The sequence below is a fragment of the Galeopterus variegatus genome, unplaced genomic scaffold (genome assembly GCF_000696425.1).
Source record: "Galeopterus variegatus unplaced genomic scaffold, G_variegatus-3.0.2 Scaffold622, whole genome shotgun sequence".
Taxonomy (NCBI): domain Eukaryota; kingdom Metazoa; phylum Chordata; class Mammalia; order Dermoptera; family Cynocephalidae; genus Galeopterus; species Galeopterus variegatus.
In genome coordinates this window covers 118,795-169,710 of record NW_007726733.1, presented here as the reverse complement: position 1 = coordinate 169,710, position 50,916 = coordinate 118,795, and the positions used below count along the sequence as shown (strand labels likewise).

Genomic DNA, 50,916 nt, shown 5'->3' with positions numbered 1-50,916 from the left:
TTTTTTTTTTTTTTTTTTGGCAGCTGGCCTGTGCAGGGCCTTTCATCTTTTTAGCCCATTTTCACTTGTTCTTTTTTCTCAAGGTAAGCTTCTTAAAATTCTTCCAAGACCTGTAGATGGGAAAGTCACGGTCAAGCTGGACCATTTCTCATCAACACTAAGGTGGAACCCAGTATTCAATCAGCCTGGCCTAGAACACCCTGAGGGTTCATTCTGGAATGATCCTGTGAATCAGAAATCATCCCAGCCGCTCTAGACAAGTGGGAGATCCTAGCTAGGTTTACATTTTTATTCCTGTGATTTTGTTTGCTCTAGAGAATCGACCTACCAAAGTAATAGCCTGAATGTGCTACATACTATGTTACATGTATTTTAAAATATTACATCATTTAATCCTTAACAACACATCTGTAAGATAAGTACTGTCCTCATGTTTCAGATGAGAAAACAGATATAGAGTAGCTAAATAAACTGCTCAAGGTCACGCCACTAGTAAGTGGTAAGAAAGACTCAAATCCAGATCTACCTGATTCCAATGTGTGTGTGTGTGTGTGTGTGTGTGTGTGTGTGTGTGTGTGTTTAACCAAAGTTATACAGGCACACAGTTTAAAGAGTCAAAGAGTTTTACCTCTCCCTGAAGATGAGCACATTCACCTCTTTCGTACTTAGTTCGATGTCTTTAAATAATTTGCTTATACTGGAACATTGATTTTTTTTCATTGTGGGGCATTAACTATTATCTTCTTACCAAGGAAGATGGGAATTTTTAGTTCTATTTCCTACCATCACAAACATGCACCTCCCCCATCCCCGATTCTTCCAGGAGTAAAACCATAATGTTGGCTATAGTATTGAAATCATTTGACTGGATATTCATTATTCAGTACTAAGCCAAATAGTGAACTCTGATTTTTTTCGTTCTTTCAGAACTTTGTTTTCTGTGGAGTTAATAATGGTCTTGTCCTTTTGTTTGCTTAATTTTCTGTGTATAGTAGTTATAACCAATTCAATCCCCAAACTCTTCACCACTTGTTTAAATTTCCTTTCAAGTTCAGAAGGATTAAATATTCTATCAATTTAAACTACCAGAAGTCTTTCTGGAGCCTTCTGCCTGTTTCAATCTGAGCTGGTTTGCCTGTGTGCACTGCTGTCATCCTGGGGTCTTCCTTCATTACCAGCCAGGGGGCCCTTTTCATATCTCTCATGTATTGATGCTCCTGTTTCCTGTATCCCATGCTTTCATCATTTTTGATTACTCCCTTGTTTTGGTGGAACACATCTTCCAGTAGCTTCCTGAGAAAGTGTGCATGGGAGGTAAAATTTTTGAGATCTTGCAGCCTGTAGATATCTTTATACTACCCTTATCCTTGATTGATAATTTGGCTGGATATGGAATTCTAGGTAGGTATTTATTTTCCTGCAGAATGTGGAAGGCATTGCTCCATTGCCTGCTAGCTGCTGGTGTTGTTGAGTCCAAGGCAACTCTGATTTTTTGTATGTGACTTGTTTTTTCCTCTCTGGAAACGCATAAGATCTTCTCTTTGTTTCCAGCATTCTGAAATCTCATGATCACTGTGTTTTGGGTGGGCCAATTTCATTCATTGTGGTGAATGTTCAATGGCTCCTTTCAATATGAAAACTAATGTCCTTCAGTTCCAGGAAATGTTCTTGAATTATTTCCTGGATTATTTCCTTCCCTCTATGTTGCCATCTTTCTCTTTCTGTAACTCATATTATTTAAATAGTGGACCTCCTAGATTGATCGTTTAAGGTTGGGGGTTTTGTTTGTCTTTGAGGGTTGCTGTTTCAAAAATTTCTTTTCTCCCCTATTTCCTACTTTGATTTTTAACTCAACTTTCTGGGTGATTTCCTTACCTTGATTTTCCAAACCTCCTACTGGGTTTTTAATTTTTGCTATTCTACTTTTAACTTTAATTTCCAAGAGCTCTTGTTTTCTGAAAATCCTTTTTAAAAGTTGAATCCTATGCTTGTTTTGTGGTAGAAATGTGTTCTTTTACCTAAGTATATATTAATGTTAATTAATAAAGTTCTCTTCTCTGTACATTGACATTTCCCCCCAGTTGCTTTCTTCTGTTTGTTTCTTTTTGGCATATGTGGAGTGGGGCGGGGGGGGCAGTTTGGATGACTTTTTTTCATAGAGGCTTTCTTGAGATGTTTGGTAATCCTTGGTTTAAAGGATTCAAATCATATCTTAACAGCAGAGGATTAAAAGCTGACTGGAAGCTCTAAGTGTGTACGTCTTTGGATGACTTTTTTTCATAGAGGCTTTCTTGAGATGTTTGGTAATCCTTGGTTTAAAGGAGGATTCAAATCATATCTTAACAGCAGAGGATTAAAAGCTGACTGGAAGCTCTAAGTGTGTACGTGAGCCTTGTCGACTATGAGCTATTTAGATAGGGAACATTCAATACTTTTTTTTTAGGACTTTTCCCTCAAGGGGATTCTAGAGAGAATTATTATTCAATTTTGTGCTTGGAGGGTGAAGTCTTTTCTGCTAGCATTCTGGAAACTGAATGGGGGAAGAGGGCTGGAGACTCATCATCCAGTCTAGTTCAATTCATGCTCCTGTTTTTAGTACAGTACCTCAGCCCTCAACTGTGGCTGAGTTCCTCTCCAGACCTCCAGTCTTTGCCAAAGTTGGGAGGGGGAGTTGCCCAACTGTACTCACAGAGGTAGGGAGTCTTGGGTTGTGACTGTTTCTTAGACCTTCAGTGCTTCTTGGCTTTCCTCACTGCTGGCTATAACTCAGTTTTCTCTGGTCTGCTAAGTCATTCACTGCTTTTCTGTTTGCTTTCCAGTTTCCAAATATTCATTGCTATTGTCTTTTCTACTGTTTTTCCTATCCTGATGGGTTTGTACCTTTTCTAAAAAATTACTTTATGGTGGTTTTAGGGCTTTTTGTGAAGAAATGAAGGTGGATGTATTTATTTAATCTTCCATCTTTAACTGGAAGCCTAGCATTGTTTTTCAAACTTGAGAACTCACAGACTTCCAAGAACACATCTTTAGATACCAATTGAAGATATACCACACCGATAGTTAAATACTACCATTTTAGGCCACAGGCCCACAAACATATTGGATTTGGCTTTCCCAGTGTTTTAAAAATAATTTAAAACTGTTGCCAAGTTTTAAAACTCTGGAGATTTACATAAAAATCGAAATTCTCAGTTTCTTTTCAAAATAAGATCTGGCAAAAACAGATCTTAATTGACCAGACTTGGATAGTTGCTGCCTCCTTTTAGATATGACACAAGATCTACACATTGTCACAGTCATATGTAATCCACCTCACTGCTTGGTCCATGTAGACAATTTGAGTTTCTGGCTCCTGCGTTGGTGCTAATGCAAATGTACTCAGAAACACAAAACAGGCACTGATATAATGTGACAGTACTCAGTTATGATGTCACAAGATAATTCAAAATATGACTATATTAACTTTTTTGGATACCAATATAATGAAAATAAAAAATGTTTTAATTCTTGGCAAGAACTCACAGGCCCCTAACATGTCCTAGAATCTTTGACACTATACTACTATTTTTTTTTTTTTGGTAGCTGGCCAGTACAGGGATCCAATATACTACCTCTTAAAGTCTATACTCAGCCCATATTTCAATCCTCTGGGAAAGTGTGTACCCCTATTGCCATAAACATGTCCTGGGAAGAGCTGGGAATATTCCTGGGCAAAATCCTTTACTAGAGATGCCTGTAAGCTTTGCCTCTTTCTATATGGCCTAGGGTTAGACTATTCCATACTAACCAAGTATATGGGCAGACATTGGAATTGTCTTCTCCTGTGCCCTGGATTTTAGAGGTTTTGTGTTTCTATTTCCAAATAAAGGTTTTCAAGGTCTTTCCGTAATTTGTGTACACTTAGTGGCTTTAGTGAGCTTGTGGGATGATAAAATCCTGTGGCACTGTTTCTGTACTACTCAGAAAATACCAAGGACTTCTAAAGCATGGTTAGCCAGCCCAGAGTTGCCTATGCAAGTTTTCCCTTTACCTCAGATACTTCCCTCAAGTGGCTTGATAAATGAAGATATTAAGCATCCCCTCTGCCCAAGATTTATTCCTGGGTGATCTTGCTAAACTATTATTTCTGATTTTTGTGGTTTGGTACACAATCTGGCCCCGCTTTGATTTTCCCAGAGGGAATCCTCGGAGAGATTCAAAAGCATTGCAGAAGACAAGTTAGTGTCAGGCTATGGTTTTCATGCCCAGTTTCCTTTCTGCAGTAAACTTACCTTGACAATGCTCATTTTCCAGAGCTGAGGAGCTATTTGAAGAAGTGACCTAGAGAGACAAGAGAAACATAAATCCAGCTTAACCTGGGTTCCATCCATTTCAGCCCAGCAACATTAGGGAAAGGTTGGTGAACTAATGTAATAACTTCCTTTAAAGCTCTATAAGGCCCTTCAGAAGTATTATTTAACCTTCATAATAATCCTGAGGTAAATATTATGAGCCTTATTTTCACAGATTAGGAAACTAAAGGTCAAGAGGCATTAAGCAACAAGCCCAAGATCATATGGCTGGTAAGGAGTGGAGAAGGGATTTGAACAGGTATCTGTCTGCTTCCAAAGCTTATGTTCCTATATACTCACTGCCTAATGAAACATTAGGTCTTAAAAGCTAAGACTAAAAAATCTGAGCTTAGGGCTGGCCCCACAAGATTCTCACAGATCTATTTTATCAAAACAAGGAAGCCAAAGAGATAACATTGTCTTCCCCACTCACTAAGCATAGCTGTGGACCCTAGAATTATAGATACACCCCTTACCATTGAGAGAGGGCCACATCTGGGGAGGTTCTCAGTAGCTGACTGTCAACTCAATATCCAAAGCTTGAATGGCTGAAGGGTGGATGAAGAGCAAGAATGTTCTGACATAGGGGACCCGAGTCTCCTCAGCACCCTAGTGAGTCAAAGGCTGCTATACCCCAGGGAATGCTGGTTTTCCAAGTTTCCTTTCCCAAGATAGCCTGAGATTAAAGAGTGCTTTGAATACAGACAAACCTTCAGAACCATCTCTGTGTTCCCTCAAGTGGGAACATTTGGAAATTTCATTGTTATTTAGGAGCCCAAGAGGGATAGTGACAACTTTCATCCACTGGCATCAACAGTTTTGCCTCCATTTGCTCTGGGTAACATACTCAAACAAACATAAAAAGCCTTACTTCATCTCCATAGCTTCTGTAGTAACGTGAAGTTAAAGGCCTTGGCTTGAACCTGGGATATCAGCTGGCAAAGAGGGTCAAGTTGGCAGGACAGCCCTAAACTTCCCTCCCCTAAAAGGCCAGGAGAGAGGGCAGGGGGAAAGAGGGATAATCTCCCTCTCCTCTTTGGGCTGCATAAGACTATCAACTTGGCCTGACATTTTGGCAAGGCTATCGGAACAACAGCCTCATCACTTATAAGTGGGAGAGAGGGCTGTTCAGCAGTAAAGATACACACATGGCATACCACAGTCTCACAAAGATTTATACAAAGGCACAGAAAAGCTACCTCTATATCTATTATATGATACTTACTGCTCTTTGCTACAGTTATTTTGTTCATTATCTATCCCAACCCATTATAAATTCCTGGAAGCCTAGAACTATCTTATACTTTGTATCCCCCATACTTCATAGCTTTGGGTTTTGCATATAATTCACAACTGTTTTGTTTTTTAATTCTGTAATAATGATGCACATTGATATGAACAGAGACCTAAGATTAAGTTACAGGGAGAGAAAAGCGGCACATAGCTAAATAGAGATACAGATACCAACATAAGAGATTCAGACACAATTGAATACATGACTTTGTCTTTTTGCCTGTTTCTCCACATGAGAGGGAGAATTATGTCCACTCCTTTCTACTTTTAATAATACAGGAGACCTTAGAAAGCACCACTATATGGGCCTGCCCGGTGGCGCACTGGAGAGTGCACTGCTTGGGAGCGCGGCGGCGTTCCCGCCGAGGGTTTGGATCCCATGTGGAGACCGGTTCCCGCTCACTGGCTGAGCGCGGTTCCCGCTCACTGGCTGAGCGCGGTGCGGGCACAACACGGAGGGTTGCGATCCCATTGCCGGTCCCCGGTACGGGCGCGACACCAAGGGTTGCAATCCCGTTACCGGTCAGTAAAAAAAAAGACAAAAAGGAAAAAAAAAAAGAAAGAAAGCACCACTATACTACATAAGTACAAAATATTATTATAGAGACAGAGGCCAGATCTGACACACAGACTCACAATTTCTTCCTAACTCCTGATCCACATTTCCAACTGTTTGTTTGACAACCATAGATATCACAGAATCTCCTCAAATGCTTCAATATAAAACAGAGCATTTGTTCCCCCAATCCTATTATTCTTACTGTGGGTCCCATCTTTGTTTTTTGGCATTCCTGTCTTCCCAGGCACCTAGAACTATAGTCTTGATTCCTCCACTCTCCTTAACATGTATCAGCTAAGGTGATATGTCAAAAATGCCTCAAATCCCATTTCTTTCCTTTCCATTTTCACAGCCTTAATTTTGGCTTTTACCTTTCACTTCTGCAACATTCTCCATACTGGTCTCCCTGTCCCAAATTTATCTCCTCTTCAATTTATCTTCCATACTTCACAAGTTCTCTCACCAAAGCATCTCAGGTTTGGAAGGGACTTTCGTCTGCAGCAACCAGGAACTCACTACTTTCTGAAGCAGCTCAGTCCATCTACAGAAAGCTGTTAAGAACACTGCTAAAGCAAACTCACTGCCTTGCTCATAAATCTTCCATGGGTCCCCTTATCACAAAACAAAATTCAAACTTAGCATGGTGTGCAATACCTTCAACCTGATCTTGGCCTACTTTTCCAGTCTTTTCTCCCATTGTGACCAAAATCCAAAGCTCCAGTAATATCAAGCCATTGGCTCACCCCAACTTCTCTGCCCTTGCTCACACCATTCTCTCAATCTGCAGTGCCTTCTCCTGGATACACAGTAATTTCTCCCTTCTCTATGCTCTCACAGTCCTTTGTCTGCATCTAGATGACAGCATTTATTACAGTTTACCTTAAAGAACAGCTGCTACTGGCTTGCCCTCACCCCCACTCCACTTAGACTGAGCATTCTCAAAGCAGTTTTCTTTTTCTTACTTATTTATTTGTTTATTTTTTGGTGGCTGGCAGGTACAGGCATTGAACCCTGAACCTAAGCATTACCAGCATTTTTCTTCTTTTTAACAATTTCTATCCCCAGAGCCTAAGCCAGTACATAAAGTGAGAGGGCTAAATTGGAAATTTTATATAAAAATGCTTTGTAAGGGCCGAGCCCGTGGCGCACTAGGGAGAGTGCGGCACTGGGAGCGCAGCAGCGCTCCCGCCGCGGGTTCGGATCCTATACAGGGATGGCCGGTGCGCTCACTGGCTGAGCGCGGTGCCACCGGTCTCAAAAAGGACCAAAAAAAAAAAAATGCTTTGTAAACCAAAATATGTTTACAAGTAAGTAAAAAATAATATGTTATTTTGAATTTAACGGAATCAGACCTTTTATTCCTGCTCAAAATTCTCTGTAGGAGCTTACATCCTTGTCTGGGTGACCAATTGCAAATCACTTTATCACTATGGTCTGTTTTCTTCTTTATAACACCACTGAGACACCACTCTCTGCAGGTAGAGAAAGGGTATAGCAAAGAATTGCTCTGTGCATGTAAATGACCCAAAGAAAAGTGAACCTGCAGCCCTTACACAACTACAGTAACAAATGATAAAAACCAAGATGGGAAAAGTTACTCTGTCTGACAGAGGATACGTGGTTAAAAACTGTGGAGAGGGGGGCCGGCCCGTGGCTCACTGGGGAGAGTGCGGTGCTGATAGCACCAAGACCACGGGTTCGGATCCTATATAGGGATGGCTGGTTAGCTCATGGAGCTGACAACACCAAGTCAAGGGTTAAGATCCCCTTACCGGTCATCTTTTTAAAAACAAACAAACAAACAAACAAACAAAAAACTGTGGAGAGGGAAGTGGATGGGAAGGGTTCCAGAGTTCTAGAAAAAGGATCCTGAGAGCGACAGTGGGTCCAAACATGTAGCAGGCAACCTGCAGCATCTGTGGTAGGGTGACAGGGATCTGCCACAATTGGTCAATGCCTGCTTGCCATAAGCTGTGCCAACACGCCTGCTTAGAGTCGCAGAGCAGGGCATGACCTAAACTTGTCCAAGGGACACGGCGGCCTCTAACACTGAAAGATTCCCTCCTTCCTGGAATCCCTCGTTCCCGGTCTTATTAAGGGAATGTGAATTCGCTGTAGGCGGTATGAAAGTCTCTCAGATGTCCCTCCTGCAAGGGACTGCAGGGATCAGTCACACAGCCAGCGTCCAGGAGCTACCTGCAAGCAGGATCCCACCGAACCCTCCTTCCTCAGCTAGCAAAGCCACATCACAGCCTCGCTCTCTCAAGCAAACCTCTGAAAGGGCTTGAGGTGCTAGGAGGAAAGCAGGCCCGAGATTGCCAGGACGTACAGGGGCTCCAAGGAGGGAGCTAGGAGTCAGTGCCCGCTCGGACTGAGGGCACGGGCGCGGCCCAGACCTAGGAGATGCGCCCAGCGAAGGAGCGAAGGTGCAGGGTCATGGGACGCGACACCCACCCGGCTGCTACTTGTTAGACAGCAGCTTCAGCCCCTGCCCAGCCCTCCCGGTCTCTTAACGGGGGTCTCAATCTCCACAGCGCCCCCCGCCGCCCTCCCGCGATCCTCACCGTTTCCATTGCAAAAGGCGCCAGCTCCGCTCGCAGGCTTTAGGAAGCTAGCGGGGAGCAGGCCCCGCCCCATGTCCGGTGCCGCGACGCCACTTCCGCCTACGCCTCGGAAGACGCAAGCCGAGGGCGGAAGGCGGGGAACACACCCTTCCGGCGGTGGCCTGGCCTGGGTAACCGCCCTCCCCCGGGTCCTCGCGGAACTCACGGAGCCGGCTGACGGCGAGGGTCACGGGACGGAGCCGCTTGTATTTAAAATGTTCTTTTTTTATTTGTCGCTTAAAAACAAACTTGGAAGAAGCAAAATCCAAAACTTGCCCTTTGCCTCTCGCAACATAAATTATGTACAGTTCAGAATGATCGCTGATACAAAACATGCCAAGGACAGGGGCGCTGGGGGTGGAGAGAGGGCGTTTTAAAAAAGGGAACCATTTCATCCGTTGTTACGAAGGACCAACCTTGCTGTACAGGATACACACAACACAAAATAAAGTCTCCACGGGATTCACACTTGTCAGCGATTTATTTTTTAAAAAGAGGGAGGGTCCTGGAGGTGAGGGGAGAAGAATGTAAAGGGGAAAAACTGAAAATTGAATATGTGCAAGTGTAAACCAACCCAAAATACAAACACGGGGTGGGGGGTGAGGAGGAGGGAATTCTGATGCAATTATACAGGCAAGGTACTTAAAAAAAAAAAAAACCAACAACCAAAATTCCAACCTTGTAGCTTGGATCTGAGTTATAGTTTATATAAAAATTAAAAACTGTATAAGGTTTCTTCACTAAATTCTACAGGACTATCGGATACCTAGCATATGCTTACAAAGTCTGCCCCATCCCCTTTTCCCAATTCCAGGGCCCAAGCTCCAACCAGAAGAGCCTGACTCACAAGAGCCAATCTCCCCCTCCCTGTAGCCTAGACCTTTTTGCTCTTGGAAAAGCACCGTCCAAGGGCTGTGGCTTTGGGGGCAGCAGCCCAGTTTCCCCACTGTCTGATTTAATTACAGCGGTTCCTGTGGGAGTGGGGGGTGTTCTTTTAAACATTTGCAGCTTGAGACAGTTGAGGAAGCAGCTTTAAAAAAAAAAAAAAAAATCTCCCTACCCCCATCAATCCACAACCCCCCAAATTCAAAACAAAACAAAAACAAACCTAAAATCACAACAGTGACTGTGCTCCCCCTCTAGCAGGCCCGCCCATCCACCACCACCAAGCCCACCCCTACACTCCAGACATTTGATAATTGAAAATATTAATTACAAAATGCCCTTTGCCCACAGCCCCTAGGAGAGAACTGCATATAAGCTTCATCTTCATCCCCACGGCTCCCTACCAGACAAGGGTCTGGGGCCTCACCCGCCCCCTACCTACACCCACCCCCAGGAAGAGGTTTAACTGCAGCACAAGCTTGGGCAGAAAGGGGAAGGAAAAGGAGGCAGGGAACCCATCACCCTCTGGCTCCCCCTGGGGTCAGCTCACTTTTGTGCGTTAGAACATAGCCCAACTATATAACGGGGGGTGGGGGGTGGGGGTGGGAATCGCCCAGCCTCTATATCCCCACCTTACAGCAGTCACAGCCAAGGGGTGGGGGCGGGGGGAATAAGGAAAAGGGCGGTAGGTTGGGTAATGGAGGGGGCCCCCCCACAAGGGGGGCTCCATGTGTCCGCCCCACGCCCCCTACCATTTATAAACTGGTTTTGTAAAAAGAAAATAGATATATTTATATAGAATATATAAAGCACAAAAATTAGTAGTTTTACATTTGCTCTCCTCGGAGGTGGGGGAAGAGGGGAGGGTTCTAACCTCCAGCCAGCTCCCCCATGCCCCACAAGACTATGTACAATCCCATGTATAAATAGATAAATACCCCCCACCCTCCCCGCGCTGACACTAAGCTCCCCCACCCCAACATCACCACCCCTTCCCACCAGACCAGCAGCAGTTTGGTGACTGAGGGAAAGTGGGAGCTCCGGGCCACACCCTGCCTCACTGGGTATGGGCATGCCACTCAGGGATAGCCCTCACCCTACCCCCCACTCACCCCATCCAGAGGCTGGAGGGCAAACGGGCTCATGATGGGGTTGGGAAAACAGGAGGGAGATATCCTGGTCCTAGGTTTAGCATACCCTTCCTGCCCCCATGTCCAGATGGAGAAGGAAGTCCTAGAGCAACTAGGGGCCAGTCATCCCCAATCTTCATCATCATTTGCCTCAACCACCATACCATGCCCATAATTAAAAATAAAGATGGATTTTTTGTTGTTGTTTTTTCTTCCTCCTCCTACCCCCCTTCCACCCACTCAGAAGAGGGCAGTGAGGTGGGGGAGAGGGTTGGGGCAGTAGGGGGCTTGGAGAGGGTCTCACATTTCAAAACAGCAAAAAATCCAACACTTAAATGAGGTAGGTGTGGGTGCGGGGTCTCCTTGCCCGGCTTGCCTAGTTTGCCCTACTGGGCAGCTGGGCACCTCTTTCCCGTTCATGTTGCATTTGTCAGAGTGGAAAACAAGGAAACACAACCCATAGAGAGACAGAAACATAGAGGAGAAGAGGGAGACAGAGACAGATTGAGAGGGAAGGGGATGGGGCAGAGGATGGGGCAGGACCCGGCAGGCAGGGCCAGGTGTGGGACCCAGCCTTTGGGATTGTCAAGCTTAGTCAAGTCTCTTTGCAGCCTTGAGTTGGGCTGGAGAGGTCAGTGGGAGCAGCAGGGCTGTGAGGCCCGGCCACACATCCTCCTCCCCACTCCCTGCTGCCTCCCAGATGCTTCTGGGTAGTTCCCGGCCCATATCCCCCTCAAACCTGAGATGCCCAATGGCTGCTTCTGCCTGGCCCCTCCTGGAGCTGGGGGCAGAGATGCCAGCCTGAGGGCGGGTGGCGGGGAAGAGGGTTGTCCCTGGTGCCCAGGGTGGGCTTGGCCTAGGGCCCTCTGCCCCAGCCTCCTACTCCAGGGGCTCCGGTCAGCCGGCAGCCCCAGCCCTGGGTCCTGGCTCTGGCTGCTACCTCTCTTTCCCCTCATCCCTTTCAGGGAAGAGGTTGGGGGTGGGGGGACTCCCCTGCCTGGTAGCCTCAAAGCTTCTTAATTCATCCATTTCCGACAATTCCAGGCTCCACAGTGGCAGGGGATCTTGTGCTGATCGTCCTCAAAATCAAATTGATAGTCATATGTCAGCTGGAAAGAGAAGAAGGCTGAATCAATGTTAGCCCCCAGAGGAAGGGGTGAGGGTCAAAGAAGATTTGAACTGGGGGCAGTGGCCTTGAAACCCAGCTCCTAGGGAATGGCAGAGAAGGGGAGCTGCTTTGTCACTCACTCAGGATGCTTTCTCTCACCTCCTCTCCTTTGGGGATTCGCCGGCTGGAGATGATGATGATTTTGTCCTCTTTGTCAAATGTCACGACTTCCGCCACACAGTTAGGGGCACAGGAATGGTTAATGTACCTGGGCAGTGGGACAGAGTCAGGGATGTCTGGCAACTGAGTTGGGACAATTTTGGTTCCTTGCTGGCCTACCCCAGAATGCCACCTCATGGACCCCTAAATACTTCCTTCCTCATTCCTCTCACCTGGCAGGGCCTCCGGTCAAGGTAGCATCAATCACATGTTCATTGTTTATTCGGAACATGTAGATGCCTCGATTCTAGAAAGGCAGAAGTTGCAGAAGAAGGGACAAAGTATCAGAGAATGTCAAGGGTTTGGATCCCCACACCCGTCAGACGCCAAAAAAAAAAAATAATAATAATAATCCAATTCCTTCCATGAATTTTTTGAAGTACTCTTGTATATGTACTTGGATAATTACCTTAGAATAGGGGTCAGTAGACTTTTTTTGTAAAGAGACAAACAGTAAATACTTCTGTTTTTGAGGGCCATAGAATTTGTCCTAACTACTCAGTTTTGCTGTCACCAAAAAAAAAAAAAAAAAAAAACCCCAAAAAGTATTGGAGAATGGCTTGGTGGTGGTGGGATCACATAGCAGACTCAGGAAGTGGGCTATCTTGCACATTCTTCCCTTCTCCCGCCTCTTCCCTCCTCCCCACCTAAAGCTTTCCGCCTGCTCTCCAGGACCCAATCCTGCCCTTTGCTCCTTGGCTGAGTGTGGACCAAGTACCATAACAGCCTCTCTGCCAGCCCATACCTGCTCTTCATAGATTTTCTCCCGCCGGTTGGCCACCTCGTTGCGAATGATGGTGCCAATGTACTCAATGACCATTGTGTGCTTTTCTAGGTCCTTGGCTGCATACAGCCCCAGGCCCTGGATCCGGGAGCGAGCCAGATACACGTTGTTCTTCCACTCAGTGCGCAGCCGCCGGTACTGAGATGACTTGGAGTGCACAAACTGCTTGCTGTACGGGGTGTTGGTCTCGCCTGTGAAGGTGCTCTGATATGCCTTAGACATGCTGGTGCTGTTCAGGGTATGGGGCCTGGGAGGTGATACAGTACATGACAAGACAGCTCTCCCTCAGACCAAGTACACACCACCCACCTGCTCTGCCTCCTCCCTGGGATGCACAACACACCAGTTAGGGGCCTGTGCTGCTGGCAAGCACGGGAAGTGCTGCCTTGGGAGTGGAGTGGAGGCAACTGGGTCTCAGCTCTGGTGAGGCAGCAACTAGCTACAGGGACACTTCTGACACCCTGGGTGGCACAGAGAGCCCAGGATGGGGAGAGGGGGATGGAGGGAGAGAGGGGTGGAGGGAGAGGGGGCATCAATTCCCCTACACTGAGCCTGCTCTCCCATCTCCTCACTTTCTACCACCCTCCTGCCAAACCATACTCAAGGCCATGCTCCTCTGGGAGGTCTTCCCCAAGCAGCCCAGGCCTAGAATTTAAGCTGATTGTTTGCTCAGATGTCTGAGTTCTATCTCCTGCACATACTGGAAGCCCTGAAAATGGGGGCTGTGTACCACATTAGGCTGGATTAGAATAAAAACTGGCTGTGAATTGACAGCCTAAATGTGGTATCCTTCTTCAGACTGTGCCCTTCTCTGACATAACATCAGGCTCTGTACAGATGGCTCAGTGCAGGGGAATGCTGCCTGGCAGGATGCCTTTTCACCACCCTAGGGTACCAGCCAAATTCTTGCTCCTCCCAGAGCAGTGGTTTTCAAACGTTTTTGGTTCATTTCTTTTTCATTTAGCATAAATCTTTTTTTTTTTTTTTCCTAACAAAATGTCGATTGGAACTCCAGTACATAATAGATGACAATGGAGCGCTTCTGGTTGAATTGAATTTGGGGAAGGGGGACTTACACATGCAGAGTGCCAGGTTTTGCCCATCAATTTATGTGTTCTGGGGCTTTTTGGAACACATGCACTCACAGTTTGAAAACCACTGTTGTAGAGCATCAAGGACTAGGGCTGACTGGAGGTAGAGTCTCTGACGCTCTACGATAGCCTAGGAGCTACCAAAGGCCTTCAAGAAAGCCCAGTGACCATGGATTCTGCCTCCCTCTACCCAGGGACCAAGGTCAGGCTACTATGGTACACAGAAAGAACAGTGACCTACAAGTCAAGAGGTAAGGGTCAGGTCCCAGCTGTGTGACCTTTGTCTAGTCATTTAATCTTTCTGGGTCTTAGTTTTCTCAGCTGTAAAATGGGGGTCATACCACCTGCCCTACCTACCTCATAAGGTTGTTGTGAGGATCAAATGAGATAATGGATGTGAAAACGCTTTGAAAAAAAAAGTATAAAGTGCTATACAAATGTAAGGCTTTATTATTTTTCTATTATATTTCTAATTATTTATTTTTGACATCAACTTAGCCTGGGGAAGGGAAGGTGACCCTAGCACTCATGGGGTGTCTGAGGTTTGGGAGAATCACAGGTAACCCCTGGAAGCAAAATAGGAGAGGGAAGAGGTGAACAGGTCCCTTATACACAGTATTTCATAAAATTTCACCACTGTCGGGCCGGCCTGTGGCTCACTTGGGAGAATGCGGTGCTGATAACACCAAGGCCACGGGTTCGGATCCTATATAGGGATGGCCAGTTGGCTCACTGGCTGAGCGTGGTGCTGACAATACCAAGCCAAGGGCTGAGATCCCCTTACCGGTCATCTTTTAAAAAAAAAAAAAAAAATTTCACCCCTGTCTACCCAGAACCTCCCCAGCAGCTATTACCAGGGTGCCCAAGATAACTCTACCCTACACCCCAGGTCAACCCAGTATACCTGAGCAGGTTAGGGGAGGAGGAAAGGAATACCCTGGTGATATCTGTGCACCCTCTAATCAGGAGGTCTAAGAAAGAATCCCCAGTTCCTCCAAGGGACCTCTGATCTACATCCCAAACCCTCAATGTGGCCAGAGAATCCCTACCAACACCCACACCCACATCCCATGGCCCCTGCCCCACAAGCTCACCGTTTGTAGTGTGTGAGGATTTTAGGTTCCGATCGGGCACAGCCAGTGGGGTTGATCATGAGTGGCAGCTCCATCAGAGGGTGGCGCCCATAGCGGAATAAATAGTTTTGACAGTTCTCCACCCCAGGCAGCTGTGGGCACAGGTAATGCTCACCTTAGCCTGAGCTCTTTCTCGGTCAGGGCCAAAGTTCCCAGTGCCTACCCAGCTCCCAGCTCCTGACCCCTTCCTTACTGATTCAGCTATGCGAAGCACAGCATGCACTGTCAGCCCGAAGAGCTCCTCGCCTTTCAGGTACTCAGGGAAGAGCCGCAGCATGTCAGCCTCTTTTCTCATCGTGGCCACAGGCTCAATGATGCGATTCCACACAGCTAAGAGGTAAGGAAAGAAATCAGCCCTCAGAGGCAACTTCTGCTCACTAACCTCCAGCCCTAATCCCAATCTGGAGCTGCAGTTGTTTCTGGTGGCCCTCACAGCTCCCTGTTGTGAACGTGTGTGGATCTTCAGGAACCCACTCTTGGCCTCCTAGTCCCACTCATTCTCAAGAATATCAGGAGGCTTCCAACCCTGGAGGGGCATCACAGAGCCTTGTGACAAAGGAAGACAAACCCAGGGCCCAGGAGACTTAGCATAGACCATGGTTCTTGCTGAAACAAGGCATATTTTGGAGTTGGGAAGATTTGGGTTTCAAGACTGAATTCTTAAATCTTTGTAAGACTCAGTTTTTCAATGTATAAACTGGGCATAATCAGAGTACTTACCTTGTAGGGTTACAAGAACAAAATAACCTATATAAATCACTTAACATAGTTCACGGCACATAGTACATGCTCAATAACAGGTACGTGCTCTTACTTATCATTAACAAAAACCTTAGTTTATCAAAATAATTTTGTCCAGGGAAAAAGAACCACAAGGAACTCATGGTTAGGATCAAGTCGGGTGAACCAGATGAGATAGCATCCCAGAACTGTATCCTTTAGTTCCACTGAGGATAGGAAAAAGAGCTAGAATATGTGAGATTAGACAAGCAAAATATTTTCAATTACAAGGGAATTTAATGTGACTGATAGAGGCTGAAACACTTTCTCTGGAGATTTTCAAGAGACCCTGCCTGGCTGAGCAGGGGAAGGAGGATCATTTACATGGAGGCTGCAGATCCTCTTACTGACATCATTAACAGTGACCCTGGGAGAAACTTGCCCAATTCCAGATTACCATTTCAAGGACCCAATGCTCACCCTGGGGAGAGGCATCGGTGAAGACCAGGTCCTCTAGGCCCTGCTCAATGACTTTGATTACAAACTCCGGCCTCCCGTTGTTCTCGCCAATGGAGCAGCGGTAGCAGCAGCGGCGATTGTTGGTGCGGAGGCTCCAGTAGATACGTGTGGCCTCATATCCCACAGGATAGAGGGCAGTGGCACTGTGGAAGTCAGCCATCTGGTGAGGAAGCAGCTGTCCAATGGCATGGAACACTAGACCCCCCACACGGAACATGTGCAGTCGTTCTCCCCGCTGAATGATGCTGGCGATTTGCTTCACCTCGTCCCGCTCAATGTAGACCCGCCGGAAGACAGCAAAAGAGCTCAGCTCCTGCTCACAGGGCCCCTTGATCTTATGCATCGGACAAAGCACGGTCTTGTCCTTGAAGAACATGCACTTGGCGCGGATGGCACAGGCAAAATGGTAGACATTGGGGCAACGCATACGATTGCAGCTGCTGGTGGCACCAGTTCGCTGGCACAGGGAGCACTTGGTTAGCAGTCCTCGATGCAGAGCAACTTCCACATTCATCAGCGCCCCACCCTGGGTCTCATATACCTCCGTGGACCACAGGGCACAGTTGAGGTGCACCCAGAGGTCCAGGTCCAGATTCAGCAGGCGGGCAGGCCCATCAGTAGCCCCATCACCCTCCTCATGACAAAAGCAGCAGCGGCGCATGTCTCGAGGCACCTTATCAGGTCGCAAGGCTGTGCCAAGCTGCTCCATAAACTCTGCCACTTCCCGCTCATCCTCCTGGCACCCACTGCCCTTCTCAATGGTCAGCAGCAGTCGCAGCCGCTTCCAGCGCACCCCCTTCCACTTCTTGAGACGAGGGGGACGGGAATCTTCACCTTCTTCGGGGGGCCGTGCTCGAGGCTTGAGCCGGGCTGATTCAGGGGATGAAGCCAGTGGCAATGGCGAGGGGACCGGTGGCTCAGCTGAGGGCTCAGCCGGAAGTTCAACCAGAGGCTCAGCAGGGGGGCTGGCAGGAGAGGGTGCCAAAGGGGATGGGGGTGGGGAGGGTTCTTCAGGAGGTGGGGCCGAGAGCTGTCGTACATCCAGATTGGAGACGTTGTAGGTATAGCTGTGCTGGGTGGGTGGCTCTGGGGCAGGGCTCTCCTATGGGAGGGTGCCCTGCATTGTTAGTGCCAGCTCCTTATCTAACCAGACCCCTCCCTCCTCTCACCCAGATCCCACTGTCCCCAAAGCCTTTTGACTTCTTTGCCCTAAGCAACACCTTCTTCCTAATACCCACCTCCTTTTTTCCCCCAGACCTACCTGTTTCAGGAGGCTCAAGATGTCCAGCTGGCTCTTGAGGGTATAGCCAGGCAACACAGCATCAAACTGCTTCAACCAATCAGGGCCAGCATCTGGGCTCTTGCCTCCCAGACCCTTTTCTTTCCCACCTGGAGGAAAAAGTGAGTCAGGTCCTCCCACCAAAATCAGTCCCTTCAGGTCTCAAAGGGCTTTCCTACCACACTCACCAGGACCCTCAGCTTCCCCCTTCTTAGACTCAATGCCTGCCCGGGCGGGGCTCTCTGGGAACAGCACCTCGTAGGAATTAGGGATCTTCATGCTTAGCAGCTCTGCCACAGCCACCATCATACCATTCAGGTTCTTCCAAGGCAGGGGAAGAGATGAAAGAGGTATATCAGCAGTGTATGGAGTGAGCACTACCACCAGCTGGGTGGGGAAAAGGACACCCAGAACCCACTCCCTGAGAGCTCAGCAGGCAGTCCTGCCCCTGTGCCATTCCATCTCTTCTCACTTCCTTTACAGCAGCCTTTCCCAAACTACTGTGGACACTGATGGGAGCTCCACAAAAGGGAACTATTACAACCAAATTAAGGAAATGATGCACACTACATCCACAACTTGGAGATTCACAATACACATTAGCAAATTAAAGGACCTAAGGAGTCTTATAGTAAAGGAACTCGTATTGTTGTTTTAACTGGGTTTTCCAATTTTCTTTGAATCAAAACCCTGTTCACATTTTCAAAAATGGCAGACAGAATTCCATCAGATTGACTAGGGAAACAGTCTTGTAGCAGTTGTCACATTATTTGTCAAATCTCCTTGTTTGTTTAATCTCCTTATTTGTTGACTTATCTGTCTTTACCACTGGACTATGAGCTCCCTGAGGGCAGGGACCATGCTTCATTTACCCTAATCCCACAGCTCTAGCCCAGGTTTTCACACAGTCAGTACTCAGTACACATTTCTGATCAATTTTTTTTTTTTATTAAGAGATGTTTCAGGGATTGTCCTCTGACCAGGATCCCCTTGGCCTCGAGGCACCCCCAGTACATACCTTGGCTGCAGTAGCAGAGACGGTCAGCATGACTGACACCTCACTTCCTTTGCTCTTTCCCCACGTTGTGGCAGACAGTTTTCCAGGGACCTCCAGGTCGAGGGCGCCATAAGGTTTGATATCTTGGAAGACTGAATAAGAAAGAGGGACTACTGTAAGACTGAGCTGCCTCTCTCCCCCAGCTTGACGAGCTAGCCAAGCCTGGCCTGGCCCAGCTCACGCCCAGAGCAGTACACATACCAGGGATGCTGGCCCGAGGAATGATGGGGATGACAGGAGAGAGGGCCCGGTCATCCTGCTCCCATCGGCCAGAGCCTAGCTGAGGGAAACGAGGGGCCTCCTCCCCCAAGACACTCTCGGGGGACGAAGCCGGCACGATGCTATCAGGAGAATCGCTGTCTTCATCACTCTCCATCCTGTGGGCCAAAAGTAGACATTTGTTGCTACAACCCTGAAGACTCCCGTTCCCAAATCTAGAGATTAGCAGATGGTCATGGCCTTACTTGAAATCTCCCATTGGCCAAAGGAAAAATGAGGCAACCTGTCTCCCACCCCCATTCCTCATTCCCATGTCCGACCCCACCCCCACCTGACATCCTCAGTCTGATTGTGAGGGGGCGTAGGTAAAGCGGCCAGCAGGTCTAGACTCTTCACCTCTGAAGCATCTGAGGGGTAATTGGGGAGGAAAAAAGTCAGGGTAATGGTGGCCAGAGCTCATGGTGCTTTCTCCCCATTATTTCAGGCCTAACTAGCATGAGATCTTATCTTAGCTATGATGATTAACCACCCACCCACCTACCTATTTGCGGCAGACAAGCTATATTTATTGAGCCTTTCCTGTGCACCAGGCACTGGGGCTTTAGGTACACTCTTTGTTTAATCTTCTAACAACTCCATCACATGATTATCATAATACCCATTTTACAGTGAGGAAGCAGGCTCACACAGATCAATCAAGTTACTTGGCTGAAGTAACAGCTAAATAAATGCAGGAACCAGAATTCAAATCCAGATGAGACTATAGCTCGACACCCACTAAAGCTGGACTGTTCCTACTACACAAGGCTGCATCAAGACATTCCCTGCCACCCACCTTCCCTGTTGCCTTTGCTCTAGACTCCAGAAGCCCATCATCAGTCCTAAAAGAAGCCCTTCCTATCCCAAGTACCATGTCATGTAAGCATACAGGGCAGCATCCAACCCAATCGTTACTTAAAATGTACAGCAGAGCATGTTAACTGGCTTGGACCATACCACCAAATCCCACTGGGAAAGGAGAAGTCTGTTAACTTACCCCTCAGTGCCCCTTCAGTATCCCGGGCAGAGGTGGCATCCTTGGGGTGCTCCCCCAGCTCTTCAGATGGAGTGACACCATTCACCATCTTCTGCTGCACCGATGGGGGTGGGGTGGGGGGCAGCGACGAGGGTGGTGTCGGCGGGTTACTCAGGTTATTCTGGGGGGTTGGGGGTGGGGTGTTGTGTGCAAAATGGCATAGGGAGACTGATATAATCTCCTAACCCCATACTACATCAGTACATCAGCAATTTCCTCAATCTTCCATTACCATCCCTACCTCCCCAAGAACTTCATTATCCCAAAAGGTATTGCCATTTTTCTGACCTTGGTAAGTAGCTGGGAGTAGTAGTCAGGGCCAGTGGGCAGTGCCCCACTTCCAAAAGCCCCCCTCAGCTGGCTCTGCCCATTGACTAGGCAGCCACTGCCAAAGGGAGCAAAAAGGCTAAAGTTGGCAGTGATGGCAGGCTCCGTTAGGGGCAGCAGGGACAGCTCCTAGGAGGGGCAAGATGACAAAGTTGGTAACCTGCAGCATTTGCATCTGTCACTGCACAGCTGGGGGACAGGGTGCCCCCTATCCTGGGACGGGACCAGGGGACTAGCTCTTGGGGGTCACCTGTTTCAGCTGTTTCAGCAAGGCCTCGCTGGCCCTGACCCCGTCCTCCTTCCGCAGCTTCTTTCGGGAGCTCACCAACCTGTCGCTTGCCTTCTGTACCCGCTTGGGCTTCGGTGTCAAAGGCTTCCTTACTGCTGCATCCTAAGCCAGATACTCCCAGTGAAGGCTGCTGCCCTCATCTTCAGAGCCTTCACCACTTGTCTGCCCCACATCTGCTCAATCTGCCCCACACAGCTCTAGGCCCCACTCTTATCTGCTCCATTCTGTGGTACTCACCTCCTTGTTGCTGGGGGTGCCCTGTAGTTTCTGCTCCAGCCCAGCCAGCTTGCTGTCAATGTGCCCGTTGATCTCAGCTCGTAGCCCCTCAGACCCCCGTCCAGTGCTGAGTTGCACATTCTTTGCCCGTAGAAGTTTCTGCAAGAGCAGATGCCCAGCCTCCGAACGGGGGCCTGACAGCAGGAGGTGATTGCTGGTACCTGGTGCCCCTACTGGCTCCCCGTTGGCCTCCCTCTTCACTGACTGGGCTCCCAGGGTGCACGGCTCCTCCCGAGGCTCCTGCTTGATGCTGAGTTGAGGTGGCTCAGGCACCACCTGTCCATTCACTTGCTCCAGATGCCCAGGCACCAGGTTACTCTGCTCTGGCTTCTGGGCTTCTGCTATGTTGTCTGGGGGGTCCCAACGTCCCAGCCCCTTGCCAAAGAAGGTATCTGCAAGCTGGACAGCAGCAGGTGAGACCCTCCCAGGAGGCAGTTCCAAGGTTGGCCCCTGGGGCTTTGGGGTCCCTGGATGGGTGGGGGGGAGCTGGGCCTCAGGAGGGAGCTGGGAGCTGGGGGAAGGTAATTGTGAAGATGGTCTCTTTGGCTCTTGGGGGCTGGATGGTGTGGGATGAACAGGGCCAAGGACTGGTCCTGTGGATAAGGCTCCTTGTGGGGCAGGGAGCCGGGGTGGGCCCTGAGGTCGAGGCCCTGCCCCTAGCTCCTGGAGGGGGCCTGTCTGGGATCCAGGGAAGCCCCCAAGTTGGGGTTGGCAGCCTAGGAGGCCCTGGAGGGGAGAGGGCTGGGTCCCAGGCTCCTGGTAGGGTGGGGTCTGGCGTACTGCCTGACTCTGACTCTGTTGCAGCTGCCGCTGCATGAGGAGTGCCTGTAGCTGCTGCTGCTGCTGAGGACTCAAGTGTCGCAGCTGTGGGTTTTTGGCCAGGACTCCCTGGAGCTGTGCTCGAAGCTGACCCACTGTAGGCATGACTCCAACCCCAGGCAGGCCCTGTCCAGACTGGGGTACAGGTCCTGGTTTAGGAGGCTGTGGTCCTGTATTATTTTGCATGGGCCGCTCTAGCCCCAGGGGCTGTTGGGAGCCCAAAAGATTCTGGGTCATGGGCCCAGGCTGCTCCCCTAAGGAAACAGAGGGTTGGGCCAGCATGTGGGGCATAGATGAGGCCTCAGATGATCCACTGCCTACTTGTCCGTGGCTTCCTACACCTGCTGTGTGCAGCAAGTTAACTTGCTGCTGCTGTTGTCCTGGGAGCCTAAGAGGTGGCTGCAGCTGCAGAGAGTTGGGCTGAGGCTGAGCCTGGGGTTGGACAAGCAGGAGCTGTGAGTCCCCAGAGAGTGAGGGCTTTATCTCCCCTGGTTCAGCAGCAATTGACTCAGGTGTAGTCACTATTGCTAAGGGCCCTCCCTGATGTGTTGAGGGCCCCTCAGTGACCTCTGAAGGAATAGCCGTCTCTACAATGTTTTGTTCCTTGCCCGTCAAGAGGAGAGTTGGGCCCAGGACTCCAGAGCTAGAAAAGTGTTGAAGAGGCTTGGCTGGCACACCAGGGCCAAGTGTCACCTGCTGTTGCTGTTGCTGCTGAGGAGATAGTAAAGTTCGACTCTGGCTCAAGAGGCCCATCTGCTGCTGTTGCTGCTGCTGTTGAAATTGCTGTGGTTGTAGCTGTTGCTGTGGAAGGTGCTGTTGCTGTTGCTGCTGCTGCTGCTGCTGTTGCTGCTGTTGAAGTTGCTGCTGCTGCTGCTGCTGCTGCTGCTGTTGAAGTTGCTGCTGTTGTTGCTGCTGTTGAAGTTGCTGCTGCTGCTGCTGCTGTTGGAGCTGCTGTTGCTGCTGTAAGGAGCTCATGGGCTGAGCACTCAGTTTGGGCTGCCCACTGTGGGGCATTACACCCTGCTGAAGATGGGAAAGCCCTGACATGGATCCCTGCTGTTGTTGCTGCTGTTGGGCTGTGACTAGTCGGTGTCCCATAAGGCCCTGACCCTGCTGTGCTAGCTGGGGGGAACTCAGCACCCGAGACTGGGTCATAAGCACCTGTCTGTGAGGGCCTTGGGGGCCCAAAGCTCCAGGGTGCTGCTGCTGTAACACTGCCACCTGCGCAGGGCCCAGCATGCCCTGCGGCCCCTGGGATGGTTGGGGGGAAACCTGCTGGACCAGGAGGCCCTGGTGGCTGCTGGGAGGCAGAAGACCCTGGGGTTTAGGACCCAGGGTCGGGTTGGACTGTACCCCAGGACCCTGCTGCTGTTGCTGCTGGATTGCCACCTGTCCTAGGAGGTGCTGCTGCTGCTGCTGCTGCTGTTGCTGCTGCTGCTGCTGCTGCTGCTGCAGTTTCTGGGCCAGCTGCATTCGCTGCTGCTGCAGCTGCAGCTGCCTTTCCTGTAAAAGCCTGGAATCAGGTCCAAGGCTTCGAAGAGCAAGGTTGCCAGGGAAGAAGCCCCCTGAGGGGCCTGCCAGGGATCCGGCCCCACCAGAATGTTGCTGTTGCTGCTGTTGGGCCAGGGCCGTATTGAGGAAGGGGCCACCAGGCTGTCCAGGTAGTGCCATACCCCCAGGGGGCAGGCGAAGACCTCCAGCTTGCCCACCTGGGGGCCCCTGTGGTGGCTGCAGACCATGGCCAGGGAGCAGTTGACCAGAGAGCTTCGTGAGTAGCCGGGGACTCTGGGAAGGGCTAAGAGCCAGCACAGCTGAGTGCTGTTGCTGCTGCTGTTGCTGCTGCTGTTGTTGCTGCTTATTCCGATATTCTGCCATGAGATTGGTGTGCTCCTTCTGCTGTTTCCGGACCTAACATAGGAGTGTCAGAGAGGTCAGCCTGGAGCCTGTCCACCCATGCCATCCCTCTTCCCTGGCTTGTGGATGTGCTAGGATGAAGTTTGCTTTCCCCACCTGATCCAGCTGTTTCTGGATCTTGCTCTGCTGCTCTGTAACCAACTTGAGCTTCTCAGCATCAGCTTCTGGGAACTCACGGCCAGCCTTTTTGGCAGTGCGCTGCTTGGCACAGAGAGCCTTCCGGGACTTGCGGTGCACACCAATCTGCTCCTCTAGCACCTTCAGCTGCATTTGTAGAAGCTGTTGGGTATGGAACAGCCACTCCTCATACTGCCGCTGGTCAGCCTCATCTGGGAGAGAGAGAGAGGGCTGTCAGGACCTACAAAACGGTGATTGCAATCCCTCTTCCTCCATGTCCCAAACCACCTCCTTGCACCCTCCTCCCATGCCCTACACTCACTGATCACTCCCTGGGCAAAAGTGGGAGGGTTGGGACGAGGCTGGGAGGGGTCACCAGCACTCCGCTCCTGCAATGAGAGAGACTGCTGAAGGATCACTGTTCCATACCAGGCCCTAAGAAGGGCAGCCTGTTGGCACAGGACACACTCTCACCGGGCCACCTACCTGGCCACTTCCAGCTGCCACATGGTTCTGGAGGTCACTGCCAGGTCCCGCTGAGAGCCTCTGGGCTAGCAGAGACACTTGTTGCCTGGAGTCCACCAAAGCATAGAAGATAAGTATTTTCGGTGGGAAAATTGAAAGGCAAAGAAGTGGGACAAGTAAGAAGGGGGGCCAAGAAGGGAAGGGGTGGGACTGGGGAAGAAAAGGGCCAACCCCACCATAGCCTTGAGTCTTACCTGTTCATACCAGGTGCCACCCCAATGCTGCCCTGAGCCATCACTTTCTTGATGCCTTTCAAAGCCACCATCTTCGCCTTTGCAATGGGATCAATGATATCTTCTGCAGCAAATTTGTCCAGGTCTAGAGAGGGAGGAGCCAACTGAGCTGGGCTTTGGGGTCAATGCTCCATTGTATGTATGTATTTATTCCTTCCAACACCCTGACCTCCACCAAGCCAGTAGAACAATGGCATGGCACGGCAGAAACATCACTGAACTAGGAGCCAGGCAGCCTGGGTGACAGTTCTATTATTTATAGAACATCTGGTCCTGTTTTTACTTGCCCAGTGCTAGGAAAAGGGGCTCAGTAAATAATTTGTTGAGTCAAAATATCAATGTCATTTCACCTCTCCTTTTTTGTGGCTGGCAGGTGCAGGAATCTGAACCCTTGAGCTGTGAGGTTCTGAACCCCTGACCCTGGTGTTCTCACTGCCCCAAGTGCACTTCACCTCTCTAAGCCTCAGTTTACTCCCCTATTTGACAGAGATCACAATCCCTACTCTGCCTACCTCATGGAGCTGTTGAGAGGATCAAATGTGACAAGAACTGAGTACATTTTATGACCTGGAAAGCACCCTTCAAAAGTATTGTTCTTAGTGCAGCTAGCGCAGCCTGAGAACTCAAGATGTGGACACTGGGATGAAGCTCTAGATGCTAAAGCTGTTTTGGGCACAACATGCATCACTTGTAGCCCATTCTCCTGCCTGTCCAGGATGCTAGGTAAAAAAGAAGAAATAAGCAACCACCAAAAACTTAAATCTTCCTAAAAGTCTGAACTTTGTATACTTCTCTACTGCTCAGAAAACTTAACTGACTCCCTACTTTCTAAAGGACTAACCAGGGCTAGCCAGTTAGCTCAGCTGGTTAGAGTGCAGTGTTATAAACACCAAGGTCAAGGGCTCAGATCCTCTTACCAGCCAGCCGCCAAAAAAAAAAAAAAAAAAAAAAAAAAATGACTAACCAAGCTCCCTCTGCTAGAATTTTGAGGCAGTAAACCAGTTAAGTGGAGTGCCAGGGTTCAGATCTAGCTCTAGTAGTAGCTGTGTAATCTTGGACAAGTTAACTTAACCTCCACATCCCAGTTCCCTCTTCTGTAACCAAAGATAATAGTAGTACCTATTTAATGGTTCTTCTGATTTTTAAATTAGACAGTGAGGCCTTCCTCAATCTGCCCCTCCTTCTTCCCTCTCCAAAATTATGGTAGTGCTCACTCACTTCCCTGTACACAGTCTTTTCCAGCCTAACCATTTGTCTCACTGTTCTCCAAATACCCTGTATGTTTTCCTGCCACTACAGCCTCACTCAATCTTTTCACTACGTGGATTACCTTTTCTTGCACCACTTCTCTCCAAGTCCTAAACTTTCAGCCTCACCACAGCCACAGAGCCTTTGCTAATCAGGTTTCATATACGCACACATTCTATTCATCCATTCAAATGTCTGAATGCCTGCTATATGCCAGGAACTGTTCTCCCCCTTTTTAAAAGCTACAGTGCTTCTGCCTACACCACTAGTATGGTACTTAGCCAAAGCTCTTCTGTCTCATCTTCCTGAAGTAGGGATAACCTCAGGTCTCTAGCCTCAGGGCCCCTCTGGTGATAACCACCCGAGTAACTCAGCCACGACACCACTGAAATTGGCACCACTGAGATTACCTGTATCTGGGAAGAAGCTGTTAGCCAGCTGTTGCTGCATCGCCAGCTGCTGAGGCTTCATGCACATGGTTGGTGGCATGGTGCCCATGGGCTTCTGTGCTAGTACTGGCTGTGGGCTCTGCTGGGGTACCAAACCTGGCTGCCCCCCGTGCTGCCCACTTAGCATATGCCCTTGGTTGGACACCATGGCCATGGATGGGGTGAGGCGCTGCTGGAGGGCATGAGCTGGTGGCTGGGTGGGCATCAGTGGTTGGGCCAAGCCTGGCTGTCGGGCTCCTCCAAGACCCAAGGCAAGCTGCTGTTGGGGTCCAGCCAAACTGGAAGAAGAGCCCTCATGTTGCAAAGGCATGGCCTGCGCAGGGCCTGGCGTGGACAGCAGGGAATGCTGTTGCTGCTGCTGCTGGGCAGGCTGCAGCTGTGCTGAAAGCTGCTGCTTCTTCTGCAGCTCCTTCTTCTCATGCTCCAACAGGTCCTCGATGAGCAGGGGCAACTCACTGGCTACCAGTGAGCTCTCCATCTTGTCTAGCTCATCCCCAGATGCTGCATGTCCACCAGGTAAGGTCAGGGCCCCACCCTCTAGCTCAAACTTTTCCAGTAGGGAGGATCCTCCTGGGCCACTCAGTGGGCTGGGGGTCAGCAGGTGAGCTGGTGGTCCTCCTGTAGCCCCAAAAGGTCCCTTCTCAGCTGTGTGCCCACTGCTAGAAAATGGCCCTGTGCCCAGCCGGGTGTCCCGGCTGCCCATCACGCTCTGTCCTGGCTTCAGCCCTAAGCCAAGGGAAGTGGTAGCGGGTGCTGGCTCTACTTTGGGGGTAGTAATGGTGAACTGGCAAGGAGAAGGATGACGCCCACCCTCTTCCACCTTGGGCTTCACCTCAGGGAGCACAGGTGCCAGGCGGGGATCAGAGGCATCAGTGACAGGTGGTGGGCGCTCCTCAGGACCTAAGGGTCCTGGCTCCACGCCCCGCAGCAAGGCCTCCCGCTCAGCCTTCTCATTAGCTGACTCTACCAGCCTCAGGTGCTCATTGAAGATGTCCTTCTTGTCCCCAGTGTCCAGCTCAGGGTCAGTGTATGCCAGTAGGTCAAACTCATCTCCGTTGAGCAGGTCATCCAGGTGGGGGTCATTGGTTTCCAGGTTTTCCAGGGTGCCCAGTTCATCATCACCCTTGGCCACATCTACACCCAGACTCAGGTGAGCAAGCTCTTCATCATCCTCTAAGGCCTTGTGGGCATCAAAGTCATCATCCAGCTCAGGGTCCTCACAGGGTAACTTCCCAGCTTCCAGGGCCAGAGGAGGGGGGCGGCCAAGCTCAGTGCTTGAGGGGGGCCGGCTGAGCTCCAAGCCAGTTGGCAGGGTGGGACCCTTGGTGTGGGGTGTTGGATGGAGGCTGTTGTTCAATTCAGGGGCCAGCAGGGCTGAGGGTTTCTGTGGGGGGAGGCCCGATACCGCCAGGCTTCGAAGCCCTTCAGGAGCCAGTCGATGGGGGTCCTCACTTACAGGGTAAAAACGGGGTCTCTGAGGGGGGCCCTGACCAGGAAATGGAGCCCCCCCAGGTCCTAGTCCTTTCTGTACATTGTGCCGCAACTCAATGAACTGGGCAGGACCAGCTGAACCAGGCACTGGCTCACCAGGGCCCGGCAGGCGGGTGGGAATTCCTGCCAAAGGGGAACCTAGTGCTTGGCGGCCAAGTTCAGGTCCAGGAGTTGATGGAAAGCGAGCAGACATGGCAAGTCGCATGGAAGATGCTACTGTTGCCTGTTGTTGCCACAGTTGTTGCTGTTGCTGCTGCTGCTGCTGCTGCTGCTGTAAGGGCAGAGATCCAGGATAGGGTGCCCGCTGATAAAAGGCTTGTGAGCCTCCTAGCAGTTGCCTGGAAGAATGTGCAGTAGTTAGAAAGGTGAAACCATGATGAAGAGCTAGAATGTGGGCTTAGGGTAGCGAGAAAGGATAGAATGCAGGGAAGGCAAAGGAATAATGAAGAAGAGTAAGTAATACTGGAGGATTAAAGATAGGAAAGTCAAAGACAGCATACAATGGTGATAAAATCTGTCCCTTTGGATTACCCCCAGGGAACCTCCTGGAGCCTCACCTGCTGTTCACATCCATAGAGGAAGGCGTGGCTGGTGGAGGTGGCCGGGAAAGTCGGTCATCACTTGGAAAGGCCCCAGATCCCAGGATGGGACCACCCAGTTTGCTTGGTGGCAGCCCCACAAGGCTGCTCTTGTCCTAGAAGAGAGGTACGTGAAGGTGGGGCCATCTTCAGTATCTTGGCCCCACCACCCCTTGCCACTCTACCTACCTGGGTCCCAGTGAAGGGGGTCTGGCCTCGACTCAGTTGCTCAAAGGCAGGGCTGCTGGGCTCAGCACCCCAGTTGCCCGGGGGCCCCACTGCTCCTGCAGCTGCCGCAGCTGTTTCCTTCTCCTGCCGCAGGGTATTGCGCTGGATCTGCTGCCGAATCAGCAGCTCCCGCAGTCGCTGGCGCTGTGCAGAAAACACAGAAGAGGAGTAAGTCCATTCTCTTCCAATCACAGGGCTGGCACAAAAACAGCAGAGACGTGAGGGCTCACCTGCCGTTGCTTCTCCAGCTCTGTCTGGCTGAGGCTAGACATGCCTGGGTCCTGGGTACCTGGGAGTTCAGGTGCCGCTAAAGAGCTACTACCCATTCCAGCCCCTGGGTCTTCTCGCTTTTCAACTGGAGAGGTGATGCCTGACCGCTGTGAGGCTCCATGGGACAGGTAGGGGAGGGATCCATCGGGTGCAGGCGGTGGCAGAACCGATGGGGGGCGTAGCGGGGACAGCCCATAGCCCTCCCCTGTAGACCCACTGCTAGGCCCCAAAGGACTGCCTGATGGGTGGAAGTTCCCTGTGGCTACTGTGTAGTTTGTGCTTTGAGGCTTGCCCAAGGTAGGGCCAGGCCCAAAATGGCTGTTAATCCCATGGGGTGGAGGGAGACCAGGTTGAGGGACAGGTGGTTTTAGGGAAGGTTCCCCTACTGCCTGAGGGAAAGTAAAACGCATGGGAGAGGGGGTGCCCACAAATGCACCCGTCCCAGGGGACCGGGCAAAATTGGGGGTCTGCCCACTTGGGACCTTGGCATGGAGCTCACCTGCCGGCCCTGAGGGCAGGGCTGCTGGGAAGCCCCCAGCCCCCAGTGGAGTGTGGGCTAAAGGCCCAGCCTTAAAGGCAACTTCAGGGGGCTGGGGTCGGGGTGGCTTATGCAGCGGGGCAAATGGGTCACGGGACTGAGGGCGTGAAGGTGGGCGAGAATAAGGGTCAGGAGACTGGAAGCGAGGGGTAACAGGGGATGGGCAGAAAGCCTCAGCAGATAGAGGACGGGGTGTCAACGGGGACTGGGAGCTGGACTGGGACTGAGGACTGGCAGGGACCCGAGAGAAAGGATCGGAGGGCAATGAGCGAGGGGGCAGGGCACAGCAGCTCTCAGCGGGTGGGGGTTGAGGCCGAGGGGTCAACGGGGGTTGAACATAGGGGTCAGGGTAGGGGCCAGGGCGAAAGATGTCTGGGTGGCTGGGGGGAGAAGGGGCCAAAGCCTGGGCAGGGGGTGGCTCCTGGGGTCGTAAGCCCAAGCCTGGGCTTTGGGGCTCTACCTGAGATGCCCGAGGGGTCAGGGGGGCTTTGAAGACATCAGGTGTCTTTAACTCCAGGCCACCCAGGTGGGGGCCTGAGGATGGTGAGTCAACAAAGCCCAAGTTTGGGGGCCCATAGCTAGGAGAGGATGCCCCAAGCTCTTCCTTCTTCACCTCTAGGGCCTTCCGGGACTCTCCAAAAGGTGGCGGCGAGAGCAGAGGCTCAGAAGCCTTGCCTCCCCCTACCCCTGGGCTCTCAGGCACAGACAGGTTGTCCAGTGAGGGGCAACGAGGTTTGAGGAAGGGATCAGGTGTGGAGGGCTGGTGTCGGGGGGTTCCAGGTGGGGTAGTGTGGAATTCCCCTGGCTGGCCAGTCCCAGGACGAGATGAGGCACCCAGCATTGGAGGCTGCGCGGGAGCCCCATTCGGACTAGGATAGGGGGGATAGATGGGTGGTGCCGTGGGGAAGCGGGGCTCCAGGGCGTAGGCAGGGGCCAGTCCAAAAGGGTCCTGCGAAGGCACTTGGGCGGGCACCTGGGGTGGGAGCTTGAGGAAGAGCTCACCGGGCGAGTCGGGGCCGGGCACCGAGCCTGCCGGTGGCTTCAGGAACCCATCCGCAGAGGTAGACAAGCCGGCAGGGGTAGTGGGGCTGCCAATGAAAACGGTGGGGGCAGCAGCAGGGGGTGGACTGCCCAGTGCTCCTGGCTGTGGGGGGATGCGGAGATGTAGGGCTGGTCGGTCAGTCTTACGGGCTATGTCGCCCACCTTGGTCTGCTTGTTGATCTGGCTCTCAGCCTGCTACAGGGGGAAACCAGGCACAGAGTAGTCAGGCTGCTGTAGGCAAACCCCATGTCCCCCACCCTCAGAGACGCAACCCGCTACAGGACTTTGATGGCTCAGCCCAGCCCACCCCCACTCACCTTCTGCACCTTGTTGATGCGGTGAGCCGCCCGGTTATCTTTGGCCTTTTGCTGAGGGATATAGGACACAGCCTTAAGACCTAGCACTCAGTCTCATGCCCAGCTGCTATCTCTCATAATGTCACTCACACTCTCTAGCCAGCAACTGATCCCTCCTCGCCCAGCTGCTTTAGCAGTGAGAGGTATCCCAAAGATATCTCCTTCTGTCTCCCATGCTAACCAATGCTCCTTTCTTTCTCACCAGGTAGGGTGCTTTGTCAGCAGCTGGAACCTTTCTCCAGAGCTTCATGATTTGTTTGCAACGGCTAGACCAGTCTGGAGGGCAGAGGGATTGAGTTAGAGGAGACCTGGCAGGTGACCCCTCCACCAGCCAAGTTGTCAGGTTGTCTCCCTTGCCCTCATCCCACAGGTACCTGGGTAATCTTGCTTGAGATTAGGAAAGTTAATGTTGGCATAGAGCACAGGTGAGATTGTGGAGAGCTGGCCCAACTCCTCGTCCTTCTCCCAGCGCTGAAGACTCCGCTGGTTATAGGAGAGCCCGTCGCCCTCACCCTCCGTGGTGGGGGTAGTGGGGGTGGAGGGCGTGGTGCCCCCTGAGCCTGTCCAGGGGCTGTCTGGCTCACCGGGTTCCGGGCTAAAGAAGCCCCCGCGCTCCCTGGGGCGCAGGGGCAGAGAGTCACAGGGGGCAGGGATGCCAAGCCCCATCCCAGATAAACTGCCCAGATCCCTAGGCCACTGCCCTGCCCCAATAGAAGGCCACTAATAAGGAAGTGGAGAGGAGCAGCGGAAGTGTTGCTACAGCAGCCAGGAGTCCAAGGGAGGCAAGGCATGAACCCAGATGGAGGAAAAGGACAACAGGGACTGCCCACAGACGTTAATCACAGATACCAACCTAGAATCCAGGAATGGGGACTGACAGAGGCCTGGGTAGGAGTCCATTGGACTGCTGGAGGGGAGATTGCCCAAAGGGAGTCCACCTACAAGAAGAACAGGATCAGAGAAAAGGGAGCAACTGGCCTATCCTGGGGGCAAGCTTGGCTATGCCAGTCTTCGAACCGCTCCCACTTGCATCACCTTGGAGAAAAGGCCTCTGCAGTGGCGTACGGCTGCCTTCTAGGCCCGGGGTTCCACAACTCAGATGCTGCTCTCGTTCAGAACCCAGAACATCCTTGAAGAGCTGTTGCAGGTCCTTGGATTCCATCTTGGGTAGTTCTGTGGGAGAATGATGAAAGACACTGCTGAGGAAGACTGGGAAGTTCAGGTGATACCACAGGTCTATAAATGGTCATGGCCAGGGAAGGTACCCAGGACTCCCCTCCAGAGAAGCTGTATAGATCACAGTCTTACAAGTAGGACCTTCTCCTTCTCCTGTAGAGGACACTTATACACAAAGAAGTGCGGGTCATAGCCTCACCTTCTGTGGGAATCCTGTCTAAGTCAGAGCTAAGCATCCCTTCACCCGGGGTGCCTGGTTTCTCAGGGTCACTGGGCACTGGGGATGCCTTTACGCCCCCATCCTCAGGTCCTGCAATTACCAGGAGAAACCCATCAGCCAAGACCGGTATGGAGGTACCATACTGGCCACCGTGAACTACAGAGGGGCATGGAACAGTTCCCAGCCTCCAACCCCGACAATGCTCAGGGACAGAGCAGACTGACAGTCAAAACCAAGATAGGACAAAGTCCCACCAGCAGCCCTCACCTGGTGTATCAGCCTTGCCCTCAGGACCACGGGATTCTTCATCTGCAACATCTGGACCATCATCTCCTATGAGCAATAGTCCCCACTCCAATCAGAAAGGCCCTATACCTGATGCCCAGAATGGGTCCTCAGCTCCACAGGCCGGGGCCCTAGGCCCATTCGTAACTCCTGGAGACCATCCCATTCCCCACCAAATACCCTGCCCACTCCTAAGCAAGAGGGAAGACGGATCACCACAGACTACCTCATTCCCCTATAACTAACCTTTCTGAGAGGTGGGGAGCTCCTTCCTATCGGAGCCTCCATCCCCCTTGGATTTTGGGGTTCCTAGTCCAAAGTTTGGCCGGCCCACCCCAACTGCAAAAAGGGCCTTACGGCTCAGATCCAGCAGCTCCTTCCCAAAAAAGGCTTCCTGTGGGGGGAGTCAGGGAGAAACAGGCTTCTTCATGCCCTGCAGGGCGCAGACACCTCCCTCACCTCTCAGAGCCTAAGACCCACCTGCAGGTAAGCAGGGAACATGTCCTCTAGTTTGCTCTTCTTGCGTCCTCGCCGCTGCTGTTTCTTCTTTTCATCCCCATCAGCTAAGCTCTGTTCCATGGAGCCCTCTGCAGGCAGATCAGCAGGCATCACTGTGGACAGAGCAGAAGGTGTCTGATTCTCTGGGGACACTACACTTGCTGCTCCCAACTCAGCCAGGTGACACTTTCTGCCTACTTTCTCCCAACACCAGCTGGGCCCACCACGCTTTTGGCTCTTTCAGTGAACCACCCCCTGGGCTTCCCTGGCATTACCCCGTGGGCGTGGTGATCCCCACCTTCTCCTAGGCCCCACTGGTGCCCTCACCCGTCTCACCCTCGTCGGGCTGCCCATCCCCACTCAACATCTCCATCTGTGCAGCAGGCCCCTTTTTCACGCGTGTATGAGATTTCCGCTGTCGCACCATGAAACCTCCAATGCCTATGAGGAGGCAGAGCTGAGGATGAGAAGACACTGGGGGACATGGTGAGCTGCCTCTTACCACCCCACCTCTCCATCCCAGGACCTCACCAGGCCGATAGGGTTTGCGCTTGCGTTTTTTGCTTTCCTCGGTCTCCTCTTTGCCAGGCTCCAGGTCAGGACTGACAGGACCCTCCAGTTTAATTTCGCACTCCATGTGTTCCATACCACCTGCGTATGGTGACAGAAGAGATGGAGGCAAATCAGAGGCATGGGCCCTCTTAACGTTGTCATCCTGCCACAGAGCCACCTGGACAAGACCAACAGCAATGTTGCACCCACCCAACATCCCAATTCCCATGGGCACGCTCCCACTACTCTGCCACTCTGTAAGATTCCCCAGCCCAACCTTCACCCTTGAGCAGCTCATCAGTGTCCAGATCCCCATCCTTCTTGTCATCAGGGCCAAGGGCATCTGAGGGTTCAGAACCCTCCAGCCCTGCCTCGCCTGGGAGGCCAAGCCGTCCTCGCCGTTGGCGCCGCTTGTGCAGTGGTGACATGGTGAGGTTACGCAGCACAGCCATGCCGGTTTCTGTCAGCCACACACCCTCAAAGCGAAAATACTGGGGCTCTGCACAGGGGGAAGAGCATGTGACCCCTGAATGGAGGCCCCAGGGAAACCAGAACTCCAAGTTTCAACCTATGTCCCCAGCTGAGACAAAAGCAGTGACAAAATCCAACCTTGGGTCTGAAGGCTGGGGAGAACAGACCACCAAGGGGCACTGGTTGAGGCCTGAGTTCTCCACCAGTGACCCAGGTGAATTCAGAGAGGGACTGTGACTGCAGAGGCCTGCCCTTTTTTATGATTAACCCTCATTTGACCAAACAGATTCTCTAGTTGTCTGGGGCTAGGAGGGCCCCTACTTGCTGAATTCTAGCACACAGTACCCAGCTGCCAGGAGCAATGCTCACATCATGATGTAGGTGGAGATGGCCCCAGAACCCTTCTCTGAGAAAAAAAAAGAGTTGTGTTCCCTGAGATGAAATCCAGGCAGTAAAGAAGCCATGTTGCCTGGTGAAAGGAACACTGCCCAGGAAACTGGAGGCCTTGGCTCTAGTCATAATTTTGCCACTACCTTAGTGACTTATTAGGAGGCCCTGGGCAGGCCATTCAACTTCCCCAGGTCTTTGCTTCCTCCTCATAAAATGAGGAAATGAAGTTGGGGGGTTGGAGTTAGACTACATAGTGTCTAATGTCTCATCTGGCTTTGGCATTCGAAATTTTTGTGACTCACCTGGGTCTTTCACCTTCATAGGCACCAATTCTGGAGGTGCAACAGGCACTGTGGAGACAAGGACAAATGAAGGCAGCTTGAGACCCTGTCCCAAAGCAACACACCCCTGCCCTGACTCCTCCTCTACCAGCACCTAGTACTCACCAACAGGCTTTACCACATAGGGCTGGCAGGAGACACAGTCAAAGCCCTCATCAGCTGCCTGCTCCACATCATCCTCTGTGAAGAGGCTTTCGCAGCCAGCATGCATCCATCTGGAAGAACAAAGACAGGATGAGATGAGTCCAGGCAATTTGAGCTTGACAACAGGGAAGAATGGGCCGATATAAAGAGGAGAGATGTTTTCACCGTTCACAGTGGCGGCATTGGATTAGCAGGTCCTCTTCTATGTAAGGAGCATGACAGATAGGGCAAGTCACCAGGCTGGCACAGGGCCCGCAGTGTGTGTAACTATTCTGCCATTCACAGTGGAAGCCAGGTGAGGCGGCCCCACATTGCATACAAGACACACACCTGGTAGGGGCAGAAAGAAAGACCCTCAGCACCTAATCTACCCAAGACACACAGAGGCACCTTACTGAGAACCATGCAACCAGTCTGGCCTTCTAAACCCAGCCTCTGTCACATACTCAACATCACATCCTATCAATGTCCCACCTACCCTATCCTCTCAAGCCCCAGGCCCCTCTGAAAATCCGAGGTCTCCTTACCACTTGCACTTCCAGCCACCCTTGGGCACGGTGAGTAGTGGGGGGTCCAGGCAGTATGTATGGTAGCTAATGTCACAGTCATCACAGAGCAGCAGGCGTGAGGGGTCGGAGGCCTGGCCACATACCTCACACACGATACACTCCACACAACGCCAGCCCTTTAGCAGCATCACCTTGGTGATCTGGTGTAGAAGATGGGAATTCCTCTGGGTGTGAGGTAGAGGGGAGGGTGGGACTTATATGGGTGGGGCTGGAGGAACCCCATTGTACAGGCCATCTCCACTGAAGCACAGAAAGACTTATGCAGAGCACCCTTGCCCCCAAAACAGTGACTCTAAACTTAGGATCCCAGGGATCTCTGTAGATCAGAGAATAGCTGCACCAGCCTCATTACAATGGTAGAATAACCATCTTTCACTAGCCAAGACCCAAAAAAGACTGTGGACAGGTTGTATTTCCCCCAATTTTTCTTGAACACATTTAGAACCTGCTATTGCTACAAGTTACTGAATATTAGCAGTGAGCAAGTCATAAATTAATATTAAAGAAAATCCCAAAACAACTGATCATGCTTAAGTCAAAAAACACTGCTTTCTCTTTGGAGACATATACTTATGATTTTGATTTCAAGTTTTATCTCCAGACTATATCGTGTTTCTATTAGTAAAGATGTCATAGTTATCTGATGAATTGAATTAGACCAGCAAGTCACAGTCTATCACTAAGAAATTATAAAGTTTGCCATGAGTTCCAAAGTACTTTTCTCTAAGATGAATCTGACAATCACTGGTGACTAATGAACAATTTCCATGACCAATGGCTGCTTTAAGAAGTAGTGTGGACAGGATGGCATCTAGGGTAACAAATAACTGACCCTATTACCCAGCCTACAACTCTTGGGCCCTGAACTCACCTTGCTGTTGACACAGTAAGGGTGATAGCACTGCGAGCACTGAGAACAGGCAAGGAGGTGGCCCTCTGCCCCCCGGCCAAAGCTGCCACATACCACACACATGTCCTGAGGAAATACACAGAAACCCAAATGTCCAACTAGGTCTCCTCACCCAACTCAGTCCTAGCCAACTGACTACACATTAATCTGAGAACAGGGAGTCTGGAAATCAGAAGCCCATCCCTCAGCTTTAGGAAGGGAGGACACTAGGACACTGTAAGCCAGTATGGGACCCTACTCCTCCTATTCAACCTGTAGGAACTGCTGCTTCCTACGACGGGTTGCTCACCTAATCAGGTAATTTGAATTTATAAAGCCTGACATGGGTAAAGGTAAGAGGAAATTAAAGGAAAATAAGATGGAGTAAAGACTGGTCAGGTGAGAGTCAAATATGTGACAAAATTCTATCAGCTTCAAGATTATTCAGGTGAGGGGCTGGCCCGTGGCTCACTCGGGAGAGTGCGGTGCTGGTAACACCAAGGCCACGGGTTCGGATCCTATATAGGGATGGCCAGTTGGCTCACTGGCTGAGCATGGTGTTGACAACACCAAGCCAAGGGTTGAGATCCCCTTACTGGTCATCTTTTTAAAAAATAAAAAAATAAAAAATAAAAAAAAGACTATTCAGGTGAGAACATATATAAGCTCCCTAGACTACAAGCTTCAATAGGGCAAAGACCATTTCTGTCTTTTTCACTACTATACCTGTAGCTCCTAACTTAGTACCAAGCTCAGAGGAGATATTGAAGAGAAAATTTTTTTTTTTGTCCGCTGGACCATAAAAGTTAAACAAACAAACAAAAACCTTAGTAAAAGACTTTGATTGTTAAAATGTTTCAGCACTTCAGCTGCCACATCCAATTTGCTGAAATCCATATGGCCATTCAGCATGGTTCTAATGCAAATATCTTAGTAAATAGCTTTACTTCCTATAATATTAAGGAAGGTTTTGGAGGAGTAATGCAAAATGAAAGGATGTTACTAAAAGGCTGCAGAAAAAGGTCCATTATAACATTTTCTTTGTTTTTTTTTTTTTTTTTTTTTTTTTTTGTCATGAAGAGAAATTTGATAGATGGACAAATAAATAGACAATGTTATTCTGACTCTCTGTCTGTTTTCTCATTAGCTGGGTATCCCCAGAAGTAGGTCCTTGGTTTTCCCCATCTACCTTCCTACCAAAACATACACACAATGTTCAGTAAGCCAGATCTCACTGCTAAGGATGGGACTACACCAGTCAAGTATGATACCTGCATTAGGACAAATTTGTCTGTGTTGGAGAAGAGAACCACAGTATTTTGCATGGTGTCGTCATCTTCTTCCTCCTCCTCCTTGCTGGGAGAGCTATCGATATCAGCAACCTTATAGGCAGAGAGTTGTGGAAAGTGAGGCAGATAAATCTGCCTGACTAAGCTGCTTTCTTCTTTGGCATTAGGGGAAAGAGGTGTGAACATTTGGCTAAGATGAAGGCCAGAAGCCAGGATTAAGAGGCAAAACACCCCAGCTCCCAAACTGGGCCTCAGCCTGATGGCAGAAGCCTGGGGGCCAAGTGGACAGAAATACAGACACAGCTGAACAGGCCCTAGGCTAGCAGGCAGGTAAGCCAGTGTGCAGGGGACTGACAGGATTTAAAGGGTATTTGATTTTGAAGGGGCCATCTGAAGCATGCTTGGGGAAAGGGAGGCTTCTCCTTACTACCAGAGTCTCAATGGAAGAAGCAGTTGATTTTAACCGGGCCCGTCCTCTCCCACGTCCTCCATGTGCTCCTCCACGAGGCCGGCGTCTTCCCGGGAAACTACTGCTGCGACCCTGAATGAAGGAAGGGGACGATTACAGGAGCAAGTCAGTTGTGTTGGGTCCACGGGCTTGGAGGGGAAAAAAAGAGACAAATGGACAGAGTATAATAAACACTGGATAATAAAGCCCAGGAGTCCCATGTAGGGCAGGCAGCAAGGCCAAACTCCCAGAAATGAACAAGTAGGTAGCTTTGGCCCAAACCCATTCTCCTCTCCCAAGAAGAAAAAGTGGCCAACATGGTACAAGGAGAAAAAGTTGTGGCTTGAAAGACTCAAGTTTCTTGCCCTGATTCTACTACTGAGTAACATGAACCTGGGCAAATCATTTTCCCCCTCTATGTATCAGTAATCTCCCCAATAAAATAAGAAGTTGGACTAAAAGATCACCAAGAGTTCAGGATTCAATAAGCCAGGTGGTAAGGGATCAATGACATAGGACTGTATCTATGACAGTTGCCTGACACTGACCACGTCCAGTAGCTGGATAACCCACCTGTTTGATGCGGGAACGGGCTGGGGAGCTGCGCCGCTCAATAAGCCAGGTGGTAAGGGATCAATGACATAGGACTGTATCTATGACAGTTGCCTGACATTGACCACGTCCAGTAGCTGGATAACCCCTCACCTGTTTGATGCGGGAACGGGCTGGGGAGCTGCGCCGTCTCCCCTTGTCCCCCTCTGCTTTGCCTCCGCTGATAGCTGTCCCAGCATCACACAATAGTGAGTCATCAGTCTCTGGCAGTGAGTCGGTACAGAGTCTCAGAGAGCCCTCATCTCGGACTGGACTAACATCTGTAGATACCCCCAGCTCCATGGACAGGGAGCCACCCCCCTCAGGGTCAGGAGAACCCAGCAGGGGCTCTGAGCCAGGAAAACTGGCACTGGCATCGCCCTGGCTCAGATTAGAGATCTCATTAACGATGTCAGACTTGATAAGAGCGGGTGGTGTGGGGGCTACTGGTGCACGTGGCTCCTCCTGCTCTTCACAAGGTGAGCCCTGTCCTGCCTGCTTGCATTCTGGGCCATAGACCTCCATAGGGGTCACAGGGGTCAGCTCCTCGGGGTCCAGGAGCACAGGGGAACCTTTAAGTTCACTAGCCAAACTGCCAGGCGTTTGTCCAGACTCTGGCTGTGAACCAGGAGCATCAATCCCATCCAGAGGGGCTGTGTCTTCACCCAGGCCAGAGAAGTCATCCAGGGCTGGGGCAGGACTGGGAGCAGGACAGGAAAGGTCCCCCATGGGGGAAGGGAGGGGACTGGTGGCACTTGGTTCCAAGGCTGGGCATTCAGGTTCTGGGACTTTCTCAGTCTCCATCTCATGCAGCTTAGCCTCCACTGAGACCTCCACTGCCTTCCCTACGGGACTCAGAGGGGAAGGAATGGACAGTGGCAGAGTGGGAGGCGAGCACTGGGAAGGAGGGGAGTTTTGGGGAGGAAGAGAATGCTGAAGAAGAGGAGAACACCGAGGGGGAAGGGGCTCCATCAGGATGGGAGAAGATGGTCCCATTGGGGAACCCGGAGATGGGGGAAGGATCATAGGGGGTACAGGCTCAGGGTCAGTGCAGTTAGCTTCCGGTGGAGGGCTGATGGGTGTCTCTAGAATGGGGGCAGCCAATGGTGACTCAGGGTCACTGTCCCCTTTGGCACCAAAGGGGTACTCTAACTCCCCCAAAGGAGACAGAGCTGGTGGGGCCACAGCTGTGATAATGGGTGAAAGCGGAGGAGGAAGAGGATCTGGAAGGAAAGAGAAAAAGAGGGCCTCTTAGATTAGATGTGCCATAAAGAGTTAAGACTGTTCCAGAGTAATGGGGTATTAATATCCCCTTACCTGGTGGCATGAGCTGAGGTGACAAGGGTGGCTCCCCAGATGGGGACAAGGGCAACTCCTCAGGCAGAGGGGATAGAGGTGGTTCCCCAGGCTCAGACAGGGCCGGCTCTCCAAGCAAGGGGGATAAGGATCGCTCCCCAGGTGGGGGGAACAAGGGCAACTCCGCAGGGTTGGGGCATTGGCCTGGCTCCTCAGGGGGCTCTTCAGGCTGAGGGGACAGGCACAGTTCCTCAGGCTGAGGGGATAGGTGCAGCTCCTCAGGCTCGGGGGACAGTCGTGGCTCCTCAGGCACAGGGGACAGATGCGGCTCCTCAGGCTGAGGGGACAGGTGTGGTTCCTCAGGCTGTGAGGACAGGTGTGGTTCCGCAGGCCGTGAGGACAGGTGTGGTTCCGCAGGCCGGGGGGACAAGCATGGCTCCTCAGGCACAGGAGACAGGTGTGGCTCCTCAGGCCGCGGGGACAGACACGGCTCCTCAGGCCGCGGGGACAGACATGGCTCCTCAAGCACAGGAGACAGACATGACTCCTCAGGATGGCGGGACAGGCACGTCTCCTCAGGATGGGACCAAAGTTGAGGCTCCTCAGGCTGGGGGGACAGGTGTGGCTCCTTAGGCTGGGGGTAGAGCTGTGGCTCCTCAGGACAGGAACAGAGATGCAACTCTTCAGGCAGTGGCGACAGGGGTGACTCATCCAATGGCAGGGTTATAAGCAAGTCCTCCGGTGGCGGGGAAGCAGGTGAATCTTCAGGTAGTGGGGATGTGGGTGAGTCCTCAGGTGGTGGAGACAGGCGAGAAGCCTCAGGTGGAGGGGATGTAGGAGACTCCTCAGGCGGTGGGGACAAGGGAGATTCCTCAGGTGGTGGGGACAGGCGTGACACTTCAGGCAGAGGGGACAGGCGTGATAACTCAGGTGGTGGGGACATAGGTGAGTCCTCAGGTGGCGGGGACATGGGTGAGTCCTCAGGTGGTGGGGACAGGCGTGATGCCTCAGGTGGTGGGGAGAGGGGAGACTCTTCAGGTGGAGGGGAGAGGGGAGACTCTTCAAATAGTGGGAAGAGACGAGACGCCTCAGGTGGCGGAGACATAGGTGACTCTTCAGGTGGCGGGGACATAGGTGACTCCTCAGGTGGTGGAGAAAGGCGAGATGCTTCAGGTGGCGGGGAAGAGGGCAGTTCCTCAGGAGGGGGGGACAAGGGAGACTCCTCAAATGGTGGGGACAGAGATGATGTTTCAGGCGGTGGGGACAGGGGCGTCTCAAGAGCGGGTGATGGGGGTGACTCTGCTGGTGGAGAGAAGGGCGACTCCTCCAGGGGAGAAAAAGGTGATGATTCAGGTGGCGGAGACAGAGGAGATTCCTCAGGTGGTGGAGAGAGGGGTGATTCCTCAGGCAGCGGGAACAGGCGTGATGCCTCGGGCAGTGGGGATGCAGGTGACTCCTCAGGTGGTGGAGACAGGCGTGATGCCTCAGGCGGTGGGGATGCAGGTGATTCCTCAGGTGGTGGGGACAGGGGCGACTCCTCAGGTGGGGGCAGCAGTGGCATCTCATTTAGAGGGGCCTCCAACTGGGGCTCAAGTTGGTCCCCTGCTCTCCCTGCAGATACAACAGACTGTGCTCCCACCTAGCTCAGATGTACTCTACAGAAAGTGCAGGGTCTGAGGCAAAGCAGAAACTTGTCTCTTGCCACAGAATAAAAGGGGTATAAATTCAGGGACCCTCAAATCCTACTTACCTAGTGGTTTGGCTTCACATTGCCGGAGCCCCATTTCCTTGGGCTGCATAGAGGTCACATGCCCACCCTTTGGCTGCCCTTGGCATGCAACGTACAGAGCATCAGGCTCATCAGTGGGGGTATCGCCAGGCTCTGGGGGTGAAAATCTGCAGAGGGTACAGGGGAGCAGGCACTGTGGCTCTCACCAGCTAACAACTCCTAGAGAGCACAATGGGGTAAGGCATGAATGCTGTGGATTGTACGCCCACCTTAAGAGCTCTCCTCTGAAAGTCCACTTGATTTAGCATGGTCCCTGCCAATTTCAGGGTACAGGGGAGCAGGCACTGTGGCTCTCACCAGCTAACAACTCCTAGAGAGCACAATGGGGCAAGGCATGAATGCTGTGGATTGTACGCCCACCTTAGAGCTCTCCTCTGAAAGTCCACTTGATTTAGCATGGTCCCTGCCAATTTCAGTCCTTTTAACTCCCCATCTCAATCTCATCTAGTCCACACCACTTACCTGCTACAGACAGAGGGATGCTGCTCAGCAACAGAACTGACAGGCTGACCTCCCTGGGCTTTGTGACAGCGATGACAGAGTGAATAGTTCTCAAACCACTCAGAGTTAGGATTCAGCTCTGCTGAGCCTGCCCCACAGGCCCGGCATACCCGGCACGCCTAGGGGAAAGGAGCAGGCAAAACAGGCATTGGTCAGACAGCAGAGACTGGAGAAGAGTCACAGCAGTCACAAGGTACAGGACTTGTTACAGCAGAGAAACTCTGCACAAGTTGCGGGAGGGAGAATTAGGGAGAGTAAAGCAGAATGGGGGATACTCACCTTACACTTCCAAGAGTGAGCAGGCAGTTCCTCCATGGGTGGTTTTAGGCAGAAGGTATGGTATCCTTTGTCACATGTCTCACAGACCAACATCTTAGAGTCATTCCCAGGTTTCCTGCAGGGGCACAGCAGGGTCCCCCCACCCTTATTTTCAATCCTAACCTGTGCTTCACCTAAGGCTTCCCTCCTACCTTCCCATTCTTACCTGCAGGCTTGGCACACTTTGCATTCAGGGCACTGCCAGCCAGCACGTTTGCGGGCAGTCAGAGCAGTGTCCAGGCAGGCCCCATGATAGTGATGCCCACAGCTGGTACAGAAGAACAGGTCACATAATTCCCCCGGCCCCTCACATACTGCACAGCGAGCCTCCTCTGCAGTAGGAAGAGACAGCACAGGTCAGCTATGGATTCCTTGCAAGACTCAGAACTGTACTGTACACACAACAGGCATTCCACAGATACAAAATGAAGGAATAACAAGTAGTTACTGAGCGCCTGCCCAATATACGCCAGGTACTATTCTAGGAACCAAAGACGCCATGGTAAACAAGACAGGGAAAGCCCCTGCACTCACAATTTTAGTGGGGCAGACTGACAATATATAATTATAGACTTCGATGAGTGCTCACAGAGTACAAAAATCCAAGGCATACTTGGCCCCCCACTTGCCCTATGTCCAACAGGCAGGACTTCTCACCTAGATGTGCAGCCCCCTCACTGTGTTCCGGGCATAGAAGCTGCAGTGTTTTCATGGATAGAAAGGAACCACTGGCAGTCGCACAGGGGAAGTGGTAAAGCCGTGGACATCCAGGTGAGCGGCAAGGGATGGAGGCACCGAGCCTGGTGCAGTGGGAGCAGCGCTACCAGGGTGAAGACAAAGCCTCAGTGCCAGCCAGCTCTTTCCAGAGAAACAGTTCAGGTACCAGCTCTGCCCCAGTAATCCGACTGTCTTTCCCATTCTACCCTGACTTTCAGAAGCCCAACAGCCCTGTCTACCCTCCGCAAGCCCTACCTGTGAGATCCCTGAGAAGATGGCCTTGTCCACACCACATAGTTCTGGGCCCTCCTGCCCCCACACGCCTGCTGACCATGCAGCACACCAATGGTGAGCCCAGCAACACCCTTTATAGGTGGGAAGAGGTAAGCAGAAAGGAAAGAGTTGACAAAAAAGTGATCATTGGCTCAGAACTACCTAGCCCCTACCTTGTTTCCTGCCCCACTTCCCCTCGCTTACCTCCAGGTTCTCCTAGGTGGGCAGGTGTAAGGCCCTCAGGGAAACCAATCTGTGATAGGTCCTCACTGGGCAGTACTGCCTCACTGGGCCCTGGGTTACCCCCAGGTGAAACCACTGGACACCGGGGCCAGTCAAATGGCAACTCAAAGCGCCGTAGCTCCCGCTGCCCGTGCAGACTGGGCTCCCCGCAGTTACAGAGAGCACAACGCCGCAATGGACCCACACTGTGGACACACAAGCATCAGCACCATGCCCGGGCCCTGCCAACCCCATGACTTGGCACACCCATGCTTCCCAAACACTCATTTCCCCAAATCCTCTTCCTTCAAGGCCCCAGACTCTCAAATCAAATCCTCATGTCCTGGGCCAGCCCATGGCTCACTTGGGAGAGTGTGGTGTTGATAACACCAAGGCCCTGGGTTCAGATCCCATATAGGGATGGCTGGTTAGTTTACTGAGTGAGCGTGGTGCTGACAACACCAAGTCAAGGGTTAAGATCCCCTTACCGGTCATCTTTTAAAAAAAAAGTCCTCATGTGCTTTTATATTCTTCTTTCTCCCAAACAAGTTACCTGCAGTCCTGGGGAGGCTCCTGAAGCCTGGGACTACCAGAACTGGGGACAGAGACCTCCCCCACACATGAGTTCGGAAGGTCTGGCTCAGTGGCGCCTGACTCCTCGGAGGCTGCAGGTCCATCGGCTGAATGAACAGACAAAGCAGCACGCGTCAGCCATCATCCCCTGTTTAATACTAAGTCCACTCACCAGAACTATGAGATTATCCAAAACCCTCAGTGGATCACAGTGATGGCATTTTGACTTTTGTTTCAAAGAACAAAGTCCTTCAATTACCTGTCTATCACATAGACATTGCTCATGTCTGTGTGCCAGGATCATAAATCTAAGGTTGCCCATGAAGAGCAGAAAGCTGACAGCAAACCCAGAAATGCCCTACTCACCTGCCGCTTCTGAATCTTTATCTTCACCAGGCGGCTTCTGGCTGTCCATCCCTCTCTCCGACTGGGCAGGGCCCTCTCGGGGAGACCTGTTGGTGCCAAGAGAGATATCTATATGTCTAGTAAGTCTCCCCAATAAGCAGTTTTCCCAGAATCCCAAGAGGAAGGCAGCTAATGGTATCTAGACCCTACAGACATCAGGGCAAAGCCATACTTACAAACTCCTATACTGATAGGAAAAGTCATTCTCCCTAACCCTTATCTCCCTGCCTACTTCCTCCCCAGATAAACACATACCATCTTCTCCCACTCTGGATTCTCAGGGAATACACTCCACTTTCGCACTCCTAGCCTCCTCCATAAGAGTTCCCGGGGCAATAGCATCCAACTAGAAGCACATCCAATTTATATCTAGTACCGCCCTTTGCCTCATCTCTCAGTTCCTGCCTTCTGGTGGGCTCTATCCCCTGGCCTTTTTCCTCAGGTCTCAAGTAAGCTACCACACTAGAGGCCTGTCAGTGCCAACCTAGGGATAGGCTTGACCCAGTAAGTCTGAGTTCAGCCAAAATCTCTCTCCCAGAGGCAGAGTCTGGGGTCTCATAAGAAACAGAATACATTACCAGAACTAAAGCCTAGCTATGAATGGATCTCCCCCACCTCCATTAGTTTCAACCAAGACATCCCAATCAAACAGAAGAAACTCCTCAGTTTCCACCCACTGCCAGCCCAAATCCAGCTCAGGCCCATCCCTGGTCCCTACCCTAAACTGAGCTCAGGGTCTCACCCAGCCTGAAGGTCTCAGGTTGTTGCTCTTAGCAACACCAACTGCCTTTCCTCCTCAGATGTCCCTAGTAGTTAACAGAACTGTGCCTTAAGAGTTACTGAGCATGTGTAGCCAGGTCTGAGGCTAAGCATGCTGGGAGTTGTAGTCTCAGCAAGCACATTGCCACTCCGAGGAGTTCTAAACAAGGCAGGACACAGCAGAACAGCAGAGCAGAGTAGCTTCCTTCCTCTTCCCTCAAGCAGGGTTTCCACACACATGGGGGTGGGGGGCAGGTAAGGGGGTAAGTAACGGTCCCTTGTCCCCTCTTCTAAGATATGCCTGCCTGTACCAGGGCCAAATGAAACACAGTAAAGTTATACCTAAAAAAGTTGAGACCTACACCTTCGGGCATATTTTCCTAAACCTCAGAGGGAACTAAGCATAGTACAAAAATAAAGAGGCATAAAGAATAGGAAGAATTACAGAAGTGAGGGATAGGAAAGTGATCCTATAGAAGAAGGGAGAAAGGGATAGGTGCCAGCAGCCCTTAGTGAGAAGGGCAGACCCTTTCTCTTAATCAGAGAAGGTATACAATGTCCTAAAGAGGGTGGTGGTGAGGTGGGAGAAAACTCTAAAACAGAACTCTACATTTCAAAAATTTGAGAAATTCATCTCTCACCTTTTCCACTCATCTTGTTTAATAAGAGTGACCACACCAACCTTAGGAAGGACAACCTCCTCCTCCCAAACGGGAAGGCCAATTCCCCAGTCAACCACTTGAGGTTGAGTGACTGGGGCAAATGAGATGGGGAACCCTCAAAGGTGCCCAAGATCAGTAACTCAATTCTCTAAGAACTATACTATCAGTCCTCCTTCCCTGAGCTCACACTTTATTTCCAGATGTTGGCAATGCCCCTCCTGAGCCATGTCACATTAAAGGAAATTATTTTACTTTTCCCCCTAACACTTTAAAAATCTACTAGACAGAGAAAGTAAAGCATCACCTGATACATATTATCTCCATTCCCAAACCATCTCTCTTTCCCAAACCTGCCACACAACCACACCTGAAAGGAAAGGAAGGGGAGTCATCTGGCTAGCTCACTGAAAAGCTGCTCTAGAATTTCAAGGGGCACTTAGAAGCCACCTATAGTAAGTAGGAGTTGGAGATCAGGACACCAGCCAGGCCCCTCTTCCTAGTCAGTCATTCAAGGCTTGACCACACCCAGAAGGCACAAGGGGACCTCAAAGTTTTCTAAACGTTTGCATCTTACTGTATCTTACGACCATATGCCCCCCAAAATACTCCACCCGCTCTGCTCTCAAAGTTGAGGCTAAGGGAATCACAAACAGCAAGAAATAAAAAGCAACAATGGAAATACAATGGGTAAGATGACTGCCTCACACAAGGCCAGAGGGACAAATTCCTCTGTCCTCCCCCGAGTGCAGCCCTCTCAGGCTGGTAAGGCTGGCACTGCTCAAGAAGGTACAAAAATCACCTTCATCCAGCCTTGACAGACAGAGTACCAACATCCTCCCTAGCCAGAGCCCCATTCATGGGGCCATGGAAGATGAGAGATAAAGAAGCAAAGAGCAGAGTGTCCTCCAAGCTGTACCAAAAAGAATCTAGCATCTCCAAGAAGCCTGAGCCCTCAGCCCTTATTTCCCTAATGCTGCAGTCTAGCCCCCAACGTTGAGTCCCGCAGTTATCAGGCCCCTGAACATATCTAAACAAATAAAGACCACAAGTTCCCCCTGTCCCATCATTCACAGCCAGTAAACACACATATACACCAAGGGTTTTTCCTAGATTTAAACTGGGTTGGTGCCTGGCCAGGCTTTCTCTAGGGAACTATAGAACCCAGAAAGCAAGAACAGATCTAGGGAGTAAAACTGTGCTGGCACCCCTTAGTCCTATGCCTAAGAGGCCCAAAACAACAAGGAAAAAAGCAAGGATTCATCTCAACCCACTCTACTCCCTGCCTGCATCCCAGACCAATAGCTTTCACTCCATTTTCTCAGCCAAGAGGGAAATGGAGGCTTGGAGAGGTGAAAGGCTGAAGCAGGCCCTTGAGTGAACAGCTCTTCAGTAGAACTCAGGACTTCCTGGTTCCCAGCCTGAGAACCAAACCACACCCCTCACCATCCCCATTTTGGGTCAGCCCTCCAGGAAGGATCCAAATGGCAACACTGGCCATGCAGACCCTCTGCACTGTCCCTGGATCATTCTGGGGGCAGCCACAGCTAACAAGGCATGGTCTTAACTAAGAAAGTTGCTTGGGGACAGACAACAAGAGGGACCCCCTCCATAGAGCACATGAACAGAGAGCACGGTTGACAGCTCACCTCACTCCACCACCCTTGTGCCACCTCCCACCTCCCAGAAATCTTTCAAGGGTAAAATCCCTATTTTCCCTTTTCCAAGACCAAACTCAAAATCATCTAACATATGTATATTGGAGGGGGTGGAGTGAGGGAGCAAAATATACAAGCCAAATCCTTTCTGGGCAGCATGACAGGTGTGAGAGGGGCTGTCCCTGCCCCAGGCCCAGAGGCATGAGGCTCATACACATACACACCCGTTACTGCACACACATACACACCCCTTTTCCCCAACACCTTCTGCCCAGGCTGGAAACACTGGCTTCCAGCAAAAAAGAGGTCTGATCAAGTCATTTCTCCTCCAAAGAGATACAGTCATTCCTACTATTCTGCAGGGTTGGGACAGGATTAGAGGACTAGTTAACATTCCCAAGTCAGAAAAAGGTTGGAGAGGTCTGGAAGGGGCCTGCAGGACTGGCCAGGGACTCATGGGCAGCCAGCTCTCCACACCAGGCCCAGAGAAAGCAGGAGACAAAAGCCATTTTTTGCAGCCCACATTCGTAGGGAGCAAATCTCAACGGCCTCCTCTATAATCCCCTGGAGATTATGCCCATCCCGAGAGGAGGGGAGGCAAAGCAGGCTAAGACAGCACTAGGCCTCGCTGGGGTCACTTTGCCAGCCAGGGGTAGTTTAAAGTTGAACAGTAGAGCCAGAACTGCCCCCAGCCCCGCCTCCTTCTTGCCCCACCTACCCCCTTCATCACACTAGTCAGTTTCCACACACTCTCTCCTTTGCCCAGTGAAAGAAGGCCTGGTGAAGGATATAGGGTTCTCTGAGTTTCCTAGAGGCTGTTTTTGGTGCCCAGCTGGGTAGAAACAACCTTAAAGTCCAACTGGCAATAAGTCTGCCTTCTACCCACCTACCCAAGTTGTTCTGTCCCGAGGTCCACAAGGAACCCTGGGGGGAGACAGCAACCTGGGATTGGTGCTAGCACCAGGGCCTGGGTCCTAGTTTAGTCGAGCTCTCCCCAATACAAAATAAACAAGCAGAAAGGCTATCTGGGCAGGATCCCAAACTCCCGTGGTTCCCTGAACCCCCAATCTTTAAAGAGGTACACCCCAAGACACCAGGCCTCAGTACTGTCCTGGCGACTGGCTCAGGTCCCCTTGACAAACCCTGCCAAAGGAAACCTCCGCAGCTCTGGCACCCTCTTCCCCAACCTAAAGGCCAGCTCTGGCCAAGATAGTCCATCTGGCTGTGCCCCCAGTCCAACCCTTTCTGGGCCCTGGCTGGGCGAACTTCACTCACCTCTTCACAGGGCGATCCAGAAATCCTCATCCGAGAACATGGCCAGAGCCCGGGCCGCTCCCCGACCTCCAACCGCCAGAGCGATCACAGCCGCCCCCCGCACGGGGGGGCTTACGGGGGCCAGGAACGGTAAATCCAGGTCGGAGTGGCGACCCTCCCTCCCCCCCGCAAAAAAAGCAAGAAGCCAAAGGGGGGTTCTCTGCCTCAGGTTCCAGCAGTTTAGGTTTCCATGGACAGCCCCAGGGCGGCGAATCCCGAGCGGACACAAAGAGAGCACCGGTGGCTTTGATCTTGGGTGAGCAGGCTCCGCATCCGCGTCGCCGGGCGGCCTCTCAGTCCTAGGGCCCGGCCAGCGCCCCGGCCGCCCGCGCCGGGCTCGGGCTGAACGTCGAGGATCTCCAGATGGAACGTCGAGGCGCCTCCCCAGCAGCCCGGAAGGAATGCCGCGCCGCCCCGCGCCGGGCCCGGATGGAACGTGAGCCCCTCACTGAAGCGCCGAGCCCTCCTGACTCGTATAACTTCGTATAATGTATGCTATACGAAGTTATTACGGAGCGGAGCGGCGGAGGGGCACTGCCCTCTCGGAGGAAAGGCTGTGACTTTGCAGTTCTACGCACACGCTGCAGGATCCCTCCGCCACGGGTTAACCCCGACTGTGCCGGGCCGGCCGCTGTGCAGACACGTGGGAACGAAGCTCCCCTCCTCTTCGCCCCGGTTCTGGAACTGCCTCATTTACCTCCCGGACCGTGAAACTAGGACTCCAGCCACTTTGTAATTCTGTTCCCTTGCAATCATTGTCCCAGAAACTCCAACTGCCCCCTTGCCTTGGCCAGGAGCAATCTTTTTCCCGGGAGGGGGATGGAAGAAGGGCCAGGAGATTGGCCGCTGCTCTGCATCCTGGGAACTGGAGTCCGCAAATGGAGAAAGTGAGGCACGGCGCCTGAAGCTGCAAAGGATGGGTTCTTGCCACGTTCGGGGGCCAGAAGAAAACCGGACAAGTCCCTAGCTGTTCCTTCTGACTCCCAGACCACTTTGTGAGGAAGGACTGTCAGTGCCCTCACAATCGCCAAACCCACCTCCCATCAAAATATAAACGTAGAGCTTCCCTTCCTTTTCGGGGTGCCTCCACCACCACCTCCAGTCTTTCCAGATGTTCAGGACCTATGTCCCTATGTTAGTAAATTGAGGTAGCCTCGCTGTTATCTGGCCAGAGTACAGTTAGCCTGGACAGGACTCCAAAACATACCTCCTTGCAGGCCCTCTGGGGCTGCCCCCAATAAGTCTGGATGAGAAGGATTGGAATGCCTTTTCTGCATTAACTGTACACAGGAGAAGACAAATTAACTATGTGCTAGATACTTTACATATTCTTAGTTACTTCGCACCCTTGCCCAAGGAACCAAATCTAGTGAGAAGCTATGATTCAAACCAAAACCCACATTTTTCCTAGGATTAAAAAAAATTTTTTTTTTTAAAGAAAGATGTGGATCGCAAACTGTGGTATTGCTGATAGTATTGATCAGGCCATCACATCTTGGGCACAAGTGGTGACGGTCAGCTTTGTACTCCATGAATATTCATAACCAATTAAATAAGTAAATAAAAATAAGCATTTAAAATAAACATTCTAAAAGTGTTATAAAAAATAAATTTAAAAGATGTGGAGAAAGAGACAGGCAAATTAGACCAGGGCTAGTTTTGTGGAAAAGAGTTACAGCACTGTCCAATAGAAGTGCATTACTTCTGCGGGCCGGCCCGGTGGCGCACTGGATAGTGCGCCGCTTGGGAAGCGCGGCGGCGCTCCCGTCCGAGGGTTCAGATCCCACATACAGACCGGCTCCCGCTCACTGGCTGAACAAGGCGCGGGAGCAACGCCGAGGCTTGCGATCCCGTTGCCGGTCCC

At 51.3% G+C, this 50,916-nt stretch overlaps 1 protein-coding gene across 1 annotated transcript; it reads right to left on the bottom strand.

Moving 5' to 3' along the window:
* Positions 1–10,302: 10,302 nt before the first annotated feature.
* Positions 10,303–43,264, bottom strand: KMT2D (lysine (K)-specific methyltransferase 2D). Its single transcript, XM_008570669.1, has 50 exons — positions 43,130–43,264; positions 42,639–42,804; positions 42,434–42,548; positions 42,116–42,273; positions 41,615–41,760; positions 39,886–41,475; positions 38,683–39,791; positions 37,960–38,070; positions 37,512–37,622; positions 36,223–36,327; positions 35,310–35,491; positions 34,948–35,112; positions 34,744–34,853; positions 34,600–34,647; positions 33,714–33,935; positions 33,416–33,535; positions 33,212–33,325; positions 32,867–32,997; positions 32,633–32,780; positions 32,369–32,434; positions 32,081–32,191; positions 31,741–31,878; positions 31,559–31,643; positions 31,080–31,321; positions 30,908–30,981; positions 30,667–30,717; positions 28,730–30,544; positions 28,461–28,643; positions 28,251–28,387; positions 26,164–28,031; positions 24,467–24,590; positions 24,234–24,318; positions 24,070–24,136; positions 23,727–23,959; positions 20,859–23,624; positions 20,583–20,723; positions 20,294–20,461; positions 19,967–20,126; positions 19,262–19,337; positions 18,913–19,088; positions 18,673–18,803; positions 17,843–17,975; positions 17,637–17,764; positions 16,337–17,477; positions 15,330–15,466; positions 15,098–15,228; positions 12,874–13,159; positions 12,302–12,375; positions 12,069–12,177; positions 10,303–11,910 (listed from the first exon to the last, which is right to left on the bottom strand). The coding sequence occupies exons 1-50, from the start codon at positions 43,182–43,184 to the stop codon at positions 11,818–11,820; spliced, it is 16,035 nt and encodes a 5,344-aa protein (XP_008568891.1). The 5' UTR covers positions 43,185–43,264; the 3' UTR covers positions 10,303–11,817.
* Between the last annotated feature and the right edge of the window lie 7,652 nt (positions 43,265–50,916).

Coding starts and splice junctions, on each gene's coding strand:
- KMT2D (XM_008570669.1), bottom strand. CDS start 43,184: ATGAAAACACTGCAGCTTCTATGCCCGGAACACAGTGAGGGGGCTGCA. Junction 32,435..32,632: donor GCTCCCCACCTCTCAGAAAG/GTTAGTTATAGG, acceptor TATTGCTCATAG/GAGATGATGGTCCAGATGTT. Junction 24,137..24,233: donor TGGCAGCTGGAAGTGGCCAG/GTAGGTGGCCCG, acceptor CTCTCATTGCAG/GAGCGGAGTGCTGGTGACCC.